This window comes from Gordionus sp. m RMFG-2023, chromosome 2 (assembly GCF_954871325.1).
Source record: "Gordionus sp. m RMFG-2023 chromosome 2, tfGorSpeb1-WG-v2, whole genome shotgun sequence".
In the NCBI taxonomy this organism is placed as follows: domain Eukaryota; kingdom Metazoa; phylum Nematomorpha; class Gordioida; order Chordodea; family Parachordodidae; genus Gordionus; species Gordionus sp. m RMFG-2023.
This window is the reverse complement of record NC_088776.1, coordinates 646,789-714,902: the sequence shown is the minus strand read 5'-3', so window position 1 is coordinate 714,902 and position 68,114 is coordinate 646,789. Positions and strand designations below refer to the sequence as shown.

The window sequence follows — 68,114 nt, the reverse complement described above, 5'->3', positions numbered from 1 at the left end:
GATACAAGTAAAAAATGCCCAAAAATTAACATTATTCTATATAGTTTTCCTTAAATTTTAATACTTTAAGATGTTAATACAAAAACTATTATGTTTTGATTTATGGAGATTAATATATATATATTATTAGATTATTTCGATTATTTAATTTCGATGTAAATATATTTTATTATCGAAAATTTATTTTTCAGTGCAGTTATTATTTTTTATATATATAAATAAATTATATATTTTATATACCTCTAAAATTTCTAATATTAAATTTAAAATAAAATTAATTCAACGCGTTTGAAAAATAACGTTTGAAAAATAAATGAACCTTTTTTTTATAAATTTATAAGTTACTTATATTGTAACTTCATAATTTTGAAATGTAACGTTAACTAGTCACGTTTCGCTAATAACTTTTAACACAATACTTTATTTTTTATCTTTTTAATTTTGTTATAATTATTATAATTTCGAATGGGAACTCTTCTTCCGTAAAGGAAATAGGAAGAAAAATTACCCATCACATGGAGCTATCCTAAAGATTATTTATATATTTGGCAGGACATAGCTTATTTGCCCTAATTTCTTATCGCGGATCCATATATCCTTGCCATCGTATATAATAGTATTTTTATTAAGTCTTATCTTAGACTTTTTCTAAATTATATTAACTTTGCAATTTAATTAAATTTTATTAATTAAGTTCAATTTTTTAAACTTTTATTTTAAAATTTTCTCCTAGATACTATTTTGTTGATTGATAAATCAAGTTTATATTTTAAAAAAAACGTAAAAAAAATTTAATTAACTTTATTACACAAATTTAATATTCGTCAAATATATTAAGAAATTAAATTAAAATTTTATCAATTATATTTCAAACTCTACTAAGCAAACTTAAATTTAATATACATTATCCTATAAATTTAAAATTTATGATTAAATTTTCAACTTGTTATTGTATACTAAAAAACTTTAATATGAACTTTGATTCTATTTCTTAAGCCCATCTCTCGTTATTATTATACAATTTATTGATATAAAATTTAAAATGGATATGATATAAATTATAAGGCGTAGCCAAGATTAAGTTGGAGGAATAGGACATTATTAGGTTGGTTTTTTCTCTATAAATTTTTATTAGATGTCAAAATTTTTAAAGGGATCAGAACTAAAAATTAATTAAATTTTATCAATTAAATTTCAAACCTACTAATTTAAAATTTATAATTTAAATTTTCTACTTGTTATTATTAAATACTTTAAAAATTTATTATGAACTTTGATCCTATTTCATATGAACATATCTTGTTTTTATTAAATAATTAAAATTTTACTTTCTATTAATGAATAAATATTAAAATTTAAGATTTAAAATGGAATGAATATGATAATGATATAAATATAGGAATACCAGGATTTTCCTGGAGGAGGGAAATGATTATCATGGTTTTTTTTAAACTATAAATTTTATTAGAGATTTCTAAGATCAACTTATTGCATACATTTGGGCTATGTGACATTTTTTTAAATAATAATTTTATTTTTTTTGAAAATGAACTATTTCTAAACATATTAATAAGAAGCCATTTTTTTAAAAAAAAATTATTAATTTGAAATTATCGACAATCCTCTCCCACCAGTTCTCTCATCATCAAGTTTCTCTAAGAGTAAATTCCTGGTTAAGTCACGAGATAGGCTAATCATGTGGAAAAAACCTTAAGTTTCTTATTTAAAATATCAACCCAACAATTTTATATAAAAGTCTTTCTCTATAGTTAAATTTGATTAGGCATCTGTCCGAAATGTCATATTATATTATTAAAGATTTAAAACATTACGAATCATTAATACTAAATAATCAATATCAGTCTGAAATTAATGTGGATACAAAGGAGATATTATTTTGGCAAAAGTTCTAATACAAATTAGAGTTTTCCTGAAAGAGGTTAATGAATTTCGCTTTAAATTCAAAACCTTTAAGCTAGCTTCTTTCTTTCTTTCTTTCATTCTTTCATTCTTTTTTTCTTTCTTTCTTTATTTATAACTCTTTTTTCTTTCTTTCTTTCATTCTTTCTTTCTTTCCATTGTGTTCCATTTCTATTTTTTTTATTTTGCAAAATCGTATAAATTTTTTAAACCATTTTTGATTTACTTTAGTAATTATCTTTATACACTATTTTTGTAAATGTAGATCTGATAGCCTCAGGACTAGTCTTTGACTCTTGATACCGGAAAATATTATACTATCATCATACCGTCAAATTCAGCTTTGAATCATCATCTCTACAACTCATCCAGGAATTAGAATCTAATGTAGAATATGCTAAAGGTTTTATTCAATGTTTTTTTTCTTTCATTCGATAAGAGGAAACAGTTTAATTCCATCGTGTGGCAATTGTTCAATTTATTTTATTAATATACTTTATAAAAATGTAATTTTTCTATTATTTAAAAAAAAATTGCTAAGAATATTTAGTCACGCTTATCTCTGGGCTTTCATAAAAGATAATTATAAAAAACTTCAATTACTTCTTATTTAAGATATCTATCTATCTATATTTATATAGTTATTTACATAAAAAAATATAATTTAGATGTTAAAAAATAATATTTTATATTAATTTAAATATTTTAATTGAAATAATAACTATACTAAATTATTTAAATAAAACATAACATATATATAAAAATTAAATATAATTATAATATATTATTTAAATAAAACATTATATATATATACTAATTTAAATATAATTTTAATATAATTATAATTTAATTAAAATAATTAATAATAATTATAATATTCGAATTACCTTTTATAAAAATATATTTCACGATTTCTACTTTAACATTTTCATTTTATTTTATAAATTTATATAATATAGCTTCAATGTGGGTTTTCCTGTAATGTGTTATTTTTTCAAATTTAAATCAGTTTTTAAGGATGTTTTTAAAAATTTAAAAATCTTGATTTTACCGGATGCCGTGGGAATACCTAACCCTATAAATTTGAGACAATATTTCTATAAACTTTTAAACTTAATATAATTTATATTTAATTTTTTATTTAAATTATAAATATATAATCCGATAAATGAGATTTTTAAATTTAATTAAACGTGCTAAAAAAAATGATTGCACCATCTTATGGCCTGAATAATGTTTAAAATCTTGAAGGCGCAAATGGTTCTATATACAATGATATTAAGCATGTAAGAATTTTGTAAAAAATTTAATCAAAAATATTCCCAATGTAAAACAAATATTTTCATCAATTTCAAATCATCTTAGATAGAAATATATAAGATTCATAAATGTGAATAAAATTATTATGCCAAGAATTCTTTTGGCAATAAGCCTTTTTAAAACATTACTTTTCATTTAAAAATAATATAATGTTTGACAAATAATCTTTTTTTTATTCGGTTTATTATTCTATTCAAGTATATATTTAGCCTTACATATTTTTTAGCCAGAAAATTATATGTTGTCAAAGGTACAAATAAATCTTGTAAAGAGAGTATGCATATTGATAAAAACTTGAATTAAGTTATGATTGGAAGATATGATGAGTAAAATCTATGTTATTATCATCTAACAGACAAAGTAGAAGCTTATAAAAAAAAATATTCTGTGTTTAATTCACCAAGTCTTAAACATGTATATATATCACAAGATTGGCGTTTCATTCATTAAACGCCTTTAGAAGTGTCCATATATACGAGTAAGCGGTAGCCCCATTTTGTGATTAGCATTCCATGAATTAACATCAATCTGCATTCATACAATGATTAATAAGGACAGTTAGTCCAAATGCACATAAAATTGCCCGACAGCTGATCTAAGGGGGGGGGGGGGGGTAGGATCAGTTTGCTTTAATTAAAAAGGTGTAATTAATAATGTAAAAAAATATCACCAGGGAAGATAGGGTATAGTCCTCTTCTTAAATTATATTTTCATTATATCGTCTTTCGTTTTTTTTTGTGGATAATTTGCGTATACGATAATTTGGTTACTTATTATTATATTAAAATAGGAAGTTGTTTTTTTTGTCAATAATTAATTCACTAAATAATTATTATGTAAATAGTATAATGCAAGATCGTTTAGATCAACCATGTATTTCTTAAGCATTTTCATAAATTTGATGATGTTATTAGATACATTTTGAAATTTATCTAAATTTTAATAAAATGCTAAGAGAATATCAACTGAAATCCGCCTTTCTAACTGCATATCCATACATGGGTCTATAAGCCCCGTTGATCATACTTAATTAAATGTTTAATTATTATTTTATTTAACATAGCTTTTATAATATTTTACTAGTTTATATGTTATTTTAAATATATATAATTTTTAAAAAATAAAAGAAATGAGCATTAATATCAAAAATAATAATTTATCAAATTTATTAACTTTAACTTTAAGGAAATAAAAGAAAAATATGCTATTTTTAACGTAAAAATAAAATAGTGATCTAAATGATTTTTTTGAATTTAGGAAATTTTTTAAATTCTTAGAAATAAGAATAAATTTTTAACTAAAAATATATAACAATATTTTTCAAATTATTCTTATAAATTGATTTATATTAAATGGGGAATATATATAAATAATTTGGTTATAAATTACAAAATTTATCAAACTTTTATAAAATATTTTAATGGAAGAATTTAGGACATGTTTCATAATTTTATAAATTTACGTAAATTGATGAGGCTTTTACAATTTGGTCATTAGTCCTAAAAGTGTTAAATTTTATTTTCCTTTTCGCGATATTGATACTTAACCTTGTGCTAAAATTTTCCTTAACCCATAAAAAAATATCATTTTCAAAATTATAACTTTTTATTTAATTTTTTTTTAAAAAAAAATTACAATGCGTAAGAAAGGTTAGTAAAAAGATCCACTATTTCTGTGGAGGAAAATTTCGTTTCATTCCGAAGGTATATGTAAAAAATAATACGAAATTAATTTAGATGGCTATATTTTAAGTAATAAAATTAAATTTCGTGTTGGTATTCTATTATTTGAGATGATTTATACATTTAATATTTAAATATTTTATGAAAGAATGAATTATTTGGTTAATTATCTAATCTTTAGTGGTAAGCCTTTATTAAAAAACCAATTCTAAATAAATTAATATTGCTTTATTAATTATATACAAAATCTTTAAAATAAATCGAATAATTTTATTATTGGCATTATATTTTTTAAAAAAAATATTTGCGAATTTGTCAGAAATTTTAGCCGAATATGCAGAAATCAGCATTTTTAGAGAGTTTCTAGATCGTTTCAATTTAACATTCAAGAGAAATGTATATTATACAATCTGGATTCCAACTAACACAGCGCTTGAAAATATCGTAAACGCTTCGAATGTGTCAGAGAATTTTGTTAAAATGCATATATTCCCAGGTTATTTTAAAAAAGATCATATTTATTGATAATGTGCATATTTAGATTTACTAATAAAAAATTAAGATGAATTAATAAATGGATCACTATAAATATATAAAAGAAAAAAGAAAAGAAATAAATAAATAAAAAGAACGAAAGAAAGAAAGAACGATATTTTCTTTCTTAATATACATATAAATTATGTAACAAATACATATTTTTACATTAATTTTACCAAATTTTATCACTTAGGTTTAAATCATGAATATTGCTATTACGCTAAAGATAATATATTCCATTTGAATCCAAAACTTTCATATCTCCATAACGAAGATGGACTTTACTCATATCCTGACTCAAGAAACGTGATAAACGCTACCATAATAAAGTGGGACATTTTAGGTCAAAATTTTTTGATAGATTTTGTGGACAACTATTTCGACGGTAACACAGTTAAATTAATTCCAACATTTGCGTACAAACACCGAAAACCATATTGGATATGGTAGAGGGATGCATTTTCTTAAAAAAATATATATTGTAAAATTCCCTTTATTTAAATTTTTTTTTATGTTTAATTATTTATGATATAATGTATTATATATAAAAATGGAAAGAAAACCATTATAGCGATCATTAATAGTCATTTATATTAAATTACATGGTTGTTAAAAATTTTATTATTATTTATTTGTGTGAATTCGATTCTAAAAATTTATTTCGGAAAACTATCATTTTTTTTGCAGCAACTAATTTTAAACATTTATTTAAAATCCCTTACCACTCTTATTTTTTCTAGTGCGGAGGGGGTTAGTGGAAGAATGTATAAATATAGCTTTTATTTTAAAGTCAACAATATTGTATCAAAAATTCAAAGAAATTGATTTATATTATAGTAAACTCTCTTCTCTTCTCTTCTCTTCTCTTCTCTTCTCTTCTCTTCTCTTCTCTTCTCTTCTCTTCTCTTCTCTTCTCTTCTCTTCTCTTCTCTTCTCTTCTCTTCTCTCTCTCTTCTCTTCTCTTCTCTTCTCTTCTCTCTCTCTCTCCTCTCCTCTCCTCTCCTCTCCTCTCCTCTCCTCTCCTCTCCTCTCCTCTCCTCTCCTCTCCTCTCCTTCTTCTTCTTCTTCTTCTTCTTCTACTTCTTCTACTTCTTCCTCTTCTCTTCTCCTCTCTATTTCATTTCTCAATTATTTTTTTAAAAATTCAACCGGAAAACTGAAGACATACAACTGCTTATTTATATTTATATATATTTATATAAAATTGTATCTTGTTAGGATAGAGACATTATCAAATTATAATATATATTATTTATGTCATTTTAATATTTTTTAAAAAAAATTATTATTATTATATATCTCAAGAGTTTTCATGTTGATTAATTTTTTCTATAAATTTTGTATCATTTTATAGGGTTTTTGGTTTTCTTTTTTCAAAACAAAAAAGGGTATATAAATTGAGATAAAAGAAACTGTTTAATAGTTTAAATTAGTGTTATTAAAGGGCTCGTTTTAAGCCGATTTCTAAAAACGGATAACTCAATATTTTAGCCAGAATTATTACTTATGCCCTTTGAGATTTCGCTAATAGATATCCCAAATCTTTGATCCATCTACAAACAAAATCTTCTTCAGGCTTGCCTAATATCATTTTTTGAATGAAATAATAAGTTAGCCGTTTTAAAAAATTCGGCTCAAAACGAGAACAACACTATTTATTTATTAAATTTTGACATTTATAAATAACAAATATTATAGATATGATCTAAGGATAAATCGAAAATATATTTTAAATTTAATGAATAGAATTAGGTGACTAAAATATATTAGAATTTTTTCCGGCCAATTTACAAATTCTTAAATTGCACCTTTTATAATCGCTATTTTAAAATCCGATAATTATCTGTTTGTATTTGATAGAATCGAATACCTATTTGTCAGAGTTGGGCAATACCGCGAATAATTGTATCTAAGATACAAGATAAAAGACCTTTTGTATCTTGTACTCAGTATCTTTTTGACATTATTAATAAGATACTAGTCTGTATCCAAGATCCTTTATTCTGAAAAGAATCTTGTATCTTTTTAATATTTATTCTCTTGACTAAAGATACAGATACAGATTCTTACTAATATTCATGTTCAAAATTTTACATATCACTCACAGTATACATCTTATTTTCTTCGAGAATCTTATAATTAATTTCCTTAGTTTTTTTTTCATCATATTTTAAATATAATGTCAAAATTAGCTGAAAATTTATAATTCATATTAAGGTAAATATAAAGTTGTTAAAAGGCTCATTTTAAGCCGGTTTTATCAAAACAGCTAACTCAATAAGCCAGAAACCTAAGTTTTAAGATTTCGTTAATGTATGCCTAGACCTTTGTTCCTTCTTAGCAAAATCTTCAGGCTAGCTTAAGATCTTTCTAAAACGAACCGTTTAATAACACTAGGTAGATAGATAAATAATAGCACTATAAAGATAAATGTAAAGATTACATGTTTGGTTAAAAAGGGGCATAAGTTATCTTAAATATTCAAGCTTATAATATTGCTACCTTTATTAAAAGCTGCCAAAGATCGATGAGAAATCGATTTTTAAGAAACTATTTTCCTATGATTTGAATATAATAAGGTTTTTTTCAATAATACAAAGAACATTGAACGGGAGGCTTTAAATTATATTAAAGAAAGGCGAAATATGCTTAATTATTATCCTTTCGTTAAGGAAATTTTTTATAAATATAATACTGCCATACCTTTATCAGCTACAATTGAAAGGTAATTTAGTTTTAGCACAATGTTAAGTAGACCAAAACGGAAAAGGTCTAATGATAAATTATTTCAAAAATTTGATTATCTTATAAAATAATGAATCTATTTTAAATACTCTTTTGCAAATTAATATTTCAACTCCCATTAAAATACTAGTCTCCCTTCCCTATCTATTCTAAGAATCGGATATTACTAATTAAAATGCCTGATTATTATAATTAACTCATCATTGCAAATCCTCATTCTTATTATATGCATATGTTATGTTCTTCACAAATAAATAATAAAAATTGTATTTTATAAACTATTCTAAAATAATTGATAATGATAATTTACAAGTATCTTGTATTTAAGATACTCTAATTAGGCATGTATCTTTTTGATATTTTATAAAAGATACTAGTATCTGTATCTAAAATTCATTTTTTTACAAAGAATCTGTATCTGTATATAGATTCTATTTCCGGAGGATATGCCCAACTCTGCTATTTGTTTGTTTAATTATATTTGTTTTTGTGCATTAAGATAGAACTGCCCTAAAATTGGTTGTAATTATTTTTAATTATTTTTAACAAAATCTCCATTAACTTCATCATAAGTTTCAGGGTTGAATTTACTTAGAAAAAAAAAATAAATAATTATATATATATAACTAATTCTGAACGGTAGAAATAGTAATTAAACCTAGAAGGCGAGAAAAATTAATAAATAAAATTATCGAGAAAAAAATAAAATTCTTTGTTCTGACTTCAGAGCCTTGTTTGAACAAACAAAAACACGATTTTTTATCGTTCTTAATATGCTTTCGAGAAAGGAGGAACATAGAATTTTTAAAGTTTTTTGAAGAAAAATTGTCAACGGTGGCGGTACGGTATACCGGTAAAAATATAGCGGTCTTTCATTGTTAAAAAAAATAAAATAATAGGAATTAGGAACATGTTTGGAAACCAATATGGATTAATTTAATAAAAATTTAGCCATCACATGGGACGATCCTAAAGAATATTTCTAAATTAGTTCAGAACTTAGCTTAGAAATTTGCCATTCAAATTTCTTATCACGGCTCCATATATTAGTCTTTCATTTTAAACATTTCCTTAAATTTATATATTTTGCCTTTTGTTTTTGAAATAAATTTTTTCTTATTTAAAAAAGCCTTCTATCAGATACCTCTTTTGTTAATTTATAAAAGATTTTAAAAAGAAAAAAAACTTAAAGATTGAAATTAAATTTTATCAATTATATTTCAAACCTACAAAGTCAGCCTTTAATATAATATACATATCGTATAATTTAAAATTTAAATTAAATTTTGAACTTGTTATTGTATACTTAAAACTTTAGTATGACCTTTGATCCTATTTCTTACCAATATTTCTTGTTGTTTTTATTAAATATTTAAAATTTCCCTTTGTGTTTTTTTTTCGAGAGAGAACAACTTTTAAAATAAATTAAATTTGATAATATTTAAAAAATTGCGTGAATATGATAATGATATAAATTTTAAACCAGGATTTTCCTGGAGGAGGGAGGGGGCATTCCCTATAAATTTTATTAAAGATCTTCTAAGATCAGACATTTGAGCTATGATTTTTGATAAGTGTCATTATTTTAAAAAAATTATTAATTTTTAATTATAACTATTTGTCCTCTAACCATCTATTTCCCCTAAGTTTAAATTCCTGGTTAAGTGACGTAATATGTCATTCAAATGGAAACCTTAAGTTTCTTATTTAAAATATCATCCCACCTTTTTATAGAAAAGTTCTTTATAGCTCGATTTGATTAGGCAACTGTCCGAAATGTCATATTATATTTTATAATAATAATTTTATTCTTCTTTCATTTACCTTAAAATAAATAAAGATTTTAAAAAAAATATATTATGAAATTATTAATAATAAATATGCAATATCTCTCTTGAATTAACGTGAATACGACGGAGATAGTATAATATATCGACAAAAGTTCTAATACACTTGAGTTTTGCTGGAAGAGGATAATATTGAATTTCGTTTAAAATTCAAAAATTTAAGACTTTTACCATAATAAATAAATATATATTTATATCTCCACTAACCCATATAATATCTTATTCAAATATGAGTTCCTTTTAATATAACCAATTTCTAATAATTTTTCAGCGTGAGACTCTTATAACCAATTAACGACTAATGCATAAAGTAATATCCTCCCTCCAAAAATCTATAAGCTCAGGCTTTTACCCCTTAATAATAATGTATATTTCTATCTCCACAATACATACCATGTCTTACTCAAATATGAGATTCTTCTAGTTATAACCAGTTTTTAATAATTTTCAGCATGAGGCTATTATAAACTGACTACAACAAGTGCATAAAGTAATATCAGCCAAAAATTATATAATTGGATCTTGGATCTTGGATCTGCATATCTCGAATTATAATGCCTGATCTATAAGCATTCTTTTAGGTTCCTATGAATCAAAAATTAGAAAAAAAATTTTTTTCTAAGAAATTTATAATCTTTTAAATATAAAATATATCTAATTTTTTGAGATTGATCCTTCGTTTTTATTTTTTCTTTATTTCTTTCTTTCTTTCTTTCTTTCTTTCTTTCTTTCTTTCTTTCTTTCTTTCTTTCTTTCTTTCTTTCTTTCTTTCTTTCTTTCTTTCTTTCTTTCTTTCTTTCTTTCTTTCTTTCTTTCTTTCTTTCTTTCTTTCTTTCTTTCTTTCTTTCTTTCTTTCTTTCTTTCTTTCTTTCTTTCTTTCTTTCTTTCTTTCTTTTCTCATATTACATTATTTATATTATTTGCTTAGACATAAAGAAATAAATTCTTTTTATTAATCTAAGGTAGTAAATATTTTTGTTTTCTTGTAAAAAAGTATATAAATAAGTAAATAAAATAAAATTTTATATACATAATTTATATAATATTTATTTTTAAAATACATAATTTTTTTTTTTTTGGAGAAAATTATTATTAAAATGAATTATAAATTTTTGGCAATATTTTTCTCATTCTATATCCCAATTAAAACCACTGATTGGACAAATGGGTAATTAGATATATTGATACATATTATTATTATAGTATTTCATTTACGATTAATTAATTTTAAAAACATTTTGGAGTTAAAAAATTATATCTAATAATTGGCCTTTCTATTATTATCGGCTAAAATAAAAGTAGATTCAATGCTTCGTTTTTAAAAAAAAAATGATCAGCATCTTAGAATCATATCAATTGAACTAAGATGTAATACAGTTTCTAAAAGTAAATAATTAAGTTGTTAAAAAATATATATCGTTGTTTCTTCTTTTTTTTTCTTTCTCTCAACAAATTATTTGTGGACATTTATATATTTCTAATTTATTTAGACTACGTCTCAAAATCGGTCGAATTTTTGTATTATTGTAGTTTAAAAATAATAAAGAACTATTTGTTCTTTTGCCGTTAAAATTGAAACGTGTCAATCGCAGCGTTTTTCTAAACGCAAAAATTAAATTTTAAAAAATGCGTAAACGTAGCTATATTTAAATATGTAACGTCTAAATTTAAAACCAAGAAGAAAAAAATGTTGTCCAATTTAAACCAAACTCATTTATAATGCATTTTTTTCTTATTTCTAAAAGATGCGTTAAAAACGTTCAATTTGTTCTCGCCATTATTCGTTACCGAATCAAACATTGTTTCTAAATGTGTTAACATCGATAATATAATTTAATCCAAATTATCATAATTTCTTTTTTTAAATATATATTTTTTTCAGGCCTAATGTTTGCGTCGAACATATCACGATAATGGAAAGGGTGCAAGAAAATTTTTCGAATTACCATCTAATCAGAGCTAAAAGAACTAGCATATCAGCAATTAGTGAGCTAACCTATTGTCAAGATTATTACGATGTACATATATGCGAACATAGGTTTCACCACTTTATTAATTTTAATTTCAAATAACATTTTGAGTTTTTAAGTTGATATATTAAAGCTTATTTTACCTTTACATTGTTACTTGCAAAAAATTTATGTATCAATATCAATGTTAATTATATTTTTTTCAATTTTTACAGGAGATTCATTAACATTTCCATTGAAATTTTAAACATATACATTTAAAAACAAAACTCACTGGACAAACTTAACTTACTTACCTTTTATTTATTTGCCCCAAAAATCGGTTTAGTCCTAGCCCGCCTTTTAAACTATCCTCCTTAATATTGAGGTTTAGGTTTATTAGCTCAAATGCTAAAAGATTCTTTTACAACACCTTTTGAAAACCCGTAGATTAAGATGCAAAAACTAATTGTTGAATTAGTATTTCCAGAAATTTTCTACGTGATATATGTCTTATCAAATGATAAATAAAAGCCGTTCTCGTAAAAACTAAAATTGATTTTCTAAATATAAAATAATGATTCAAAATAAAATATTCTCGATTTTAGGAATAAAAACAAATTATTTTAAACATTTTTTTTACATGCATTTTAGGGAATGGCGAAATTAAGCCAGTTTTAGCAAACTTTTAGAAACAAAAAATAATTAATTTGTGCATCATTTATTTTCTTCCCATTTTTAAAAACACATAAAATTATGCAGTATATACAGAGAACCTCGTTTGCTGGAGAAATTTGCTGTAACACATTTTTGTTGTTACGGGTATACCACTGCAAAAAACCTTTCACAACCACATTGTAATCAAAGTTAGTACAATTAAATTTTTTTTTATTATAAAAGTATATTAAAAATTCAATTTATTAAATGTATTATATGTGTTAGCGTCAATGTATTATTTTGACAATTTTATATTATTTTTTGAAATTTGAAAAATCTGATTTTACTGGAAAGATATTTTATCATGTTTGGAATTCCTATCTTATGAATTGCAGACAATTTCGCTGTTATCTTTTGAATCAATTATAATTTATATATATATATATATGGAAAATATAAAAAATATAATATAAATTATATTAAGTTTAAAAATTTTAAAGTTCGTGGAAAAATTGTCTGGTATAATCAGAATTTTTATTAAAAACGCGCTATTAAAGTTGAAAAAAATATCATATTTAAGGAACGCTAACATATGCATCAAATGAAAATAAATATATATAATTTTATTTGCTTCTATAAGGTATAGAGATATTAAATATTCCGTATTTTTTTCTCAATATTGAATCATAAAATAAATTTCCCTCCTACCTTCACTAAGGGAAAAAAAATGTGTTTAAAAAAATTTGGTAGATTATTCTTTAAAGGAAGCCCAAATTTTTCTAAGAAATTCTCTAGGTTTTAGCTAATTAATTACGTTACAAAAATGATAAATGTAAGAGTTAATAACTGAACAATATAATATAATTATTTCAAAAAATATCTTCTTTTTTTATATATATAAATCTTACATGTCCAGAATTTTAAAATAGTGATTTGATCATTGAATTAATATGATCACATAAAATAAAAGAGTTTACTATTAGCTTTCTCTGATAAGGGTTTCGCTATAAAAAAAATGGGATATTCGTTTCGCAATAGCAGAATAGTAATTTAGCCCAATGTGAATTCGCGGTAAAAGTTTTGCTATAAAATTTATCGCGAAAAAGTGAAATGTTTCGCTGAACAATTGCAACGTATGATTTCATAACTAATTTTCTGTGTAATTAAAAAGGATATCGAAATTGCTATTTTAGAGCCATTTTTTTGTTGATGACTAGTTTGATTAAAGATTTAGCGTCATATTTCTGATTAGACAGTTTATCGTATTTTCTTTAGAGTCTCAGCCAAATTTTTAGGATAATTCAAGGCTCATAATCCTTTTCTATAGTATAGTTTAGAATAAAGGATTTATATTATTATCTGTATCAATTCATGAGGATTAAAATAATAAATATTTTTCTAATAATAGGTTTTTAAAGTTTATATTCACTGCAAAATCTATCCAGTGTAAAATAAAATTCTAAACATCTGCAACTAAAATACCGAAAAAAAATTTGTAAAACTACTTATGAATTCGCTTGGACGTTAAAGTAATTGAATTTCAAATTTCTATAAAAATAAATTGTTTTTAAAATACAAAATTATTAATTTAGGTTTGGAACTGAAGAACATGACCCAAACTCTCAAAGGCACTAATTACATTCGCAACAATTCTTCAATAGTAAATACTTCCCATCTGTTAGAAATTCTAAATGATCATGGGAATATCACACTTTTCCTTCCGATTAGCAATTCTTCGGGTTTAGGTCTTGAGCGGAATATTATTCCCGAATATTTGCATAGGGGTCTCATATTAAACGACATGCGAAGAGTCACGATGGGTAACGAATCACATGACTTACATTTCACGATTCACAAACCTAGAATGAGTACCCGATGGGCAGTTAACTGTGTACCCGTGATAAAGGATTATTTTACTACTCAAGGAATGATTTACAAATTAAAGGATCATCTTCCTCGCACGAAACAAACTGTGTACGATTTCCTGAAGCAACAAGAACTCAACTCGACTATGGCAAAATGTATAAATATATTAAAATACTTTATCTCTATGATAATTGTAAAAATTAGACTTTTTTAAGTTTAAAGAATTTCACTACAAAATGATTAATTTATTTACCCTTTTTTCTTTCTTTCTTTCTTTCTTTCTTTTTCTTTTTTTTCTTTTATTTATTACTTTGATTTCTTTTATTTATCACTTTTTTTTCTTTCGCAAAATCGTTTCAATATCTTAAAACCATTTTCGATTTCCTATTTAATTTAAAATTATCTTTATCCTCTTCCATAATAATGTTTTTTTTTTGTAAATGTAGATTTGATAGCCTCAGGATTAGCCAATTTGACTCTTGTTCCCGGGAAATATCATACTATCATCTTACCATCAAATTCAGCTATAAATCAATTATCTCCACAACTCATCCAGGAATTAGAATCTAATGTAGAATGTGCTAAAGGTTTTTATTTGAATTTTCTTACCATTATTCAATATTTTTTTCCTTCATTTGAAGGTAGGAATTATTTAATTTGATCATGACATCAACTTCTTAAGTTGAAGATGTTCTTAAAACTTTAGTAAAAACTTTAGTAGATTTTTATAAAAAATATTTCAAACACATTTTATTTAAGATATCTGTCTTTTTATATTTATATATTAAATTTTACATAAAATTAATTTAGATGTTAAAAATAAATTTTTAAATATTAATTGAAATAATAATTATAATAAATAAAAAAATATAATATAAAATTTATTTAAAATAAATTATAATATTCGAATTTCCTTTTATAAAAAATATTTCACGATTTTCTACTTTAACTTATTGCATTTTATTTTATATAATAATCAATTCAAATTTATATTCTAAAAAATAATATTATATCAAGTGAAATATTTATATATGGCGTCAATCTGGCAATGTGTATTTTTTGAGCTTATCAATGTTTGGAATACCTAACCCTATAAATTTCATACAATTTGTCCATAAAATTTCAAAATTAATATAATTTATATTAAATTTTAATTATATTTTTTTTAATATAAATTAGATTATTTCGGATAAAATCCGATCTTTAAATTTTTAAAAACGCGCTCAAAAAATGATTTATAAAATTGAAAAAATAATATATTTCCGGAAAAAATACATAACGTATATTTGGAATCATAATGTAATTCTTAATCTTAGCTACCAATCATGTGTTTTTAACAGTTACATGCATAAGTTACCCCATATTTACATATATATATAAAAAAACATTACCTATTTATGTATTGTGAATGGATATCTATATATTATTTTTTATTAAAAGAAACGCTTAAAATGCACGTGATCGCAAAATGGATTTGTCCTAATCTCTATAAAAAACCTCACGCGATTGAAACTTTAGAAAGTTCTACGGTAAATATCGGCTCTAACATGATAAATAATGGATCCATCATTGACACTCGCGTTTTATTCAACGGAGTTGTAATATTCGTGGACCTTGTCTTGATATCGAATAAATGTAAATCAAATCATTTTTTCCACTCTTCATATTTATTAATTTCACTCAATTCCGAATTTTTTCAATTCCATTTAAACAACTTCGATTGAGTTGGCATGACCATTTTAGATTTTACCCGGGTGTGTCCAAAATTTTTTATTTTACTTATATACAGGAATTACTCTAATCATGAAAGGGTCATATAACACCATGATCTTTCAGTATAATTAACCAATTAAAATTGTTGTTATGGGGAGGAAAAGTGATTTTAATTTACTGAGTGAGTTATTAATTTTTTCGAAAATAATTTACGTAAACGCATACATGATATAGTTTTTCGAATATATAAATTATAATTATAAAAGCCCTCTCATTGGTTAAAATCTTGCGGGGAGAACCGGAAGCCAATGAATTCTTGAATTACTTTAATAGATCTAACTTCACTCTTCTGAACGAAATTCGCGATAAATTAGTTCTCATACCAGACAATGCGGCTTTCTTAGTAATAAACAGGCTGATTAATTGATTTTCATTTTTTTTAAAAGATATATGTATATTCTAATTATTTAATTTAACTTTCTCTTCCATTTTTTTAACCTCTTTATTTTCATTTTCTTTATTTTATTTCTTTTTTTTTAAAAAAACCTTTCTAATAACAACTTATATTTATATAAAATCGTATATCAGAATCTTGACCAAAACATAAAAGAAAAATTGAGAGAGAATACATCTTACGCTAAAGAGTTCCTTGAAAATCATATAGCTCTATCTAATGTCCTGAATAGTATTCAACATCTTGAAGGGGCAAATGGTTCAATGTACAATGATATTACGCGTGTAAAAATTTTTTAAAAAACTTGATATAGCCTAAATGTATTCCAAAGCATTTCCAGCGGTGGAATATAGAAAAATGAAGGGAATAATATTTATGAAAAAAGAAATGTAGTAAATATTTTAATCAGTTAAGATTCATAAATGTAAATAAAATTTTTATATAAACCTTTTTAAAACATTACTTCTCATTTAAAAATTAAGAATTAAATTGTGATTTTATATATCTAAAGATTTCAACTTTATATAGTAATATTTTAGGATATAAATTCATTATATATTTTTATAAAATTAAAACCTTTAAATTTTAATTTTCCTTTGGCGATTTTGACATGCAAAACCCTTTGCCAAAGTTTTATCATTTATAAAAATTAACTATTATCATTTTTTAAAATAATTTGAATATTAGATTGTGATACCCAACAATATACAATGTGTAAGAAAGATTAGCAAAAAGACCTATCATTTCTGCGGCGGAAAATTTCGCTTTATCCCTAAGGTAACGAAAAATAATATGAACTCATGGCTCTTTTTAGGTAATAAAATTAAGGTTGGTATTTTATTATTTGAAATATTTACACATTTGTATTTAAATATATTATGAAAGAAAAAATTATTTGGTTAATTATCTTTTAATCTGTAGTAGTTACTAGTATTTATTAAAAACCAATTTTAATAAACAATATTGAATTATTAGTTATATACAAAATCTTTTAAATAAATGTAATGATTTTACTATTGGCATTATATTTTAAAATAAAATATTAAATAAATTTTTTTTATATATTAAGGCATTAGTTCCTCTAATTGCGAATTTGTCAGAAATTCTAGCCGAATATGAAGAAATCAGCATATTCAGACAGTTTCTAGATCGATCCAATTTAACATTCAAGGCAGATATTTATTATACAATCTGGGTTCCAAGTAACAGAGCCCTAGAAAATATCGTAAACAATTTCCACATAGATAATACTTTGCTAAATGCGAATGTGTCAGTTGAGAATTTCGTTAAATTGCATATATTCCCAGGTTATTTTTTTTTTAAATTATCATATTTAGATTTATTAATACAAATTAAGAAGGAAAGAAGGAAGGAAGGAAAGAAAGAAAGAAAGAAAGAAAGAAAGAAAGAAAGAAAGAAAGAAAGAAAGAAAGAAAGAAAGAAAGAAAGAAAGAAAGAAAGAAAGAAAGAAAGAAAGAAAGAAAGAAAGAAAGAAAGAAAGAAAGAAAGAAAGAAAGAAAGAAAGAAAGAAAGAAAGAAAGAAAGAAAGAAAGAAAGAAAGAAAGAAAGAAAGAAAGAAAGAAAGAAAGAAAGAAAGAAAGAAAGAAAGAAAGAAAGAAAGAAAGAAAGAAAGAAAGAAAGATATATCTATAATATATATAAAAGCCGTGTTAAAGTCACACAGTCACAGCTATTTAGAATTTTGAAAATTGTCTGTGATGATTTTATATAGTACCCAATATAGCCTAGCCATTTCATCAGGGTATTAATATTGATTTCCATAGTATCAATGTTTAAATTATCAAATATATTTTCTTATAATTAATTAAAGATTTTATTGAAAACTGAATATATTTGTTATACAATTATATAACTATTAATTACGTAATTTTTATGCATAAAACCTCCTATTATTTGTTAACATTGTAATTTAGTAACAAGGTCTTAAATTTAATTTTATATTTTATATCTAAGTAATAATTATTTGGAGTGGAAGTTGTCTGTTTAAAATTTAAATTAGGATGATCATATTTTCACTAATTTTTAAAAGGCACTTTAATATATTCATGAATTTTATATAAATACCAGGAGTTAACCAATTGAATGATGGGTAAATAAAATATTTCCCTTTCATTTGATGATAAATTATTTTGAAAAATTTTCCCAATAATATATAAGGACAAAAAAAATGTTAAATATTAGACCGATTTAATTCATATAAACTGAAACTATTTTTCTGGATCAATGGTAAAAATAAATTATTATGGGTTTTGTCGGCTTGGAATTTTTCACAATTATTATGGGCTTGGACCTGGCTTGGGAAATTTTCAAACTTATTATGATCATATGCTTAAAACTTTTAATTTTAAATATGGGTTAGACATTGGCCTGAAATTTTTTTTTGAAGACATGGCTGGGCCTTATCAAAAAACCCCAGGCTCAAAAAAATAGTATCCACTCTTAGTCTTAATGGGTTGGCCTTGGTCTGCCATAGGGGTTAGCATGGTTAAAAAGAATAAAAAATAGAGATGGTTTTTAGAGATTTACCTATCTCCAGGCTGGGAACAAATTTTGAAAAATTACTATGGGCTGGCCAGAATAATTATTATAAGTTGGGCTGTGCTTGAAAAATATTTTATTAATTATTTTGAGCTGGACATAGGGAAAATTATTCAAAATTATTATCAACTTGGAGGCTATTTTTTTATTATTAACTATGGGTCAGACAGCGGCCTAAAACAAATTTTTTTGTAGGCCTGGGCTCGGCCTTATCAAAAAACTAAGGCCTAGATAATCTGATTTTGATTGTATTTTTAAATACAATATGATTTTTTAAAATATTTTATTTCAGTTCTTAACTAACAAAATTATTATGATCTTTCATTGCCTTGGAACAATCTTTTCAAAATTATTCTGGCTTTGTACCTTGCTTGAGAATTTTATTAAATATCAAAAGTAAAAATTTAATTTTGACAAAAACACCATAGTATTTACACTTAGTTTTAATGGATTGATCTTGGTCTGAAGAAGGAAAATAGGGTAAAAATAATAAATAATGGATATTATTTTTAAATAACACATAACAACTATCATAAAAGTAAGGAGAAAATTCTCAATCTCGATCATTTATGACGGGCTATCTACTAGTATATAGTCACAATTCCTTTTTTTATTATTATTTTTAACAAATTATCTCATAGGGCTAAATCACGAATATTGCTATCACGGTAAAGGTAATGAATTCTATTTGAATCCGAAACTTTCATATCTCCATAACGAAAATGGACAAATTATTTACTTCTATCCAGACTGGCCAAGAAACGTGATAAATGCTACCATAATAAAGTGGGATATTTTGGGTCAAAATTTTTTAATACATTTCGTGGACAACTATTTTGACGGTAACATAGTTAAATTAATTCCAAATTTTGCGCAGAAACATGGAAGCCCAATTTGGCTAAGGTATTAGAGGATGCATCATTATCTGATAAAAAAAAATTGTTACTTATATTATAAGCTTATTTATATTTCTTTCTTAATAAATCTATTGTTCCCTTTATTATGTCTTATTTTTAAAAAAATGAAAGAAAACCAGTCATTTTAAATGATATAATCACTGATAACTTCAAATAAAACTTAAATGAATATGGTTGTAATAATTTTATTATATTTTTATTTGTTTGTATTCGATTTTGAAGATTTAATTCGGAAATTTATCATTTTTTTTGTCAGAAACGAATTTAAATATTTATTCGAAAACCTTTATCGCTCTTATTTTTCTCGATCGGCTAAAGAGGTTGGGGAGGAGGTCGGTTAACGGACGAATATAATAAAGATATTTTTATGGTCAAACAATATTGTATCAAAAATTTTAAAGAATTGGTTTTAAATTATAGTAAACCGTATCAATTTTGTATCGACTCTATAAACGATGAATAATTCGATACAAAATTTCTTAATATTATAAATAATTTCTCTTCTCCTCTCCATTTCATTTCTCAAATTTTTTAAAAATTCGAATCGAAAAAATGAAGATATGCAACTCCTATATATATATAATGTGTCTTGTTGGGGGAATAGAGACATTATCAAATTACATTATATATTATTTATGGCATTTTAATATTTCAAAAAACAAATGAATATTATTATTGTAATTTTTTAATCAATTATATTATATATTTTAAGAGTTCATGTTGATAATTTTGTATCATTTTATGGGAGTTTGGGGTTATTTTTTACAAAATAAAAAGGGTATATAAATTAGGATAAAGAATTATTTTTTAATAGTTTAAATTGAATTTATACCTTTTTTTTTAAGAAAAATATTTATAATATAATATAACAAATTGTAGATATGAACTAAGGAAAATTTGAAAATATATTTTAAATTTAATGAATAGAATTAGGTGACCAAAATGTATTAAATTTTTTTCCGGCGAATCTATAAATTCTTAAATCGCGCCTTTTATAATCGCAATTTTAAAAACCGATAATTATCTATTTGTATTTGAAAGAAACGAATACCTATTTGTTTGTGATTAATTAGATTTGTTTTTATGCATTAAAATAGAACTGTCCTAAAATTTGATTACAGTTGTTTTTAAATTTTTTTTAAAAAAACTCTTATTTTTACAAATAACCTCATATAATCTCCATCAGGCAATTAGAATTTACAGGAACAAGGAGATGGTGCTGGGGAACAGCTTAAAATCACGATGAATAAAGCATATGCATATGGAATGGGTACCTGATTCTTCAGCTAATAGAATAGAAAATAGTAGTATTATCTTAATCCGAATTATAAAAATTTTCCAATAATATCTAAAGCATAGTCTCGAAAAACACTCCAAGAGGATTTATAATATTTAGTTTGGCTAAAACACCCTTTTCCTCTTGTGATTTTTTTTGCGAAAGAATTAAATGTATTACATAATTTAACAATATTTACATAAAATATTTAAAAGATTTTGGTAAATATGTTACAATTAATTATTAATCATTTTTTTACAGTAGACTAATGAAATGTCATATCATATCACCCTTTTTTTAAATTTAAATTTTATTAACAATATTTCTTATAATAAAAACTTTAAAGAGTTCTACCATTAGTATCTCAGCAGAAGCTGTTTTGGAGTTGGGGGCTAAAATTAATTTGTTTCGTAGTTATATATCATATGCAAACTCTAATAAAAAAATTTAGAAAAAAAGATGAGTTTCGAGTTAAAACTCATGTTAATTTGTCAAGTCATTAAAGCATTTAATAAATAGTAGTCTAGAAACTGAGTTGATCTAAGTTATAATTATGAAAATATTTTGGTAGATTTATTATTTTTATAAAATTAAGCCCTATATCGTTATGTTGCTCAAAAAATTTATTTCTTGAAAGATTTTAATCAAAAAATTTCTTTTGCCCAAATGATAGACAGGGGCCGTCTTTGTTATAAAAAGAAACTCATTTTTTAGCCATTATTATAGATAATGTCTTATAAAAAATTGTTCGCAATATTTTTATGAATAATTAGTAAAAATTTCTTTTTCATACTCATATTTTTTAATTTATATTTCTATATAAAATTTTATTCTAACAAGTCCAATCAATAACTTTAAGGATATTTTCGATGTAGATGTAGGTTTTAAACATTATATTTAATAAAAATAAATTATTTTTATGAAACTCTATTTTTTTCATACATAAGAAATGGCTTTAGATTAGTTGATTCATATTCAAGGATAAAAAATTTCAGATTATGCAGAATTTAAAACTACATGGGATCGGATCTAAGATTCATCATGTCTAAAATAATGACACTGTTCAATTTGTCTGTGCAACCAGAAGTTTTGAAATATGAAACTAAAATTTATTTAGACATTTTATTTATAATTAAATAGGCCCGTACAGGACAAGTAGAATAAATATAACTATACACCCCTCCCCCCCACCCAATTTATCCCAACTAAACCATACACGATAACGCTTGCAAGATATTTTTATTATAAAATAGGGTAGTTAAATCCGATTAAATTTTATATATTCACCATATGATTAATTAATAAACCAGATATTTATCCAAGAATTAAATCAATATAAAAACTAATTTGTTTTTCTAAATTATTTATAATTATAATTAATAAAAACATAAACCCGAAGTTTAAACGTACATAAAGTTTAAAAAAACGTAATATCACTAATCAATTTCACGTGGTTATATTCATATTGACTCCTTAAATTAATAATTTATGGTTATAAGTTTATTATTACAAAAAAAATAATTTTATAGTGAACGCGTTATGTTCGGGCGTTTTGCCTTATTTAAGGCTATATAAAATCACGGCTGGTTTTTCATAGAATTAATAATTTTATTATAGTTATATATTTATAATTTGGCTTGATTTTTGCAAATAACGATACTTTATGAGGCCATAAAATATTTTTTATGATGTTAAATATTAGTATAAGTGGCGGAAAAGCAATTGGTACGATTTCCTTACACTGTAATAATTAAGATCAGAAATATAATCATTGCCACATAAAAACACGTGGGGCGCTCGTTATATTTCTAAATTTGTCTAGGAACTAGCTTCCCTTTTGTGGCTCTCCTTCCATTATTTTTATTGTATAAATTGTTTTAAAACAAAAATGATCTTAATCACGATCGTGTTTTTTAAAGAGAGAATTAACTTTATTTTTGCATGTTATAATAATAATAACAATAAAATGAATCTATAATATTAGGTATATTATAATTATTATTTTAAAATTCATTGTCATTTCAATAACTAATGTTTGGCTTTCCGTAACAGAGTCTTGTTCTGATTAAATATTATTATATTTTTTAATCAATTTTTCCTGTTGGCGAGATCTTCATATTAGCCTAAAATCTACGAATTTCTTTCTGAAGACGATGTAGAACTAAGAATTGTTAGCAAAATTGCCACTTCTATTAATGGGTATGGTGAGCAAAGCCCATACCACTAAATTGAGATTGGAATATGGTTGTTTCTTATTGAAGTCACTGCTTTTACATATAATTTACCTATTAAACAAACATGTCACCTAAAAAATTCACATATTTCATTAAATTCACTACTAGTAAAGACCCTCATTTATGATAAACAAAATAATGTTCCATAGTATAATGCCTATGTTCACATCCTTCTAAATTTTTTCAAATACAGCAGCGAATTAATATTTAAACCTAACAATATAACTTATTACTATAAAGTTTCTTATCCTTTTAAAAATTATAAATAATTTTTCCAAGCTTCTAATAATCCAAAAAAGTATTTTTTTTAAATTATATGGAGATTCAACTAAAGTCAGTTATAATTACATATAACGGATTTTAATTTTTTTTTACTAACAAATTTTAACAAAAATTTATAAAACATTTTTAAAAAATTTACTTTCAAATTTTTGGGTACAGTGTTGTGATGATTTAATACAAATTGAAGATTAAATTAAAACATTCATATAAAAATATTGTTTGCAAAAATAATTAAAATATAGACAAAGCATTATTGAAAAATTCTTTTTATTCCTCCATTTATTATTTTAATTATTTTTGCAAAAACAAAATATTATAAGGATGGGTTTTAATTTAATCGTCAACATGTTTCATTATATCATCACAACACTGTAATCCTCAAAAAAAAAAATTTTTTATATAAAATCTCTTTTAAAACTAAGGCAAAAATTTGATTGTAAAAAAAAAAATTAATTGTAAAATAAATTATGATATGTAAAATTTGTAATTCTTACAATAAATATCCTCTTAATTTTTTTTTTATAAATTAAAACTCAATTAAATAATAGCATTGACAATATATTCTATAAATTTTTTCAATAAAATTTAATTTTTTAAGTTTTATAAAAAAAAAAAAATACCCTTGTTAAATTGTAAACAAGAGTAAATAATATTATTCGTATACCTTCTATCTGTATGTCATATGATTTATCTGATAACATTAAGAAAACAAATTAAGTACATGCTCAACTTATTAATATAATTATTATATACTTCTAACTGATGTGATTGTCATATTTCCCAAAACTAATATATAATAATTTAATCTTCCTAGAAGAAAGAAAAAAAATATAATTTCTATAACAATCAATCCTATAATAAACAATAAAATGATTTTTAGTCATATAGTTCGTCACATTTGTTTATTTTTTTAGAAATAGTATTTTTTTGCTAGTTTAGATTAAAAAATTATATCGTGGTAACACTGAAAAACATCGTAGAGACGATCTAACGTGATATCTATTCATAGTTAACTGCCCAGCATGACCTGGGAGATTATCTTTGTTTTTATATTGAAGTAATTTTTTTATAAAATGTTTCATTTTTGAACTAAATATATTTATTAAATTTAAAAACTTTTGTAACTTTAAAAAATTAATGAATTATATCCGAAATCTTCCATTAAAAAGTTTTAAAAGATTTGTAAATTTCAAAACTTTTCTAATAACCTTAAATTATGTAATATGCATAAAATAAAAATTTTTGTTAATTTTGAAATTTGAAATTTTTACCAAATTATTTTTATAACACTTAATTTAATATTTTCTAAGGAAGGTAAGAAAGAAAGAAAGAAAAGATAGAAAGAAAGATAGACATAGGAGGAAAATATAACAAATAAATTCTGAATAAAAAGTAAGATTGATTTAAAATTAATTCTGAGAATTATTATTTATCTAAAATAAAACTAATAAAAATTATTTATATTAATTCCAAATATGAATACCTATAGTAATTCCTAGGGTTCCATTGACTGATTCTGAAAAAAATGAAGTAAGAAAAAAAAAATTATATTTTTGAATTAATTTCATTTTACAATACAATTTGAAATTCAAAATCATAGATTCCAAATTTAATTATTATAGCATATTTATTTAAATATTTCTTAAAAGTATCTTTTTATTTGTTTTTTTTTAAAATACAAAATAGAAAATGTATTTTTTTTGAATCTATTGCTATCCACGAATTTTAGACGAATATAAAATATATTTTATACATCTAAATTCGCAAATAATTTATTTAAATAAAATTTGTATATTAGCCGATTAAATTTTATTTTAGAAATAAAATGAGTATTTACGAAAGGGAAACCTAATAGTGTTGTGGCTCGTTATGAGTCGATTTTTAAGAACTGTTAACTCAATACATCATCCCAAAAAATATTACACAAGCCTGAAAATTTTGCTCATAGAGGGAACAAAGGTCTATACCTATATTATCAAAATCTTGAGGATTAGGCAATATTTTTCTGGCTAAAATAACACTAAAACCTAGGATATAAATTTTTTTTTGAAGAAAATTAGGCTATAGAACTAGAAAAAACTATATAAAATAAAGATTTCAGTCCATCGATTTTTTTCTTCTTCAAAATAAGTTTAATTATTTAGCAGAGAATGAATCTCTAACAATAGCAAAGTCTATATCATCAGCATGTACTTAAAATTTTTAAAATAGAAAGTATAAGAGGGCCTTTAAACTCTTCCACATCATAGTAAAATCATTATTTTAGTTTTTGAAAATCAATTAAATGTATATGTGCGAAATAATTTACAAATTATAAAAATTATTTTTTTAATAAACAATTATATGATTAATAGACAAAATAGGCATAAATTAAATGATATTATATTTCGAACCTTACTAAGTTAATCATGGAGCATTGGCTTGGAATTTGGTAAGTGAGGAGGTGTTAGCATTTATTTAGTTAGTTATTTTTCCATAAATTGATTAGAGGCAGCGTCTACATGACAGGATATTTATTAGAATCCCCCCTAAAAATTTTGAGCGCTTTCCAGCCGTTATAATTAATTGTACATTTCTAATTAATTGTAATTACTTCATTCATATATTTTAAGAAGAATAACTTAAATTTTAAATACGCTTACTACCAATTATTAAAAAATCGTGAATGTAAAGGAGTTATTTTTTTAAAACATGAATTAAATTTAAAAATCTCTGATTTGCAATGAATGCATATTAATAAATAGTACATTGTTTGACATGAATAATATGAGTTTGCTGGAATTTTCCTTTTAAATTAAATGTTTATTACAGAAAATTATCCAGAAATATTTGAAAAATTCTGACTATGAATATACAAAATATATAAACTTGGTAGATGTTTAAAAATATCATGATATTATAATAATAGACTTAATTAATACGGACTGCTTAAAAATTTTAAAAAAAACGTCTTTAAAATAATCTTCATATGCAAATATACAATTCTTCATCATAATAAGTCTATGTTTTCATAATGATTTTAAGGTTAAATAATTCATGTATTTATAAATAATTTCAATATATGCATATAAATATAAATTGCAAGGTGTATAATATTTTTTTTAAAAGGTATAATATAAAAATAAATAACTATTGTTTAAAAATTCATATATAATAAGAAAATAAATTAACATGAAATTTTTAGAAAGATGGATCATTTTTTAAAATTTAATTGGTATATTTTTTTTAAGCAAAAATAAAATTTAATTACAACAATATATATTTTATAATATAAAATGATATAATTTTAAAATTCATGTTATTGATAAATTTGAATATAATTAAAAATACCTTCATAATAATTAACGAAAACATAAAAGTTTACAAAAAAAAGGAAATTATGTTTTTGTATAATGGAAAAAAAATTAAAATTATATTTTTTTACTCATGATAATAATCCAGATATATATATGTTACTGTATTGTATTTTTTTCCTGCAGTTATTTTTTCAACTTTATAATCATTTTTTTGGGCGGGCTTTTTATTTGATTTTTACCGGAAATGTAAAATCAATTTTTTTTAAAGTGCTCTATCTTGTGAAACTTTTTTTTGATACTTAGTTTTATTAATATAAAAATTGTTTAAAATACATATATATTTTCAAAATTTATTATAATATGAATTTTTAAAAAAAAAATTAATTATTTTTATATTATATCTTTTATAAAAAAAATGTTATGTCTTGCAATTTATATTTATAAACGATTTAAATAATTAAAAAATTATAGAAATTTAATATTAACGTTAAAATCATTATAATGCCCTGAATCTTCGCAAGAAAAATGAACGATGTTTTTATAACATTGTAAGAATTGGGAGTTGAGAATAAGTCTATGTTAATATAAGTCTTTGTTTGTAATAGGTCTTTAATATAAAAAAGTATTAAAATTTTTTAAAGCAATATATTTTTCCTCCATTTCATCTAAAAATTTAAAAGATAACTTCCCCCTCTTCCCAATTAATTTATTATACTCCTAACCCACCCTTTTTGTAAAAATTATAAACAAAAAACATCTTTTAAGTCCATATATTGTAGGCCTTTGTCTATCTTATATTTTATAAAAATAATTTTGTTAATGCTTTTTTATACAGTCATTTTATTTTAAACTATTTTTCATCGAAAAATATGGCCAACATTTGAAAGGAGGAGGGTTTGTTTATAGAGAAATTTTTATGATTTTATTTTACTTAATTATTAGAATAACAAAAATATCATTTAAGTAAAAAAATATAGTAGTTCTATAAAAATCGACTTGTAAAATGATTTGTCAGAATATTTGTATTTAAATATTATTTTCCAATTTTTTTAATATACATTTAAGTACTATATTTAAAATATTCGAATAAAATTTTTTTTCGATTTGCCCAAACCCTGCTTATAATTATAAGCAATTTTTAATTCTGTTGAATATTGAAATTATTATATAAAAAAATTTGATTCATTCATATTTTCCCAAGGATAAAAAAAATAAATATAAGTTACCTAGTCGTTTTACTATAAAATCTTTATTTAATTATAAAAAAAATATTAATAAATTTTTTATGCTTAAAAATGTAAATTCCCTGGGAATTTTGGTCATTAAATATTTAGGAATAATTAAGGGAATTTAATATAAAATTTTGGGTAATGCAAAAATATAAACAAACTAATATTTCCTAAACATTACACTTTAAATATGTAAAAATTTAGAAAAACTTAGCAGATTTTTAATAAATTAAAGATACTAGAAATTTTAAGAGGTTAGTTCTATAAAATGTTGAATTTTTACTCCTATAATGTTATATTGTCATTATAAAATTGATCTACCTTAATGTTTAATTGATTAGACTATTGTAATATGGAGTGCAATGTTAAACAGCCTTTCCAATTCTTTCAAAATATTAAATAAATTAACATGAGGGGATGGTAACTTTATCTAGTAAAATTTATAAAGCCAATTAGCAAATGAACAAATAGGAGTTTCTCCAGGTCATATATTCGGCTACGATGTATTCCAACCCCATAGCTGAATGAATTACAACTTGACAGTTAATGCTATGGGTAGACATGTGTTAAATTGTATTAAAGGCAGGGGATCAACTTCACCAATATATAAACTTCTCAGTCTATTCCTAGAAAATCTCAAATCCACAATATTTCAGAATCTTGCCTGGCCCTAGACCTTATGGGAACTATCCCAAGCGGGTTTCTTTTACCTAGGGTTATAACTGGTTTTATCACTTTCTTCATAAATATGGATACAATCGCACACTTACTCAAGCCGAAAAAAAATAATTAAGAATAATTTTAATCCAATTACTACTTCCACCAATGGACATTGTGGACCCATCCATTTTTTAAAAACTTAATCAAAACATTTGAGGCAAAAGAATTTCAGATAAAAATCTAAATTGAAAAATATAGATATAATTATTTACGCTTTTTTTTATGAACGTTTTCCATGCACCCCCCCCCCTTCCTTTCCATTATTTTTTGAATAAAATTTTATATTGTTTTTTTAGGTGGCATTTATATATGTATAGTCTTTAATTTGTTATTATGTATTAATTGAAATATCTGAATAGAAATAGCATTATTATTGCTTGGTATTTATAAATGGAAACTAAACTTTTATCTTAAATATCCAGAATAATTATTTCAAATTGGTATTATTCATATTAAGATATTTCCCTTTTTATTAAAAAATAAACATTTTTTTTCAAATCATTTTCAATAAGAAATGAAATATATTACTCAATTACTATTTATATCATATCATATTCATACTTATTAAATGATACTTTTTAAATATCTAAGGCACATTAACAGATCACAAAAATGGATCTATATAAAGATACTATTTCTCAAGATACAATTAAGATGCATTTTTATAAAGGTTTGATACAATCGAAATTAATGTTAAAACTCAAATTGTAAATTTAACCAAGCATTTTTTTTTATTCGTTATGATATTTTATTTATATGTATTTATTATAAGATATTATTATCATATTATATTCATTAAACATTCTCATATTTTTATTATCAACACATTTTTTGCTGTACTAAAAAGTCCTTGAATTAGTGTTCTTGAAGATAGAGTATTGCAATAACTCCTACAATGGAAAGAAGAAGTAAGTAACCGGTTCTTAAAATTTGAAAGGGGGTACTTTTTTTGAATTTTTTTAAAAAAAAATTGTACTCCATGTTGATGAAGTTTAAAATATCCATCTTAAAACCAAGAATAATAAATTTTAAAAAAGAAATTGAATCTAACAAATATTTTTCAATTAAAGTTGAATGCGTCATAATCAGATATATTAGTTGGTAAAATATATTGAAAATGGAGAAACACCTAAACGGTTAAATGTTTGATAATATATATATTGTACGGGTATCACGACTGGGATTGATATTAAAAAAAATATGTTTCTCTTCTCTTCACTTCTCTTCTTTTATGTTTATACTACCCCTCAAATTCTTTAGTTTGTAGGTGATATTTGTGATAAATGCTATATAAGATATTATTATAGTTCATGCATTTTATATTATATCTATTTGGTTTATATTATTATTTTGATTGACATTATGTATTTTCTAGCGAATGCAACAATAGAGTCATATGTAGTATAATTTACTAGATAAGCGACGATAGTCATTGATTAAATTTAATCATTGTTTATTTATGCCTATCGAAAACCAAGGAATGTTTTAAGGATCTTAGACGTGATTCAAGTTGTACAATAGTGTTAAAAGATTAAAAGATATGCAGCGCTCAAAGCGTGTCAGAGTGATGGACAGATAAAATGGCAACGATTTTTATGCATCAAAAATACTATTCGTTAATACTATCTTATTTGAAAAAAATGTCTAGATAAGATATAGACTCAATATTTTTGTACCTAGACACTTTGATAAAAGATGGATCATATACTGTGACAAACCGATTAACATTTAACTATTTTTATAATTGGTTAAATATAAAAATTGAATGAGATCACGTGGAAAATAGAAATCAATTGCGAATGTTTATTATTCAATTATATTTTAAATCTATTAAATAAAATGAAATTTCCCTTAGAAAAATTATTTTATTTTTTCTCTTGCTTCTGGAAATAAAATTTGGAGCTCATTTACATTTCTTACAATTTTTATTTTAAAATGTAGATATACTTTTATGTAATGAAAAATACTTGAATTCATTGTTTGTCGGACTAGGACATCAGACTCTATATATATATTTTTTTTTAAAAACGTATTGGAAAGTAAAATTCATATTTAAAACTTCAAATTTTATTTAAAATTCATTGCGAATATGATAAAATATTATTATTTAAAAATTAATATGGATGGTATGTATAATATAAAGAATATAGTAAAATATGTCATATATTATAATCAAGTTAAGAAAAAAATTTACAAAGCATGAGAAAAATTTATTGCTACAAAAGTATTTTAAATAAAAGTATAAAATAATACTTAATAATTTTTTTTTAAAAAATCACAAAAAATTATTAACTAAATTTTAAGTATTATTGATAAATACTGATATAGATTTCAATTATATATTTTCGTTTTGGTCAAACAAGATAACGAAAAATTCCATGATATTAATTTAAAATTAACATATTATACACTTAAAATAGATAAAGAATTTCACTGAAAATTTTTTCCTATAATATAAATATCATCTTTTCTATTTTAATAAAATTTATTTATTACATTATAAACATTTTGCTATTTTTAGTTTTAAGTACAGTCATATTGTTCTCAATTTTACAAGATAAGATACTAATTAAATTAATCAAAAAATTTTGTACGATAAGACTGATCCCTAGAATACATTACGTTTTTGTCCGTTTCTCATAAAAAATGGAATTTTTTTCATGTATAAAAAATGACTATAATTTACTGTTGGGTATTGCTAATTGTTTTATATTAAAATTATTACTAAAAAACAACTATATTTTTAAAAAATTATTTACCTAGGCTAAGAGCAAAACTTTCATTTTCCAATCCTAAATCAATTTAATAATTGCTACATAAATAATAATTTACTTATTCCTATCCAGAATGTAGAAGCTTAAGATATTTTTAAAACATTGAGAGAATATATAAATGAAATTATCATATATAGTGTAAAAGCAAATTTATATACTTTCAATGTAATGGTCCGTATTGTTTAAGTAATCTAAAAATTAGAAATATTTAATCGATAAAAATAAAATTTACATGTTAACACCTACCATACATGATCGTTGCAACACTTTCTATTTGTAAACACATTATTTAATTGAAATATGGAGCATAATATTGATTAACATGATATTCGACACACAGTTTATTAGAAATAAATACAATTTTGTATACAATACATAATAATAAATTAAAATTTAAAAAAAACCTTGGGTGGTGATTATCGAAGTGCTATCTATAAATATTATATAGGTTGTAATTAAAGTTTAAGGTATTCTTGTTTTAACTACTTTCTCGTTCGCATTCTATGTTAATGGCTTTAATAATTTTTTTAAAAAGTATTTTGCAGCACAAAATAATAAATTATTGGGTACTCACTACTCCCAAGTCGCCCACAAAACATTATCCTTTTGGCTAAACATTATTATTAATATAAATTAACATTTTATAATAACTATATAAATTTATTTTATTCCCGGTTTCATAGATACCCCTCTATCTTACTTAATTAAATACGTGTTTTAAAAATATTGATTTTCTCTATATCAGACCTCTTCTTTCTTTCCCACCTCCATTCTTTATATTTTATAAACCACTTCCTTTCACTGACGCGCATTGGATAAATATTCTTTACTTAATTCTTTATGCAGGATTCTTAATCCGTTTCGTTTTTTTATGCGACTTTCTCTCCCGAAATACTGACACCTTAGTGCCTTCTAGATCTCCCATTTTTTAAAAATTATTATCTCAAATTTCATATAATAAAACATAATTTAAAATTTTTTATATAACTTGAACCAGCTTTATGGACGAATAAGATAGAACATAATTTTTACTTAAATATAAAAGGGGTATTGATTACTTTTTATACACTCAAAAGTTAAAGCTAGAGCGAATAGAAATGGAAAAAAATTAATCATTTTTGAAAATTTTATTTTTTTTGAATTTTATAATAAAATTATTAAATAAAATATTTTATTTTCAGTTAAGACTGTAATAATTTTCAAATTAAATTATATTGTTATAAGTTTTTTTTTTTTGGCATATGACCTCCAAAATAAGGTTAAAAAAAAGTAATTAAAGTTTATTATTTTTATCAAATAATTATTCTTGAAAATTTTTAATTTAAAATATTTTTACCAATTCAAATAAATACGTTTGCATTTTAAAAAAAATTTATAAATACAAAAAACAAGGTTATTTTATTGTACTTTTGTTTAAAAAAATTTGCTAATTGAAAATTTATACTAAAAGATTAATTTCAAAATAATGGCATAAAATTTTAAATAAAACTATGAGAGTTATAATTATTATAATTAATTTAAATAGATATTTAATTAAATACATGTTTTAAAATATTTATTTTTTCCTACAAAATACAACATAAATGGTAAACTTTTTAACTTTACCTAATATTTAATTTACAATTTGTGGATGATTTTAAAACGATCTCGGTGCGCAAGGTAATAACTCAATGTTAATTATTAATGAATATTTTATTTTCAGTAAATTTGTAATAATTTTTAAATTAAAGCAAATTGCTGTAAGTTTTTTTTTGGCATATGGCCTCGAAAGTAAGGTTAAAAAAAGTGATTTAAAGTTAATTATTTTTATCAAATAATTATTCTTAAAAATTTATATTTTAAATTATTCCACCAATTCGAATAAGGACGTTTGCATTTTAAAAAAATTTATAAATAAAAAGGATATTTTATTGTACATTAATTTTTTGAAAAATTGGCTAATTGAAAATTTATACTAAATGATAAAACAAAATATTGGCATAATATTTTAACTTGAATAAAACTATGAGAGTTATAATTATTATAATTTATTTTTAATTAACTTAATTTAATTTAATTTAGATATTTAATTAAATACATGTTATAAAATATTTATTCTTTTTCTTCTAATACGACAAAAATGGTAAATACAATATGTATTAATTTTACCTAATAGATTTATTTTAAAATTGAATATGATTTATAACAATAAAAATCTCGGATACATTGTGTGCGGAAATAAACTCAACTTCTGCGTATTTAGCAACGATACAGGAAATCTTGTATCTATTAAAAATACAATATTTAAATAAAAATTGTCAACATATCTATATTTAAAAAATTATTTTTTTTTACGTATACATCTATATATTCTGGGAGATGATAGACTTACGCCAAATGGCGTATTAGCAAATAAAAGCTATATTTTTTCTTATTTATACGCATTTTCCGAATCGATAAAAAGTTACGAAGTGATCAAGAAAATGGATGTATAAATAACATCGTAAACGAAATTCAATTACCTCAGAATTTAAAAGAGTATTGGATTCACAAAAAAAGTACAGACCTTATTGTTAATAGTAAATTATATATTCTAAGGTATGATAATATCTATTGCTAGCTTTACAGTAATATTATATATCATTTTTTTAAATTTTGGTCACTCCAATTAATTATAATTGTTAATTTTTGATATACAAAATAAAAATAAGATGGCAATAAATTAGGAAATTTAGAATGATTGATAAAATAATAAATTTAAATAAATACATTTTAAATTATATTGTACGTCTTATTTTCAAGTTTCTTGGAAACATTAAAGTTCTTACCTTGTGATGAGTTATCTATAAAATTGACACACAACAATCCCTAGCAAGCTTCAAATTTACAAACAATTTCTCATCTTTTATATAAATTTTTTTATTGAATTTATTATGTTGAAATTTATAAATTATATCTTTTGATAAATTTTTTTTAATAGAGTTAGAAAAATAAATTGCTCTTTAATGTCCCATAATCTTCTTAATTAATTCCTTATAATAATATAATTTTAAAAACTTATAAACCATTTGGATATTTATACCAGTTTCTAACAGACTTCTTAAGATTTTCTTACGGTTCTTCAGGGTTTCTAGAATTACTTCAAACTCGTCAAATTATGTATTTTGGCAAAATTTGTGCCATTAAAATATTCATTACGAATTTTAACATTTTATTATAACTTATTTGGTGGCAATTTTTTTATTTAAAAAAAATGATATTTCATGTTATATACTAAATTTTTAATATAGTCATTTTTGAGTTGATTTAAAAAAAAAGATTACTTCAGATTTAAAAAAAATTTTCAAATTTATTTTTAGAATGTGAAATTGTATAAGCAATACAAATTAATCTAAAGTAAACATAATTGGTGTGATTATATGGTGTTGTAATGAAATGTATATAAAAATGGTATGATTAAAAAAGATATCTTTATTCTATATATTTATTTATAATATGCTTAAAATAGGATAAATAAAAAGGAATATGCATTAAAAAGACAAATACAATCAATTAAAATACTTTTGGTAAAAATATCAACATTTGTAATTAATCTTCAAAATCAATAACATTAACAAAATGGGATCCAGAATATATTTTCTCCAAATAAAATGTTTAAATGCAGGTTGAATGATTTTAATGAATGTGTCATCTATGGCTTTAAATATTTTTAAAAAGTAAATTAATCATGATTATTAAGAATTACAATTAACTGTAAATAATTTTACAAAATTTAACTTTAACTCTGAGTACACAAAGTCTACTAGGTCACTTGAAGATCCTTCAAAAGGTGTAAATAAGATTTTTTTTATTATCTAATTAAAAAGGTTTCTAAATTTGTATATATCAACAATATACCTTTGGAACTATTGTGAACATCATATGAATTTTTAACTTTTAATTTATGATTTATCCTTTCTATATAATTTACTATTAACAATAAATAAAGTCAATGTACCTTTTTGTGAATCCGTTACTGTAAATCCTAATTTTAATTTCTGAGGTAATTGAATTTATTTCACGATATTATTTATACATCCTTTTTCTTGACCAAAAAAAATTGGGCAATTAACTTCGTTCATTTAACTTCGTAACTTTATATCGACTCGGAAAAATGCGTATAAATAAGAAAAAAATATAGCTTTTATTTCTTGCTAATACGCTAGTCTATCATTTCCCATATATGTGCTATCTCCTTTTTTTTTCGCACTTTCATTCTTTCTATTTTATAACCCCTTCCTTAAATATTCATTATTCCATTCTTTATGAAGGATAAGGAACTTAATCCGTTTCGTTATGTGTATTTTAACTCCCGAAATATTATCCTTATCCCTTTTAGATTCTCAATTTTTTTATTTGCTTTATCTATCTGATTTATATGATATTTTATATTTAATTTGTATTTTTCCAATGTTATTTTGAAGTTGGTTGTAACCATATAATTTTTCAGTGGATAATAATTTTATCTAAATACTATTCTTTTTAACCACGCCACAAATAATAACTATAATATTTATTTATTGTCCAAACTCGTCAATTTATTTTATTATATATAATTATTTTTTTTATTTTTCCTTCTGTAAATACTATTTGTTTAAAAATTTATCTAATGGAATATATAAGTGTATCTATGATTGTGTACCTTGTTAATTGCATCTACCTTAAATGATGCTGCATGATTTATCTGTAAAATAGATATCAATAAAAGCATCCTCCAAAATTTTATAATCCAAAAATATATAGTTCATATTTTAATAAAATAATGATAATCAAAAAGTGACTAAAACAAAAAAAAAGGATAATAAATTCTATAATAATATTAATAATAATATTAAAACGGTAAATAAATTTATATTATCTAGATGAAACAAAAAGGTAAAATTAGGATAAGAACTGTCGGATTTGGAAGTTTTAGGTATAAATAATAAGATAAATATATTCAATATAAATATAATAATACCTTTTAAGATACACTTCTAAAGATATGACTTTATTATTTCCAAATATAAATTATGTAAAAACAAATCCAAAATAATAATAGAAATGAAATTTATAAAAAAAGTTTATATATAAAACAAATTGATATGCAAAAAAAAATATTTTATATGCAAAATTACAATAATCCATAGTATTATCCGTACATTCAAGTTCGTTAAGAATAATGGGTTTTTATATTCAAAAAAAAAATTGTTTATGTAAAATTTAAAATAAACAATCATATTCTCCGTACATCATTAAGGATAACTTTAATATTCATCTCTCATTTAAATATTCAAATCATATCATAAAAAAAAATATTTTTTTTAATAACTTTAACAAGAACAATCTAAAAAAAATATATTAGATTATAATTAAACAGTTTACTATTAAGAAATGGGGTTATAAAAAAAATTGATAGTAAAACATAATGCAATCCATTTTAATCTTTTTTTTCTTTCTTTTGGCCTTCACCTTTTGTGGTGGTAAGCTCAATATAAACTATATATATATAGCTCATATACGATAATCTCTTATCCATGTACGATTTGGTTTTTTCAATATCTAACGCTTCACGCTTCTATTCATACCATCAGAGCATTATCATTTGTCGGCGAAAAGCTTTTCATATATTCCAAGATAGGAATGACCTTGAAAAAAAAGTTTGTTCCTCTTTTTCATTTGAAATTTGTATATTATACACTTTTTTTTCTCGAATATTTAAAAATTAAATGATGTGTTTTATAATTTAATACAGAGTTTTTAGGGCAAAACGAACCCATAGATAATAAGGATCAGAGATTAAAATGCTCTTCAAAGAATATAAACAATATTATGATCTTTGAAGATTTTTTTTAAAAACTCAGATAAAGATTCTGATAGTGAATTATGATTAGATTACTCCATTAAATCAGATTTAAGTGTAAGAAGTGGGAATTGGTTTAAATTATTTTTTAATTTAAATAACGCAAAATTTACATTTTCGACATTTTTATAATGAGGAAAGACGAATCTTAAGGGAAATGGGATATGTAGAAAGAGAGAAATGACAAATATAAAAGGTAGTAGAGAAATCATAGTGGTTCTATTTGACACTGGAAATGCGCATGATCAACGAAACTATATATATATATATATTATAGCTATTCGCTGATGAAGCTATCGGCGGCCAGCGTGATATTTATAAATTAAATTTGCAGCACGTCGCTTTAACCGCCCATCAAATGCGACATAAATCGGAGCAATAACAACACATATTTCTTAAAATTATATAACTTAAAAATGTTAAAATACATTAATTTTAAAAATAAAATATTAACTAGTAAATAAATACTGTAATTTTATTCTTTATTGGAAAAAAAAAATTATTATTATAAATTTAATTCAATTTTGTAAATTTATAGTTATCGATAAATATATAAATGGTTTTTTTTTCAAATTTGTGGAACATAACGACGTCTCATTATAGTAATTCCTTAGATTATAGGATGATGTGAGAGCTATTACTTCAATTTATTAAAACTTGGAATATATGGTTTCACCGGCAGATTTTAAATATCTAAAAACAAAGATTACATTCTCTTTTAAAACCATAATAATCAAAAAACGTTATTAATTTATCAAAATACATAGCACTCAATCATAAATCACCGTAATATCCCACTCGTCATATAATCATGATTACAACACTCATCTTGAATTCGATATACCTAGTATGTTAGTTGCTGGAACATCCAAAATTTGGCTATCATCATAAAGAGATTACGGAAGTTTGATTTCTATTGCCAAAAAAATTAAAACAACCAATATACTGTGGGAATGATGTTCTAAAAAAAATATCGCAAACAGTAGGAATCGTAATTTGTGTTTATCATTGAATGTTTACATATAATCACTTTATTTGGATGGCTTGTGTTTTAATATACAAATTTATAATATTACTACCATGTTTTATTTTATATTAATTTTATTATTTTGTTAATTGGTTGCTTGATTTTATATTTATCATGAGATGCTTTATGATATTTATATATATACAAAAATTAATATAACATTTTATTTCTTTATTTTTTTTTTCGCTTGCAATATTTATTTTGCAAATTCGCTAATAAAAAAATTATTATCGCTTCGAAATATTATTTTTTTTTTACTGCAAAAATTAGGAATTTATCACAATATAAAATCAAGCTAAATCCATACATGGTGGAGAATATATATATGATAAATATATATTTCATTCTTCTACATTTACTTAGCTTCCTTCATAATAATTATAAATATATTTCATTCTTCTACATTTACTTAGCTTCCTTTCATAATAATTATAAATATTTTGTAAACATGTAATAAATTAAAAAATTTATTTAAAATAGTGACTAACTAGCATGTTCCTAATTCCTATTATTTATTTATTTTTTTTAAGCGATGAAAGATCGCTATATTTTTACCGGTCTACCGTACCGCTACTGTTGACAATCCTTCTTCCAACAACTTTATAAATTCTATACATTCGAACCCCCTTTCGAAAGCATGTTAATCCGTTCTAAGAATTTCAAACAAGAAATCAATAAAAGTCATAATAATGATTTTGTATTTTTTTCGCCTTCTGAATTTATAATTATTATGCTACCGTTCAGAATTGATTATATATAAAATTATTAATTTATTTTTCTAATTTAAAATTTACCGTGAAACTTATGAGGAAGTGAATGGGAGAGTATGTTAGTTTATTTTGTTAAAAATTTAAAAAAAAAAAATTTTTTTAAATTTGAAAAACTGTAATCAATTTTAGGGCAGTTCTATCTTAATGCATAAAAACAAATCATCTAATTAAATCACAAACAAATGGCTATTCGATTCTATCAAATACAAATAGATAAATATCGGTTTTTAAAATTTGCCATTAAAAATGGCCCATTTTAAGAATTTATAAATTGGCCGGAAAAAAAATCCAATATTTTTTTGGTCACCTAACTCTATTCATTAAATTTGAAATATATTTTTCAATTTTTCCTTAGATCATATCTATAATATTTGTTATTTATAAGGTGTTAAAATACAATTTAAACTAAAATTGTTAAACGACTCGTTTTTAGCCGAATTTTTTAAAAACGGCTAACTCATTATTTCGTCCAAAAATAATATTAGGCAAGCCTGAAGAAGATTTTGTTTGTAGAAGGAACTGAAGTTTGGGACATCTATTAGCGAAATCTCAAGGGGCATAGCCAATATTTTTCTGCAGCCTCTACGTGACAGGGTTTTTACTGGATGCAAACTACCTTCAAAAATCTTTGCCTACCCCCCCCCTCCCCTAATAAAAGTATTAATTTTTACAGCAATTATATATATATATATAAGCAGTTATGTCTTCAGTTTTCCAATTGAATTTTTAAAAAAATAATTGAGAAATGAAATGGAGAAGAAGAAGAGAGAAGAGAAGAGAAGAGAAGAGAAGAGAAGAGAAGAGAAGAGAAGAGAAGAGAAGAGAAGAGAAGAGAAGAGAAGAAGAAGAAGAAGAGAAGAGAAGAGAAGAGAGAGAGAAGAGAAGAGAAGAAGAAGAGAAGAGAAGAGAAGAGAAGAGAAGAGAAGAGAAATGAAATTCTTAACAACCATGTAATTTAATTTAAATGACTAATAATGATCGCTATAATGGTTTTCTTTCCATTTTTATAAATAATACATTATATTATAAATAATTGAACATAAAAAAAATTAAAATAAAGGGAATTTTACAATATATATTTTTTTAAGAAAAAGCATCCCTCTACCATATCCAATATGGTATTAGGTGTTTGTACGCAAATGTTGGAATTAATTTCACTGTGTTACCGTCGAAATACTTGTCCACAAAATGTATCAAAAAATTTTGACCTAAAATGTTCCACTTTATTATGGAAGCGTTCATCACGTTTCTTGAGTCAGGATACGCGTAAATCATTTGTCCATCTTCGTTATGGAGATGTGAAAATTTTGGATTCAAATAGAATATATTACCTTTAGCGTGATAGCAATATTCGTTATTTAAACCTAAGAGATAAAATTTTGTAAAAATGAATAAAAAAATAATTTGTAATATATTTATACATAATAAGAAGAAATTTCTTTCTTTCTTTCTTTCTTTCTTTCTTTCTTTCTTTCTTTCTTTCTTTCTTTCTTTCTTTCTTTCTTTCTTTCTTTCTTTCTTTCTTTCTTTCTTTCTTTCTTTCTTTCTTTCTTTCGTTCTTTCGTTCTTTCGTTCTTTTTATTTATTTCTTTCTTTAATATATAGTCATTTAAGTTCATCTTAATTTTTTATTAGTAAATCTAAATATGCACATTATGCATAAATACATAACCTGGGAATATATGCTTTTTAACAAAATTCTCTGACACATTCGAAGCGTTTACGATATTTTCAAGCGCTGTGTTAGTTGGAATCCAGATTGTATAATATACATTTCTCTTGAATGTTAAATTGAAACGATCTAGAAACTCTCTAAAAATACTGATTTCTGCATATCCGGCTAAAATTTCTGACAAATTCGCAGTTAGAGGAACTAATGCCTTGATATATATAAAAATTTTATTTAATATTTTTTTAAAAAAATATAATGCCAATAATAAAATTATTCGATTTATTTAAAAGATTTTGTATATAAATAATAATTCAATATTATTTTATAAGAATTGGTTTTTTAATAAAGCTTACCACTAACTACGATATAGATTAGAAGAAAATTAACCAAATAATTCTTTCTTTCATAAAATACTTAAATATAAAATGTATAAATCATCTCAAATAATAGAATACCAACACGAATTTAATTTTATTACTTAAAATATAGCCATCTAAATTAAGTTCGTATTATTTTTTACATATACCTTAGGGATGAAACGAAATTTTCCTCCACAGAAATAGTGGATCTTTTTACTAACCTTTCTTACGCATTGTAAATTGTTGGGTATTAATTTAATCTAATATCAATTTAAAAAAGATAATAAATAGTTATAATTTTGAAAATGATATTTTTTTATGGGTTAAGGAAAATTTTAGCACAAGGTTAAGTATCAATATCGCGAAAAGGAAAATAAAATTTAACACTTTTAGGACTAATGACCAAAGTATAGTAAAAGCCTCATCAATTTACGTAAATTTATAAAATTATGAAACATGTCCTAAATTCTTCCATTAAAATATTTTATAAAAGTTTGATAAATTTTGAAATTTTGATATTTATAACCAAATTATTTATAAATATTCCCCATTTAATAAAAATCAATTTATAGAGGATAATTTGAAAAATATTGTTATATATTTTTAGTTAAAAATTTATTCTTATTTCTAAGAATTTAAAAAATTTCCTAAATTCAAAAAAATCATTTAGACCACTATTTTATTTTTACGTTAAAAATAGCATATTTTTCTTTTATTTCCTTAAAGTTAAAGTTAATAAATTTGATAAATCATTATTTTTGATATTAATGCTCGTTTCTTTTATTTTTTAAAAATTATATATATTTAAACATGCAAACTATTTGTAAACTAGTAAAATATTATAAAAGCTATGTATAAATAAAATAATAATTAAACATTTAATTAAGTATGATCAACGGGGCTTATAGACCCATGAATGGATATGCAGTTAGAACGGCAGATTTCAGTTGATATTCTCTTAGCCTTTTATTAAAATTTAGATAAATTTCAAAACGGGTATCTAATAACTTCATCAATTTATGAAAATGCTTAAGAAATACATGGTTGATCTAAACGATCTTGCATTATACTATTTACATAATAATTATTTAGTGAATTAATTAATGATAAAAAAAACAACTTCCTATTTTAATATAATAATAAGTAACCAAATTATCGTATACGCAAATTATAACTCCACAAAAAAAACGAAAGACGATATTAAATGAAAATATAATTTAAGAAGAGGACTATACCCTACCCCGGTGATATTTTTTCACATTATTAATTACACCTTTTTAATTAAAGCAAACTGATCCTACCCTCCCCCCCCCCTTAGATCAGCTGTCGGGCAATTTAATGTGCATTTGGACTAACTGTCCTTATTAATCATTGTATGAATGCAGATTGATGTTAATTCATGGAATGCAAATCACAAAATGGCGCTACCGCTGACTCGTATGTATGGACACTTCTAAAGGCGTTTAATGAATGAAACGTCAATCTTGTAATATATATACAATTGTTTAAGACTTGGTGAATTAAACTCAGAATATTTTTTTTATATGCTTCTACTTTGTCTGTTAGATGATAATAACATAGATTTTACTCATCATATCTTCCATTCATAACTTAATTCAAGTTTTTATCAATATGGATACTCTCTTTACAAGATTTATTTGTACCTTTGACAACATATAATTTTCTGGCTAAAAACTATGTAAGGCTAAAAATATACTTAAATAGAATAATAAACCGAATAAAAAAAAGATTATTTGTCAAACATTATATTATTTTTAAATGAAAAGTAATGTTTTAAAAAGGCTTATTGCCAAAAGAATTCTTGGCATAATAATTTTATTCACATTTATGAATCTTATATATTTCTATCTAAGATGATTTGAAATTGATGAAAATATTTGTTTTACATTGGGAATATTTTTGATTAAATTTTTTACAAAATTCTTACATGCTTAATATCATTGTATATAGAACCATTTGCGCCTTCAAGATTTTGAACATTATTCAGGCCATAAGATGGTGCTATGTGGTTCTCAAGGAATTCCTTGGCATAGGACATATTTTGTCTTAATTTTACTTTTATGTTTTGATCAAGATTCTGATATATGATTTTATATAAATATAAATTATTATTAAATGGTAGATTAGAAAGGTTTTAAAAAAAAATTAAATTAATTAAATAAAATGAAATGAAAATAATGTAAAAGAAAGATAAATTAGAATAATTAGAATATACATATATATTTTTTAAAAAAAAATGAAATTGTTTATTACTAGGAAAGCTGCATTGTCTGGTATGAGAACTAATTTATCGCGAATTTCGTTCAGAAGAGTGAAGTTAGATCTATTAAAATAATTCATGAATTCATTAGCTTCCGGTTCTTCCCGCAAGATTTCGACCAATGAGAGGGCTTTTAAGTATAATTATATATTAGAAAAACTATCATATATAGGCTTACGTAAATTATTTTCGAAAAAATTAATAACTCACTTGGTAAATTTAAAAAAAAAGATATCATGTTATTTAAATCACCTGAAATCGGAATTTAATAAAGATAAAGAGGTGAAAAATGTATTGATTTACATTTATTCGATATTAAGACAAGGTCCAAGAATATTATAATCCCGTTGAATAAAACTCGAGTGCCAATGATGGATCCATTATTTATCATGGTGGAGCCGATATTTATCATAGAACCTTCCAAAGTTTCAATAGCTTGAGGTTTTTTATAGAGATTAGGACAAATCCATTTTGCGATTATGTGCATTTTAAGCGTTTCTTTTAATAAAAAAAATATATATTCCATTCTCAATACATAAATGTGTTTCTTTATTATTTAAATAAGGGGTAACTTATGCATGTAACTGTTAGAAGCTCATGATGGCTAGCTTAGATTAAGAAAACTATTTTATTAAAATTGAAATGAAGAATTGCATAGTGCAATGTGTTTTTTCGAGCAATGTATTATTTTTTTACAACTTTTAATCATTTTTTTTAGCACGTTTAATTAAATTTAAAAATCTCATTTTACCGGATTATATATTTATAATTTATATAAAAAATTAAATATGAATTATATTAAGTTTAAAAGTTTATAGAAAAATTGTCTCAAATTTATAGGGTTAGGTATTCCCAACATGACGGCATAAATTTCCGGTAAAATCAAGATTTTTAAATTTTTAAAAACATCCTCAAAAACTGATTTAAATTTGAAAAAATAACACATTACAGGAAAACCCACATTGAAGCTATCTTATATAATTTTATAAAATAAAATGAAATTAAGTTAAAGTAGAAATCGTGAAATATATTTTTATAAAAGGTAATTCGAATATTATAATTATTATAAATTATTTTAATTAATATTATAATTATATTTAAATTATATATATATATTATGTTTTATTTAAATAATTTATTATAATTATATTTAAATTAATTTTTATATATGTTATGTTTTATTTAAACAATTTAGTATAGTTATTATTTCAATTAAAATATTTAAATTAATATTAAAATATTATTTTTTAACATCTAAATTATATTTTTTTTATGTAAATAACTATATAAATATAGATAGATAGATATCTTAAATAAGAATTAATTGAAATTTATTATAATCTTTTATGGAAGCCCAGATAATCATGACTAAATATTCTTAGTAATATTTTTTTTAAATAATAGTAAAATTACATTTTTTTAAATTAATAAAAAAATTGAACAATTGCCACATGGAATTAAACTGTTTCCTCTGTTCAAATGAAAGAAAAAAAACATTAAATAAAACCTTTAGCACATTCTACATTAGATTCTAATTCCTGGATGAGTTGTAGAGATGATTGATTCAAAGCTGAATTCGACGGTATGATGATAGTATAATATTTTCCGGGATCAAGAGTCAAATTGGCTAGTCCTGAGGCTATCAAATCTACATTTACAAAAAAAAATACATTATTATGAAAGAGGATAAAGATAATTACAAATTAAAGGAAATCAAAAATGGTTTAAGAAATGGAAACGATTTTGCAAAAGAAAAAAAAATAGAAATGGAAATGGAACAGAGTGGAAAGAAAAAAGAGTGATAAATAAAAGAAAGAAAAGAAAAGAAAAGAAAAGAAAAGAAAAGAAAAGAAAAGAAAAGAAAAGAAAAGAAAAGAAAAGAAAAGAAAAGAAAAGAAAAGAAAAGAAAAGAAAAGAAAAGAAAAGAAAAGAAAAGAAAAGAAAAGAAAAGAAAAGAAAAGAAAAGAAAAGAAAAGAAAAGAAAAAGAAAAGAAAAGAAAAGAAAAAGAAAAGAAAAGAAAAGAAAAGAAAAGAAAAGAAAAGAAAAGAAAAGAAAAGAAAAGAAAAGAAAAGAAAAGAAAAGAAAAGAAAAGAAAAGAAAAGAAAAGAAAAGAAAAGAAAAGAAAAGAAAAGAAAAGAAAGAAAGAATGGTAAACAAATTGATCATTTTTCAATGTGAAATTATTCAAACTTAAAAAAAAAAACCTTATTATTTACAATTATCAAATTTCATGAAATTATTTAAATAAATAAAAGAAGTATTTTTAATATATTTCACACATTTTGCCATTGTCGAGTTGAGTTCTTGTTGCTTCAGGAAATCATGCACAGTTTGGTTCGTGCGAGGAAGATGATCCTTTAATTTGTAAATCATTCCTTGTGTAGTAAAATAATCCTTTATTACGGGTACACAATTAACTGCCCATCGTGTAATCGTTCTATTAACTTTGTGAATCGTGAAATGTAAGCTATATGACTCTGAACTCATCGTGACTCTTCGCATGTCGTTTAATATGAGACCCCTATGCAAATATTCGGGAATAATATTCCGACGCAGACCTAAACCCGAAGAATTGCTAATCGGCAGGAAAAGGGTGATATTCCCGTGATCATTTAGAATTTCTAACAGCTGGGAAATATTTACTATTGAAGGATTGTTGCGAACGTAATTGATGCCTCGGAGAGTGTGGGTCATGTTCTTTATTTCCAAACCTGAATTAACAATTTATTTTAATTTTGAAAAATAATTTATTTTTTTTTTACATTAAATATTCTATAAAATAAACTTTGGCAATTTTTAATTTTCGTTGTTTTGGTATCAGATATTTATAAGGATCGTAATGGTTAATATATTAATAGAAGCCTGTGTTTCCTGAACGGATTCTTAATAAGATTTCGAAGAAAAGCACAGGATATGATATAAAATTTTTCTATAATTTCAATAGTATATTTTATAAATCAAATTTAAGTTCTCATTATATAAATTTATTTAAGGTTAAAAAAAAATAAAACTCTATCATTGAATCAATTGAAATATATAATAAAATACTTTATTATTAGCTTTCGCTGAAAAGGGCTTCGCTATAAAATGGCGATTTTAAAATTGCTACGTATGATTTTATAACTATCTGATTGGGCCATCGAAATAGTAATTTTAGATCCTATTTTTTAAGCTGACGAGTCTGTTTACAGATTTCACGCCTTATTTCTTAATAGAACAATTTATCGTATTTTCTTTAGAGTCTCAGCCAAATTTTTGGATAATTCAAAGGCTTATAATCCTTTTTAAAGGTATTGTTCAGAATATAGGATTTATGGTATTATATCTATATCAATTCTTGAGAAGAATTGAATATATAATCATTTTTCTAATAATAGGTTTTGAAGTTTATATATTATGCAAAATCAATCCAGTGTAAAAACTGGGAGTGAACCAATATTTATTGTCCTTATACGGGTGCTTATCATTTATAAATTCATTAATCAGGTATCAGTCACTAAACCAAAAATAGAGATGTGAGCTAAATAATTATCGAATTTTTGAATGATGATTCAAAAAAAATAAATTACATCCAATAGGAATGAGGGATTTTTCCTAATTCAAAATATTTTTGAATCTTATAAATTTATCTATCTTCATAGTTATTTTTTTCTAATTACTTAAATAAAATATTAGTTATATTTTCTAAAAAATTTGATAGGAATCTAAATATAATATTAAGATGCAATCTTATGCACATAGTTTGTAAAATTTTGGCTAGCATTGATTCTGAAGCTTAAGTCATTACAATACAGGTAGGTTAGTGCTTCGCTATTATTTTTTTTTCCTTTTAATTACTCAGAATTAAAACCAAAATAATTTTTTCTGAATTCCTAAAATGATGATTTTTGCTATGTAAAGATTCTAATTTTCTCAAGAATACAAATTTCTTAGAAAATATTATATATCGCTCAGATACTATCTCTCTTTTTTTATATATAAAAATAATTATTTTGAGTTTTAAAATTAATCATCACTATGATGTCTTAATAACTCCGAAAATTTAATTTTAAAAATTCTGAGAAAATTTAAAAAAATTAATTAGTTAAATTCATCTATGATTTTTGAAAAATAATCTGAAATTCAGCAAAAAATTTTTTTAGCTCAGATGGAGAGATGTGGAAGCGGGAGAGAATTTATTGGAGTAAAAACCTGAAACCAAAATTTCGCCTCAAATATCTTTGCGATCAACGACATTCGCGATAACAGTTACACGATGTTTCGTTGAATTGACCTGATACTGTTATATTTACGCACACTATATATTGTCATCATTTTAATTTGGATTTCATAAAAATTTATTTTATTTTTTTTGAAATATGAACTTTTTGAAATGTAAAGTATGAAAATGTATACGTTAAATGCTAATAAAAGAAAAAATTGTTTGATAATTTAAATAACTTCTTACATTTTTATCAATTTTTAATATTTGCAATTTATTAACTATATATATGTCGTATTGGGATTCGGAATCCGTGGGGATTATGAATCTCTTGATTTTAAATCCTTTACCGAGAGCGATTAAAAAAACTTTTTAAGTTCGATTACCGGAAATGAATTCTAGCATGGGTAGAGTTACCCAAACTGTAAATTTCAAACAATTTTGCCAAGAACTTTAGAAACTACTTCTAATTTATATTAATTTTTATTATGGATTTTTCATATAATTTAAAAAAATAGTAAAATGTCTATCGCTGAAATTGGCTGGAATTTATAGGGTAAATACTTTACACATGTTGGAATCCAATTACTGTAAAATCAGATTTTTAAAATCCAAAAATCCTTAGTACATGATTTAAAATTGAGAAATTCCGAAACCCCATACGACATATATATATAAACCTAGAATTTCTCTTAAAAAATTTAAACTTTCCTAAAAATGAATAATTTACCAAAAAAATAAATTATTAAGAGGGAAATTTATTTTATGATTTATTATTTATGAGATAGAAAATTAGATAATATTTAATGTCTTACTTAAGCAATTAAAATTATAAAAATTATATTGATTTATTTATTTTCATTTGATGCATATAATACATTTAATAAATTGTACTCTTTTAATATATGCCTTAATTTTTTGTTTTGTTTTGTTTAAAAATATATAAAAATTTATTCTAACTTTGATTGCAATATGGTTGTGGAAGGTTGCTTGCAGTGGTATACCCGTAACAACAGAAAAAAGTTATCGCATATATCTCCAGCAAAAAAGGACCCCTATACTCACTGTATAATTTTTATGCGTTTTTAAAAAAAAGGGTAGAAATTAAATGATTACACCTTGCCATATAAGAAAAAATTTAAAAATATGCCTATTATTTGACCAAAAAAAAATTAATAATGTTTAATTTATACTTTCCTAAAATTCACCATCCTAAATACATGTAAAAAAAAGTTGCAAAAATAATTTTGCTTTTATTTAAAATAAAATTGAGAAGATTTTATTTTAAAGTAATTTTATATTTAGAAAATCAAAGGAGTTGGCTTGTATTTATCACTTGATAAGAAATTATATTTAGGAGATCAATTCAAACAAATCGGTTTTTTTGCATTGTTTATCTATTGGTTTTCAAAAGATTTGTACATAATGAAATTGTAATAATTATATTTTTTTTAGAGTATAGAGCTTAATAAACCTCCTAATCCTTCAATATTATAATGAGAACAAATTTAAAAAAATGTTTTATAGATTATCGGGTATGGTTAAATCCTATTCTTGGTGGTAAATAAGTAAATAAATGTATTTTTGTCCTGTACGTGTTTTCTCAAAATTTTAATGGAAATCGTAAAATTTTTATTAGCTTAAAATGATATTTATGAAAACAGCCAAATTTGCGATGGAGGGATTAGATATAATTCAAAAAAAATTTTGCAAGCAACAATGTAATAAGCGCGCATAAAATGAACGTTTTAACACTGCGTTTTCAAAACGCAAATAAAATAAAAAACGCAAAATGCAGCTATGTTTAAATTTTGACCCGTTAATTTTTATTTTTTTACTTTAATATGTAAACTTAAAAACAAAAAAAAAATGTTAATTAGAAATTAAAATTAAAAGGTGGTTGTGTGAAAAACCTATTTTCTTCTATATGGACATCGTAATAATTATGATAATAAGTCATCGTATGAATTTGCGCTATGCTAATTCTCTTAACTCTGATTGGTTCCGTGATAATTTGCGGTACGCTAGTTCTTTTAACTCTGATTGGCTCTGTATGAATATACGGTACGCTATATCTTTTAAATCTGATTAGACCGTAATCCTCAAAATTTTCTTGAACCCTCTCCATTATCGTGATCCTTTCGTTGCAAACGTTGGGCCTTGAACATTGAAGAATGTATATATATATTTTTAAAAAAACAATTCAGAAATTTGGATAAACTTGGGAAGGGTATACCGGTTGTTAATACAATAAATAAGTATGGGAGAATTCTAGAATGGGAGAACCCTAGAAAAATCTTGATTCAGGCTTAGGAGTAAGAATAACTAGTTCCATCTTTTTTAGATTTACAATAAAATTTACTAAAAAAATGACCGCTTTTGGGACAGAGTCCAAATGAGTAGAAATTTATCGAATGTCCACAAGTAATTTGTTGAGAGAAAGAAAGACGATACATATTTAAAATAAAAATTAAGACCCAGCATAGTTAAACGTAGGAGAGGTGTAAATAATCGTAATTTCGATATCATTTAAAACGTAATAGGTATAATATGTCAAAGACCGGTAGGCCCGGCCCTAAACCCCCGGGCTGGGCGGTATTTTAATTTTTTAAATATACCCGGACCGGGCCTGAAACGTTTCTTTAAAAAAAATTGTCGGGCCGGGCCTAAAGATAGAAAATCCGGGCACGAGAAGAAAAAATCTTTGAAAAAAAATATCTTAGCCTTTCCAGATCTCTGATATATATATTATTTCGCGAAATATTACAAATTTATTTTATTTTAATACTTAAATATTTGCTTTTAGAGACTGTAGTATATTATATCTTAGTTCAATTGATATATAATTGAAATATGCTATTCATATTATTTTTTTTTAAAAATAATAAGATCCTGATAAGCATTGATTCCATTTATTTTTTTTAGTCGATAATAATACGGAATCCGGTTATTTGACCGGTTTTATAGATACTAGCTACGGATACAATTTTTTAAATCCAAATGTTTAAAAGAGTAATTTAAAATTACTATAATAATAAATGTATATCAATATCTAATTACCCATTTATCCAATCAGTGCTTTCAATTGGGATGTAGAATGAGAAAAGGAAAAATATTGCCAAACATTTATAATTCATTTATTTTTTTTTAAATAATTTAATTTTTCTTTAAAAAAAAATATATATATTATATTAATTATCTATATATAAATTTTTGTTTACTTATTTTTTTTTACCAGAAAACAAAAATATTTAGAAAGAAAGAAAGAAAGAAAGAAAGAAAGAAAGAAAGAAAGAAAGAAAGAAAGAAAGAAAGAAAGAAAGAAAGAAAGAAAGAAAGAAAGAAAGAAAGAAAGAAAGAAAGAAAGAAAGAAAGAAAGAAAGAAAGAAAGAAAGAAAGAAAGAAAGAAAGAAAGAAAGAAAGAAAGAAAGAAAGAAAGAAAGAAAGAAAGAAAGAAAGAAAGAAAGAAAGAAAGAAAGAAAGAAAGAAAGAAAGAAAGAAAGAAAGAAAGAAAGAAAGAAAGAAAGAAAGAAAGAAAGAAAGAAAGAAAGAAAGAAAGAAAGAAAGAAAGAAAGAAAGAAAGAAGAGAAAGAAAGAAAGAAAGAAAGAAAGAAATAAAGAAAGAAAGAAAGAAAGAAATAAATAAAGAAAGAAAGAAGCTAGCTTAAAGGTTTTGAATTTAAAGCGAAATTCATCATTAGCCTCTTTCAGGAAAACTCTAGTTTGTGTTAGAACTTTTGACAATATAATATCTCCTTTGTATCCACGTTAATTCCAAACTGATATTGATTATTTAGTATTAATAATAATTTGTAATGTTTTAAATCTTTAATAATATAATATAACATTTCAGACAAATGCCTAAACAAATTGAACGATAGAGAAAGACTTTTCTATAAAATTATTGGATTGATATTTTAAATAAGAAACTTAAGGTTTTTTCCACATGATTAGCCTATCTCGTGACTTAACCAGGAATTTACACTTAGGGAAACTTGATGATGAGAGGACAGGTGGGAGAGGATTGTCGATAATTTCAAATTAATAAATTTTTTTTTAAAAAAGTGGCTTATTATCAATATTTTTAGAAAAAGTTCATTTTCAAAATTATAAAATTTTCATTAAAAAAATGTCACATAACCCAAATTTCTGCAATAAGTTGATCTTAGAAATTTCTAAGAAAATTCATAGTTAAAAAAAAACCATGATAATTTTTTCCCTCCTCCAGGAAAATCCTGGTTACTCCTATATTTATATCATTATCATATTCATTCCATTTTAAATTTTAATATTTATTCTTTAATAGAAAAGTAAAATTTTAATTATTTAATAATAACAAGAGATGCTCATATGAAATAGGATCAAGTTCATATTAAAGCTTTAAAGTATAAAATAACAAGTAGAAAATTTAATTATAAATTTTAAATTTACACGATACGTACATATATAATAATTTTAAGCTGACTTGTTAGGTTTGAAATTTAATTGATAAAATTTAATTAATTTTTAGTTCTGATCCCTTTAAAAATTTCGACATCTAATAAAATTTATAGAGAAAAAACCAACCTAATAATGCCATTTCCCTTCCCTCCAGCTTAATCCTGTCTATGCCTTATAATTTATATCATTGCATTTATTATTTTATATCAATAAATTTTATTTATTTAAAATTTGTAAGGTGAAATTTTAAATATTTAAAAATAACAAGAGATGGGCGTAAGAAATAGAATAAAAGTTCATACTAAAGTTTTAAAGTACACAATAACAAGTTGAAAATTTAATTATAAACGATAATATATATAAATTTAAGCTGACTTGGTAAGTTTGAAATTTAATTTGATTAAATTTAAAGTTTATATTTAATGAATTTAAATTTAAATTTGTGTAATAAACTTAATCAATTTTTATTTTTAGTTTTTTTTTAAAAAAAAATATAAATTTGATTTACCAATCGACAAAATAGTAGCTAGCAGAGGGCTAGCTAAAAAAAGGTTTGAAAAAATTAGAACTTAATTTATAAAATTTAATTAAATTTCGCTCATATATTATATATACAATTACATATGTTAAAAACAAAACATTTAGAAAAAGTGGAAAATAAATTACTAATAAAAAATACTATTAAATAAGATGGATAGGCTACATGGAGCCGTGACAAGAAAAATTGAATGGCAAATTTCTAAGCTATGTTCTGACAAATCTAGAAATAATCTTTAGGATCGCCCCCCATGTGGGAGTAATTTTTCTTCCTATCTCATTTAGGAAGCAAAGTGCTATTCGAAATTACAATAATAATTATAACAAAATTAAAAACAAGAGATGCCAAAAAAAGTATTTTTGTTAAAATTTATCAGTGAAACGTGACTAGTTACAGTTATATTTCAAAAGTATCTAGTTACATTATATTTAATATAAAAATCATTATTTAAATATATTTACTTTTAAATAATCACAATTATCCAATATATATAATCTTCTTAATCAAAACATGATAGTTTTTGTATTATCAAAGTATTAAAATTTAAGGAAAACTACATAGAATAAATGTTAATTTTTGGGCACTTTCTACCTGTATCGAGCTTAGAAGTCCCAATTTCAGAAGTGAACTCTCTACTGGTGGGCTATTATAAGTTTTGGCATTATAAAAATCTTTGATTATATTCTAGAAAATTGCGTTTTCCCTCTTATTCACAAAGATGGGCTTCCCAAAAAATTGGATATTTATAATAGAATTTACTAAATATCAATTAATGTATGTACAGTAGATCACGGATGCCATGACCTAGGTTCAAGTAAGATCATCTTTATTAAATTCATAAACAGGTTTGAAGATTTTATCAATATAATTTGAATATAATTTTGATTTCATTATATTAATATCATTTTTTTTGAGGCCCTTTTTAAAAATTTTAAATCTGATTTCACTGGAAATGTAATTCCAACATACTTCCTGGAATCCACCTATCCTTTAAATATCAATTTTTCCAGGAACTTTTAGAATTCCCATACAGATATTCTAACAAATTATGAATGACTCAAAGGTTAACGACAAAATTGTATACAAATCATTAAGATAGGTATTCTAAACATACCGGAAACACGATTCCGGTGAAATCATTTTCGCGCCCAAAAAAATGATTTAAAATTAGAAAAATAATACATTTTTTACTCGAAAAAATCTCATTCGCTAACAAATGTTTCATTCTTTAATTATTTACCCATTACATTTTTGGTTTTTTAAAAAAGTATTATATTTTTGGGCGCATTCATGGCGGAATCCGATCCGAACCGATTTAACAGCTGATCGATTTATAAATCGGTTTATGAGAATTCAATTTTTCTTTTAAAATTAATATTATTTTTTTTTTAAAAAATCGATCTCATAGACAGATTCTAAAATTCAATCAGCTGTTAAATCGTGTGGGATTGGATCCCACTATGAATGCGGCCTTAAAAAAAATCAAAGTTCTTAAAAGATACTTTTTTTTTAAAAAAAAATGGATCTAGAGATACAGTTACAATTTTTATCGTACTTAAATACAGGGTTTACCGTTTGTTCTCGAACAGAGAAACTCTTATTATGTAGAGCACAAAATATGTAAACAACATTTTAATATATATATTGGTCTCATTTTAAAATCCGAACAACCATATAAAAAAAAAATATTAAATATTTTTATCGTTCTTTCAAATAAATATTTTTTAAAACCAATTGGGGGGGGGGGGGGGTGCAAAATTTTTTTTGCGAGGGGGTGAAACGGTTTGAAATTGGGAGGCTGTGGACCGGAAACGAGAATTAGGGACCTGCAAAGCTATTTTTCGTAGCCCATGCCCGACCCTAGCCCGAATTCAAGAATGATTTGTGTCCAGGTTCTGACCAAGTTCGTGAAAAAATTTTTTGTCCAAGTCCAGAGCTCGATCTAAAATAAAAACAATTTGGAATTTTTCCCTCTTTTTATAAATATAAATATAGGAATATCTTCCATACTAAAGATTTTTCGATTTGTGTTTATTTAGCTGGCTAAAGTAGGCTAAATTTTGGATAAGTGTCTGCTAAGCTTAGCCGTTTATAGCTAAGCTTAGCGATTATCTAGTTATCACAATGCCTCTAGATCAATATTTTCAGAATTTCTTTTTTTTTAAATTTTAGACCCATTCTTGTAAATAATTTTTTTAAAAAATATATATTATAAATTCTTAGGGTCTCAAAATGAATAAATCTTAGATTAATATTAGTATTGTTCAAATGACTCTATTTGAGCCGATAATAAATGCCAATTATTACACAAACATGAATAGATATGGCATACAAAAGGTTTGAACATCTATTGGCGAAGTTTCGAGGCCTAGCCAATGCTCTTACTGGCTAAAATATTAAGCTAATCGTTCTTAAAAATCGATTCAAATCCAACCTTTTTAACAACACAGTTTTAGTTTAAAACGCACAATTTATCGAATGAAAATATTTTTTATTACCATTTATAACAGACTAATATTTTAGATATTTATGTTTGGCTAAATGTAGAATATAAATATATATCTTATTTTAACCTGATAGAATATGATGTATTTAAGTAAATAGAAATTAGTGGCATTACAAACCCTAACCACAGGAAATTTATAATATGGGGAAATGATAATTATACCTAAATCTAAATGAATAAATATGTGTTAGATGAAAAAAATGGTATGTGTTTCTGATTGACATTTCTATGAAACAATTACTGAGGATCGAGTTGGGCTCCCTCTTACAGCTGACCCGAGCCCAAGAAAAAAGTCTTCGATGTTTTTGAGAGACCCGAGTCTCGGGTGGGGCTACGAATAGCTCATGCATGTCTCTAACGGCGAGAATGATAATATATCTTAAGAAATGGGAATATTTAATTTTTAATGAATATTTTAATGAACCCTGAGTTGTATAACTTCGTAAGAGGTTTAGTTAATACTTTAAATATATCACGTGCTTATGCTTCGATTCTCGGCACCTATTTTTAACATCCTTTTTATATAAAGGTAGTAGCTAGACAGCCTAGTTTTGAAACTTGTTAGTTATATTTTTAAATATTTTTTTATAATATATTTATTTTATCATTTTTTTAAAAAAATTGAGATCTTAATTATATGCCTAAACATCCATAATATTAGTGTAAAAATGACAAAATTTTTGAGAAACTTAAACCAAAATGATCTTTGTTAATGAATTCAATCTAGCCAAAACCTCCAATATCCAATAAAATGCTTAGGAACAAAAAATCCACTCAAAAAAATAAAAAATCCTGGATACGTATATGATTTACATTCATTTTATTCTAAAAAAATTTAATATTCAGTTTATATGTTATTTATAATGTCTTTTATACAATGTAATTCGCTAAAAATCTAACATTAAAAGAAAATATATATTTACAAGTTATCATTGGAATATAATTCTATAAATTGATATTCGTCTTGAATAAATTCACACTAATTAAACACTAAACAAAGAGTATATAATATGAATAGGTGTATCTTCTCTGAATGACTTCATCTTCGTATCTTTCGACGAGGTCGGGCAAAAATGTAACTATACGATATGTTAAGCTTAGGCGGCTCTTTTTTCATCTTAAATATCTATAACATAATTTTACATAAATATTTAATATTATTTTCTAATCAATTTGGTTTTCTTTCTTTCTTTCTTTCTTTCTTTCTTTCTTTCTTTCTTTCTTTCTTTCTTTCTTTCCTTCTTTCCAGGCCCGATACTTTTTCAGCCACCATAGAATGAATACTTTAAATTATTTGAACACAAAGGATAAGAATTGACTTATAGCTGGAAAAAAACATATGTTGATTTAATGATTTTACAAATATTATATAATCGTTGATGTAGTTTAATTTATAATATTGTTTATTGATTCAATTATAAAATATATGTAATTTAGAAAAATATTTATAACTTGTGCTACAATTGGTTCAATGATTGAACAGTGTAATACTAATATAAAAAAAAATATAGCATTAACAATATAATAAGAGAAGAGAAGAGAAGAGAGAGAAGAGAGAGAAGAGAAGAGAAGAGAAGAGAGAGAAGAGAAGAGAAGAGAAGAAGAGAAGAGAAGAGAAGAAGAAGAGAAGAAGAGAAGAGAAGAGAAGAGAAGAAGAAGAGAAGAGAAGAGAAGAAGAAGAAGAGAAGAGAAGAAGAAGAGAGAAGAAGAGAGAGAAGAGAAGAAGAAGAGAGAGAAGAGAAGAGAAGAGAAGAGAGAAGAAGAGAAGAAGAAGAGAAGAAGAAGAGAAGAGAAGAGAAGAGAGAAGAAGAGAGAAGAAGAGAAGAGAAGAGAAGAGAAGAGAAGAGAAGAGAAGAGAGAGAAGAGAAGAAGAAGAGAAGAGAAGAGAGAGAAGAGAAGAGAAGATTTTTAATTTTTTTCATGTATGAAAAATTAAAATGGCTATCTAGATTTAAATTTGCTAATTCGTTTATACAAAATAAATTGGGAAAATCTTTTAGTCTTATGATCCTCTTCTTCTATGTATTCCACCATTATGAAGTTTCTCAAGGCGACCTGTATACAAGAACTTTCTTCCAGTTGGTTAAAACCCGTTTTGGTATAGATATGATTCACCATTCCTTAAGATATAGAATTCTTTACATGGAAGTCAAAAAAACTGCAACTGCTTTAACTTAATTAATTCAAAAACCTATACGTATTCATAAAGCTTTAAAGGAAAAATCTTCTTCCATGATTAATAACAGCTTTGAGTGAATATTGGTATCGTTATTATAAAAAAGACCGAATTGGGGTCTATTTTTTAAAAACTACTCGATATGTTTCCAAAATAAACATGAATAAATAGTTGTTTTTTTTAAAAAAACCGATAATGGTTTGAACAACCGTTATTTCTCTCCCGTTTACATTCTTATTATTAAAAAAAAATTTATCAAAAAAATATATTAAAAAAATATTCAGTAGCCAAATACTCCTAAAGTTAAGGGGCAAAATTGACTGAAATTCTCAGGAATTGGTATTCTAAGCATGCTGGAATACAATTCCGTGTAAATCCCTGCAAATGGGAGGGAGGGATAGTTTATAATCAAGCCCGTTTCTTTCTTTCTTTCAAAAAAAAAATTACTTGTATAGTAAGATCTTCCCTCAGATGTTTAGCCTCTATCATTTCTTCATCATTTTCCTTTTCATATATAATATCGGAATCCAGAATTTTACGATTTTTGGCGGGTTCACATGTGAAATTATTTCGTTTTAGCCCTTGTATTATTTTAGTATTTTTTTGTATTTATTTAAAGAAAAATTAAACAAATTTTCAAATAATTCAAAAAAAAAAATCACTGATTTAGCTAAATCCATGTTTTTGATTAAAAGTTACGAATGTATTATTGAAAAATTTTATTTTTTTGCAATACAAATAGAATGGAAATCTCGTAAGATTAGTGTTGTTAAACGGCTCGTTTTGATCCGATTCTTAGGAACGGCTGCTAGCTCAATATTTCAGCCAGAAGAAATATTGCTTGAGGCTCCAGATTTCGCTAATAGATGTCTAGACCTTTGTTTCTTCTATGAGTAAAATCTTCAGGGCGTGAGTAATATTTTTTTCTGGATGAAATATTTGAGTTTAAAAATCAGATCAAAACGAGCCGTTTAAGGACACGGCGTCAAATACGGTTTATTTTAAATTATTTGCTGTAAACATTTCTAAAAAACAAAATTGAACTCGTTCAACGTTCATTCAGAACACTGTGAATGAATAAATATTTATTTAAATTTTACAATTTGGTAAACTTTGTACTTCCCAACTTCCGTTTGGTACAAAATGAGTTTTTATAATATAAAACTGTAATATATTTATGTCTATTATAAATAAATTTATTTAAACCCTTCTAATAATTAGCCCAATTAATCACCGATTTCTATTTTGTGTTTATAAAAATTTTAAAAAATGTTAGATCCGCATGTCTCGAGAGATATTCTTTGTCTGAGATTCAAATCTTCTTTATTGTCCTTGGTTATTGGCAATTTCTTTACCGGTGTTTATAAAAAATAATCGCCTTCTGGCAGAACAATTTCTAAGATGGTAGTAGCGAATGGCAAAAAAAATTTCTGGCCGAACAATTTCTAAGATAGTAGTAACGAATGGCAAAAAAAATTTCTGGCTGAACAATTTCTAAGTTGGTAGTAACGAATGGCAAAAAAAATTTCTGGCCGAACAATTTCTAAGATGGTAGTAACGAATGGCAAAAAAAATTTCTGGCCGAACAATTTCTAAGATGGTAGTTACGAATGGCAAAAAAAATTTCTGGCCGAACAATTTCTAAGATGGTAGTTACGAATGGCAAAAAAAATTTCTGGCCGAACAATTTCTAAGATGGTAGTAACGAATGGCAAAAAAAATTTCTGGCCGAACAATTTCTAAGATGGTAGTAACGAATGGCAAAAAAAATTTCTGGCCGAACAATTTTTAAGATGGTAGTAACGAATGGCAAAAAAAAATTCTGGCCGAACAATTTCTAAGATGGTAGTAACGTATGGCAAAAAAAATTTCTGGCCGAACAATTTCTAAGATGGTAGTAACGAATGGCAAAATTTTTTTGTAATTTAGAATATTTGTCGAATTTAGATGATTATTGGAATGATAAATGTTGTAACTAGTTCTAAAATAGAGGGAATTTGGGTTGATAATAATGTTTTGTGAATTAGGAGGGCTGATTTGTCCTATGGCCCGAGATTGCCTGCCTTTAAAATATTTGCAGGGCAAAGAAGGATATTCTTTGCAGGCAACAGAATATTTTCAGAAGTTCCTGGTTGTGGAATGACAATAATACAGTTTAGACGGAATCCTAAGAATATCCTGAATTCTTCAAGAGATGGGTATGTATCTATTATAATAGAATAATCATCGACCATTAGTACCTGTTGCGATTGTTGATAAATATAGAAATGATTGGTAAGATTCTCTGATTGTGGGTTCTAAAAGGAGAAAGAGAAAATCAACGGAACAACCAATTAGAGGGGAATCAATGTAGAAAGCTTGTGGGTTATAATATGATTGTCCCAAGTGGTAAAAACTGAGTAAAGATTCAGGTCTGGTAAGACTTTTAATATTATTTTTTTGCTACTATTTTACACATGATTGATCCTACGGTAATTGAGCGTTAGCCGCTATATTTTTATTTAGCTATTACCCGTAATTAATCCGGTGTTAACATCAGGTTGGGTTGGGTCTCACCTTTGTGGATTTCGTTCAAAAATCTATTTAAGCTTGCTGGTAAGATTTTACCAGATGGGATAGTAGTTTTAGAATATCTTGTAAGTTTATTAAACCATCAAGTCCACCCGCCAATCTTTTAATTTATACCACATTTGATACCTCCTCTATCCGTGAAATCTAATAAAGTGGGATGGGGTGTTTTGACTGAGGCAGTCGCGTAACCTGGAATAGGGGATTCCCCATTAATTTTTTTTTCTGTTCTCGTAAATATCAACTTAAGCTATTAGAAATATTTTCCTATACTCCCCGGAGAAGAAAGGAAAGGGCTTTTTCCCTATATAGGCAATTCCTGGAGACGCCTATGGGCTGGGGATTGAATAATAACCTGAAGAGCGTATTAATTGAAGTAAATTTATTGTATGATGGTTTATTGGAACTTATGCCTTTTTAACTTAATCTTGATGCACTGGTAATGTTGAGTTTGTTAAATATTTTTGGGAGATTTTTTGATTTTGTTGATAAAGTTGGTTGAATGTTTGTACAATTCCTTACAATATTGAAAGATGTATATAGGATATAAGATGTGTTCAAGATATAAGATGTAAATAAGAACAAGTTTGGAAATTTATCTAAAGTTGGAATTTAAAGATTTTAAATAGTTTGTTAAGCATTTGGCTATCAAGCTCATTTACCTCAATGAATTTCTTGATAATATGGGTGATATCTTGTTAGAAAGGTATTAAACCAGGCATTTAGTTTAAATATTAAATAATATCAGCTTGTTTCGATATCGTATATTGCTGATTTAATATATTGTGTGATTAAAAGAGATTTACGTGGAATTAATAGTACAAGAGTGAATTAAAATGAAAAGCGCATCTGCTACGGTAAATATAATTTAGATTGAAGCTGCTGATATATATATCATGAAAGGTTTAATTAGTAGTAGGAGAGTCTATAAATAATAAATCTATATTAAGATATTTCGATTATTTTCCAATATTTTTATTAGTCGACTACAATCAGTTGCATAATAATTAATTATATTATAGTTTTATCATAATATAAATTAATGTATATTTTGTATGTGCAAAAATAATAAAATAAACAGGTAGAGTACGGGTTCGGAAGTGTTGAAATCAAAACTTATTACACCACAAAGTTTTTGATTATAGCTTATAAATTTTATGTCTTCAATCGTTTTACATTTACTTTGATGACATATAAAAAATTTTATGGCTAGAATTTTCGACGATTCTAGTATAAATTAATGGAGGCAATTGACCAGCTGCCATATTGAGTGTTTTACGAATGATATCTCAAAATCTGCAAAGATACAAAAGACTGTTTATCAGTTTTCTTAGCACAAAATCACCTAAGATTTTGATTATCAACAAATTACTGGAAAACTTTCAATCAGATCATTGAAACTTGACATAGCATCGTTAATTTATTAAAACCATGATATTTTAATTCAAATTTCCTGAACACATTCAGAGTAACAAGGCAAATAACACCATCAAAACTACGTTACAAAAGTTATTAACGTATCTGCGCAGGGACTTTAACAGGACGATTCTCTTACTTCACACAATAGACAATCAAGGCATAAAACTGTTTGTTATCTTAACATGAATTACAGCTGGCTCTGGTAAACGAAATTAATAGTGCCCTTTGTATTATCATCCTCAGTGTTAACAATGCAAGAAATAATCTTCACCTATTCTAGACCCATATATTTCCATAACCCGAGAGTCAAGATTATTCGTGTTCCTCGATCAATAATTTGAGGTTCGATCTTGGGAACCTCGAGGATTCTCAAACTAATTTATGAGTTAGTAGTTAGTCGGCAAGGGTAACAATTGTACAAATTATCCCATCCCCGCGTTTACAAAATAATTGAGATGCGAGTATTGTGTAGCACTCCGTTTCTGACTTTCTAGCCACCACAGTACAGCTTAACAACTTATATATTGGTTATGGACAAGGCTGAATAATGAATGGCTAGAAGCCTATCCGGGCAAAACAATTGGATCACTTGTGATGGACCCTAAAATCATATGCGCAGTGACAATCAGAGTATCTAAGGTTATAATTTACTTGAAAATAAATATGTTGTGATACGTAACAAATAATTAAAGCGTGAATTATGAATGGGAAACTAACATTACAATAAAATTTTATCATGCTATTATTATGATAGCCAATGTTTTGGAAGATATCTATATTTCCTAAACAATTACTTTATTAGAATTTCTCCCCTTCCTACTCCACACCATCCTCGAATATATTACTTGTATATTTTAATTAACAAAATTATTTACTATTTATATAAGATAATCCTATTTACCTATGAATCGAAATAAGATACAATAACCCTAACCCATTTTATATAATCTAGAAAAATCAATTGAAAAAAAAAATGGTCTTTGTTTAAATTCAAAATGAATTGATATATATAAATTCAAATATAACTACTAAAGGCAGCGTCTACATGAGAAGTGGGGGGGGGGAGGATAGGCGCAGGCGCAGTATGCTCCTATTTTTTAAGGTAAATAAAGAGCGGGAATTGGAGGATTAAGCTATGGGGGGAGGGCTTATCTATTGAATTTTTTAAATGAAATAGAGAGCAAAATATATTGCTGTAAAATATTATTTAATACTTTTTATTATGGACATATTATGAAAATTTATATATTTGTATACAATCATAGTCATTGATTTTCAGATGATCGGAGCTATTTACCTACATTTTTTAAAGGGATTAAAGGAAAAGTATCTAAAGGTGGAGTAAGCTAGTATGTAGAGTAAAGTATACTATTTACATCTAATATTTCAGTAGGGGGAGACTGGGGTAGGTAAACCCCGGGGCTTGGCAAACCGTTTAATCTCATTTTAAAATTAAAAACACTGAGAAGGTTTAAATATTTATTATATTACAGTTTTTATTAGTTTATATCTATAAAACAAAACAAAAAAATCTTTCGAAATAATTTACATATACTCCAATGGATTATTTTTTTAGGTATGTGTTTTACCATTAGTAAGGACTAGTTTAATTATTATAGAACAATTTTTATTTTCTTATTATTCCTTGCCTAAATAATGAACCAAAGATTTTTAATTAGGATTTTGTTTTGATAGGTTACAAATGGTAATGCACATTATGAATATTTTTTTTTATTAATTTCTAATGAGGTTAATATAATACGATATGGGTAGATAAATCTTTCTGAAGACAAAAATTTTGTTAAGATGAGGTTCTCCAACAAATTTTCATATCATGTAGACGCTGCTCTGATTATTAATTTAATAAAAAAATGAATAATAATATTTAAATAGTTATAATTTTTCCGTGTTACTTATTATGTTGAGGTTGAAACTATCACTATTATATAACATTGGAACTTTTATTCTCACATTTTTGCTGCCGGCTTTAAAAGTTTTCAGCTTTGTATAATCTGTTTAACATAAATCACTTTTATTTATTGTATAATAAATCATCCAATTAATTTTTAAAAATCATCAAAATCGAAGGGTATTTAACGTAAAAGCAGAAAAAAGCTATATTATATGCTATTTATTTGCTTATCCCTTTTAATTAAGAGATCCAATCAAATAATATTATATATAGAAATATCTAAATTAAATTAAAATACATATAAAAAAAACTAAATCAACGTTCAAGTTTCTGGGGGTATAGCAAAAAATTGTCTCATTTAAACAATTTATATAGGGAAATTTAATAGATTATCTCATAATCTGATGTAAAAAATATTTAGTTATAAATTGTAATATCAGATTGCTGCAATCTTTGTGAAGATGTTTTAATACAGGATCTCTTTCCATTCTATACAACTCTTCGAAAATTTATAAGTACTTCAGGGTTAATAAAAATTTTTGATCAAATAGGTCATGTTTCAAAAAAATGAAGGATAAGGGTCAATCATATAAGTTTTTTTTAAATACATACAGGATAAAAGCCCTGGAAAGTCGTAAGATTATATATAAGTAATTTAAATATGTTTATTGAAAATTAATTGATTTATATAGAAATTAAATATCAATTTAAGCCAGATTCATGGATGATCTAACATAAAAAAATAACCAAATAATTCAAAATCAGACCTAAGGAATACTCTTTTCTTACAGCTAAGATTTGCTATCGCCATTATTGGCTCTAACTTTCTAAGTTTTATCTCTTGCATCTAACCTTCCATGACTATACTTCCTTTCTTCCATTCTTCCTTCCTAGTTTGAATTTACTATTAACTTTTATAGACCTAAACTTTTGTTTTAAAAATCCCTTATTCTCACTTCTAAATTCATATTTTTATATTTTTTACTTTCATTAATTTTATCCTAGATTAAAAAAAAAAAATTATACGACATTATCACCAATTTATATTAAAAATTTATAAAATATGTTAAATATGATTTTCAGATTATACAAGATCAATCGATTAGCATAACTTATTCTCACTCTTGGGCCCTTTTCTGGTAAACTGAGAAAATATAAAATTCTTTAAGAGAAGAGAAGATAGGAGAAGAGTAGAGAAGAGAAGAGAAGAGAAGAGAAGAGAAGAAGAAGAAGAAGAGAAGAGAAGAAGAAGAGAAGAGAAGAGAAGAGAAGAGAAGAAGAAGAGAAGAGAAGAGAAGAGAAGAAGAAGAAGAAGAGAGAAGAAGAAGAAGAGAAGAGAAGAAGAAGAGAAGAAGAAGAAGAAGAGAAGAGAAGAGAAGAGAAGAGAAGAGAGAGAGAAGAGAGAGAGAAGAGAAGAGAGAGAGAAGAAGAGAAGAGAAGAGAAGAGAAGAGAAGAGAAGAGAAGAGAAGAGAAGAGAAGAAGAAGAGAGAGAGAAGAGAAGAGAAGAGAAGAGAAGAGAAGAGAAGAGAAGAGAAGAGAAGAGAAGAGAAGAGACCACTTTTAAAATTTCTCCAATTTCTGGATTTCTTATAAAAGAAACATGATTTTATTCAATAAAATCAATTTTACCTTTATGAACTATGATAAACGACGATTTATTCTTTATTTTACAGCTACGATTCCTACCACCGCATACTTCGCACATGTCAATTTTTGATTTCGAGAATAGTATAATGTCACATCCATAGGGCTTTGATAAATAATATGAAATATTTTTTTTTAATTTCGATGAATAGCTCTGAATTAATTTACAATTTATTCGTTAAATTTTCATATAAATTTAAATCCTTACTAGCTATTAATTTCATGTCAAAAAAATATATATTAAAATTCTTTATACATTAAGAAGATGACCAAAAAGGACTATAAAAAAAAGGGGTCATCCAAGAGAGAAGTAAACGCTTAGAAAAATTGGATCGACATATTTATAAGGAGATCCTGATTGTCATGGATAAAACCTCTCTATGAGATTTTCAATATCTATAGATAATTGTTTTCACAGGCTTTTCCAGTGTGTTGATTAACTAAGGTAGTAATGGTTCCTTCATTCTTTTGGAACCAGGATGCAATACGGTAATTTAATTGTTCCTTTTAATTTATATCCAGGGCCACTCTAAACTTCCTTAAGGAAATGATGCAAAAATCTCCCTTCCCTGAAGTCTCCATCTCCTAGCCTTAATGACACGGTAAACTAGCCCATGCCTATAATTTGTTAACTATAATCTCAATTCATAATTAAAATATCTAAATTTTATAAAAAAAAATATAGATAACACAACAGCACGATTTGATTGTATCATCTATACTATGTATTTTTTTAACAAAGCTTCCTTCCTTCCTTCCTTCCTTCCTTCCTTCCTTCCTTCCTTCCTTCCTTCCTTCCTTCCTTCCTTCCTTCCTTCCTTCTTAAAAAAGAACTCATATCACGCTAGAAAGGAGGGAATGCTTGGGAAATTGGACTTGCTAGAATCCTTCTTTGGGGTCGCCTATAATCTCTTTCCCATTTTATGTCTAAGGTTTAAATAATTATTAAGGGCCTTATTTTCGAACATGCCTATTTTATAAAGATTGTAATTGTGTTTTCAAGGCCAGCATATTTGTTTTTTTTTGAGGATTTCTGCCTTGTCAATGGGAGAAAATGAGAGATTAGAATTCCCTATAAAATGGATAAAAGTGTAGTCATAGGTCAGCGAAAGACCGTTTGTCCAGGGAATAAGGAGTCATAGATCCGGGAGACCGTATGTCCAGAGAATAAGGAATTAAAGTTTTTTTATTGATCAATAAAAGATATAATTTAAAATAATTTGAAATTATTGCTATGATCTAAATCAAAAATTTCTTTATCACACGAGATTTGCTGCCTCAAACTTTGCACTTCTTGGAAAGAATATTCAAGGAAGCTTACTTATACAATTGTACATTTTATTGGAATTCTTATGTTAGAGTTAAATTGTTTAAAGTGTAGAAATGGTTCTAGAAAAAAAAATTATCAGTATATTGTGGGTTATCAAGTGTTAGAGACAGCGCAGTACCTAAGGAAATCCTGCGCCTTTTAAGGACTCCTTATTTAATATTTATCATTAAAACTTCTGGAAAATATTAGAAAATAGAGTCATTTTCGTTAAAAACAGCACCAATTTTCTCTCTAGCATTCATCTATAAACTTCTCTCGTTTTGTTTGGCCATGTTTCCTAACTATACCCGATATTTGGGTTGTATAATATGGAACTCTACATCTTCCATTATAATTTAGAATTCTCTTATCAATTAGCACTCCTGATAAATTTCTTTACATCAGCCATCCTCAGTTCATTTTATTTTTTTTCATTTTCTCTTTCGAATGTCCCATTGCCTTTTAAAATGGAACCCAAATATTTATAGATTTCAGTTACCGACATCTGCCATTATATTTATGTCGATAATTGTCTTTTTACATCTCAACCTATTATTTTATACTCCATTTTTTTTTTCTTGTTAACTTTTAACTCAAACTTTTCTAGTATATCTACCAAACTAGCCATTCCGTCCTTCATTTTATACTTTACATTGGCAAGTATTGCAATAACATCTGCAAAAATCATATTCCATGGGGGTTGTTTCCAAGATAGTATGAACAGTAGTGGGCTGAGAGCCCACTTTTGATAAACTCTGTCAGCTATGAAAACAGGTTGATACGCCAGTTTTACCTTGGATCATTGTCCTACGGTTCGTGTACATGACTTGTATTATTCTTATATATTTTTCAGAAACATTTTTGTGGCATAGCGAAAACCAGATAAGTTCAGATCAAGAAAGATCATATGAAACTTTTTGCTTCTTCCCATTTATTTATCACTCATTTGTTTTGTATGAATTGAATCAGTCGTTGATCTGAGTTTCCTATATTTCGATTATGTCTTTTTATTTTTTTCCCCCCATATTTTTTTGTAGAGTTTAAGACAGTGTAGCATAAGTTTTATGCCCCTGTAATTATGACAATTATGAGGGTCTCCTTTATTTTTGAACATAGGAATTAACTAGCTCCGTTTACTTTCCACAAGAGTGAAGTCTATATCGTACATGTCGCTTGAAAAGAAAGCCCCAGCTTTCATGTTCATTTTGAATTTTGTAATAATCCATTTTGGTTGGTTGAGCAAATATCCTAGAACCCGGTTACTCAAGTCTGTCGATGACCGGGATAGCTTCCAAGCTAATTAAATAATCTTTTCACGCATATTTGCTAATCACTTATCAGAGACTTAAATATTTTTGTCAACTTTGAGGTTTAATATCTGGAATCTTACTTTACTATACCAACATCGTCGCATTAGGCCACATAAATTATTAATTATAAGTTATACTTTGCT

At 24.7% G+C, this 68,114-nt stretch overlaps 1 protein-coding gene across 1 annotated transcript; it reads left to right on the top strand.

The window, feature by feature from the left end:
* The first annotated feature begins 11,128 nt into the window (after positions 1-11,128).
* LOC135925499 (uncharacterized) lies at positions 11,129-16,663 on the top strand. Its single transcript, XM_065460860.1, has 7 exons — positions 11,129-11,219; positions 11,934-12,089; positions 12,763-12,866; positions 14,250-14,678; positions 14,970-15,110; positions 15,964-16,158; positions 16,503-16,663. The coding sequence occupies exons 1-7, from the start codon at positions 11,149-11,151 to the stop codon at positions 16,661-16,663; spliced, it is 1,257 nt and encodes a 418-aa protein (XP_065316932.1). The 5' UTR covers positions 11,129-11,148.
* Positions 16,664-68,114: the final 51,451 nt, after the last annotated feature.

Bases quoted from the DNA above. Each gene is read 5' to 3' on its own strand.
- LOC135925499 (XM_065460860.1), top strand. From the start codon at position 11,149: ATGAATTATAAATTTTTGGCAATATTTTTCTCATTCTATATCCCAATT. The intron at 14,679-14,969 runs GTATAAATATAT...TTGTAAATGTAG, and splicing joins CAACTCGACTATGGCAAAAT to ATTTGATAGCCTCAGGATTA. The intron at 16,159-16,502 runs GTAAATCAAATC...TAATTATAAAAG, and splicing joins TGTCTTGATATCGAATAAAT to CCCTCTCATTGGTTAAAATC.